This window comes from Mastigoproctus giganteus, chromosome 8 (assembly GCF_048544385.1).
Source record: "Mastigoproctus giganteus isolate SK-2022 chromosome 8, ASM4854438v1, whole genome shotgun sequence".
Lineage (NCBI taxonomy): Eukaryota > Metazoa > Arthropoda > Arachnida > Uropygi > Thelyphonidae > Mastigoproctus > Mastigoproctus giganteus.
Window position 1 is genome coordinate 21,496,847 of NC_143582.1, and position 68,206 is coordinate 21,565,052.

The 68,206-nt window shown below is 38.6% G+C and overlaps 1 pseudogene; it reads right to left on the reverse strand.

Annotated features, from left to right (window-relative positions):
• Positions 1 to 1,650: 1,650 nt before the first annotated feature.
• LOC150081332 (phosphoribosylformylglycinamidine synthase-like) lies at positions 1,651 to 52,279 on the reverse strand (annotated as a pseudogene).
• Between the last annotated feature and the right edge of the window lie 15,927 nt (positions 52,280 to 68,206).

Consider the following 68,206-nt stretch of genomic DNA (forward strand, 5'->3'; position numbering starts at 1 on the left):
GAAAACAAGAGTCAATGGACTTATCCTGCCAGGTGTCAGTATAATGGTGTGGCAAGTGTCACACCATTATACTGCTACCAGCCAGCCAATATGCACCATTCATTTTTAATGGTGCACATGGGGCCTCCTGATACAGGTGGAGCAATATTTGGATACCACAGGTTATCTGAGATATTTCTTCATGGTTGCAGCATATCCATTTATGAATGGGTTTTGTTAACAGGATAATGCACCATGTCATAAGGTCAAAATTGCACAGGGCCAAGTACGAGGACATAAGAATGAATTCAGCCTACTCTAGTGGCCTCCCCAGCTACCACATCTTGATGCAATTAAGCAGCTGTGGGATAAGGTGAAATGCACTTCAGATTACAGATCTCTAATCATCCAATTTAAAAAACAAATTTTCTGTTTATACTCTGGGACAACCACATGTTCAGAGGAGTTCACAAGATAGAGAGAGAGAGAGAGAGAGAGAGAGAGAGAGAGAGAGAGAGAGAGAGAGAGAGAGAATACGAGAAACAGTACTGCATTCAGCAGTCAGACTTGAACCACAGTCACTCAAAGCACATGTACTTATGCACCCTCATGCTTGACTACTCGGCTACGATTTGAAATAACTGTGGGAAGCAACTGAACCAGCATTGTGTGGCACATTAGCAGCACTCCACCAAGTGCATGCCACAAATCCAGACTATTCTGAGAGTAGTGTGACCCACTCACTATTACATAAATGTACCTATTATAAAGTGGCCATTCAGTTAGAGAGAATGCGATTCCTTTCTCCCTACATACTGCCATACCACAGGCCAGATTAAATTTTGAAAACAATTGCCTTAAAAAAATTGAACTATGTTTTTTTTCTTTCTTTAATTCACATACGCCACATGTATATGGTGAATTATTGCTATATAAATGACGTGAATTCTTTCAGTCAAGCAGTCAGAAAAGGATATGTATATCTATAACAATTTATGCACAGAGCAAGTACACTACTATACAATGATCAAGTGAAATAATATTCCACAGCTGAAATATGTTATACATTGCAACAATGATGAGGCAAACATGATAATTTTTCTGATCTTTTCAATTAGTAAAAAATATATAAAAGTATACATCTTATAAAAAAATATTTTCAAACATTTTGGCACTATTGAGAACAAAGATCACTTTTTAAATATGCCAAGTATCACCCCATATCTAAAATTTAAGATGTAATATAACATTTTTACTAAATATTTATAGCTATATACATTTGTTATTTACAATATGAAAAATATACAAAAACAGTGCAAAATTCTTTGCCATAAAACTCAAAAACGTTTCTAGGATATCTTTCATTGATATATTAATAACAAAATAAAATGTTTAGCATTTTGATTACAAACTAGTATAAAATTGTAAAAAATAAGACCTAATAATACTAATTATAGAATTTTGAGCAAAATAGTACCATCTTAACCTTTTTTTATGGAGATAAGAGTTGAAAGCATTCACAAAATTGCTTCACCATATTGCATTTTTAACCTAAAATCTTGCAACAATCACAAGATTGTGATAAATCACGGAGAAAACACTATTGACATTATAATTAAATAGTTTACAAATCATTGCCTTAAAAAAAGTGAACTATGTAAATTCTAATTATCAAACAGTCTGACACAAATCAAATGCATTTCTAAACATTTTTATCCAAGGTGATATGGTCATAGTCTTTTTCCATTCATAGGGCATCCATTCCCATTGCCAAGGGTAGACATCTTTCTGGATGAGGCATCATGGCCAGATGCCTGCCATCAGCTGAGCAGATAGAAGCTATCCCATTTTCACTACCATTTGGGTTGAATGGATATAGTTCTGTTTCCTGTCCTCTATCATCTACATAACGAAGTGGAACCAATTTACTTGATTCAACTCTGTTTTTTACAGTGCTGTTTTCGAACACAAACCTGCCTTCTCCATGGGCAACCCAAACCCCAAGTATTGATCCTTCCATATCTTGGAGCATTATTGCTTTGGTCTCTTCAATACTGACAGTTCCAAATCGAGATTCAAATCTTTGGGATAAATTGTGGGAAAGATGGACACCTTGTTCATTGTTTTCTGTTGGCGCTACCCAACCAAGCAAACCCATAAGTTGGCAGCCATTGCAGACACCTAAACTAAAGGTATTACTCTTTTTCTGGAATGCATCAAACTGAGCCTTAAGGTTTGAGAAGCAACCATCTCCCTAGATACCTTCCTCTCGAATTACAGCAACACGAGGACCACCTTCACCTCCTATTGTTCTAAATACAGTTGCCTTGGGATCAAAGGTAAGGTGGTAAGGAGGTGCAGTACATTTTGCCAAACAAATTTTTTTCCTAAAGTACACAATCTGGATCAGTCTTAATCATTTCCAGTTGGAAACTGGTTTCTTCCCAAATGTCTCTTAACTCTTACATCATAATATTTAACACCTCTTTACTGTTTACATTAAGTATGACTTTGGCTTTTTCTGCAAACCCACTGCTGTAGCCTATTTGTTGACATGGTATCCCATTCTCTTTGTATGCTGCCAAAACCAAAGCAACTTCATTTTGTGGCACTTCCATTATCCAACCTACTTCTCCAAACAGGGAAGCAATTGTACCCGCATTAGTGGTGAGATTTATATTAACACCATGATTTCCGGCAAAGGCCATTTCAAGAATACATGTAATGAGACTGCCATCACTTATGTCGTCCTCCTGTTATCTTTCTTTTACCAATTAGTTCCTGTGTGACTGAAAATGCTGTTCTTAAAAGTTTGTCGAAATTGTCTAAATCAGGCACGTTATCACCAAGTTGTTTATAGCATTGAGCAAGAGCCGTTCCTCCAAGCCTACCCTTTCCACTTAAAAGATCCACATATAGTAAGCATTCTTGTCCATTTGGACACTTTAAATCTGGAGTAACGGTCAATCTTATGTCAGGGGATGGGGCATAAGCTGAAACAACTAATGTTCCTGGAGATTTTACAGTTTCCTTTCCAACACGTGCTGCCATGCTTAATGAATCTTTTCCACCATCCACTGCAATCCCTAAAATAGACGTTGCTTCACACATTGCACGACAGGCATCATACAATGCAGCACCTTCTCCTGGTAATTTTGCAGCCCACATCCAGTTACCACTACACTTTACATCTTGTAGGGAATTAATCTTGGAAAACATTAAATTGGTAATTCCCTCTGCCACTGACATTCTTGCTCCAGCTGTGGGATCTAATAAACCTTTAATGGGCTGTTCTCCAATTAATGTGGCACTACCAACTATATCAAAGAATGACAGTGCAACAACTATCATATCAGCTAATGGTGTATGCAAAGGACCAACACACTGCTGTTGGGCAACCAAACCGGTCACACTTCTGTCAACTTTATTAGTCAAATAGCACTTGCTAGCCATGGATGGCAATCTAAGTACTCTATCCAGTGCTGTAAAACATCGAGAATTGGGAAATATTAGTGGGTAGAGAGCAGGTTTATGCCTTTCACAATGAAATATCTTTCTTGGCATTGAGCCAAGCACGTGTGAAAGTTCCAAATCAACTGACTTTCTTCCATTACCATTTTCCTCTTCCTGGATAACTATTCTTCCATCTCCAGTGACTTCTCCAACAAAACTTACGTGGCATTTTTCCCTATGAGATACTTTCTTCAAAATTTCTTTATCTTCAGATGCAATTAAAATTGCATCACTTTGATATTCAGCACCCCACAGTTCAAGCGTAGTTATAGTTGGATCACCAAGTTGAAATCTGTCAGTACAGCTCCTGCTGGTTCTACAATTTCGTTTAATACATTACCATTTCCACCTGCACCTTGATCATGAATGTTGAGGATAATGTTCCTCTTCATTTCAATACAAGTCCTAACAATTCGATTCAATTTCTGTATCACCACGTTGAACAGCCGCAAAATCCACTTCAGCTTTTTGATCCCCTTGAACATGAACTGAAGATGCAGCCCCACTCACCAACCCCAATACAATAAACTGGACCTCCAATTTTTACCACTATCATTCTTTTACTGGCTTCAAATTTTTTAACCATCATCTTTTCAATACTACCAATGCCTCCAGAAAACATTATAGGCTTCACCCATTTTTCCTCTCTCCATTTGGCAACCTCATTCCAAAAGAATGTGCAAATCCAGCCACTACTGGCTCACCAAATTTGTTTCCATAATCAGAAGCACCATTACTTGCTTCTACAGCAATTTCCAGTGGAGAAGCAAAGTTTTAATGATATACTAGAAAATAGCAATTAAATAGAAAATAGAACTAGAAAATAAAGTGCTATCTTACCATGGAAGGTTGTAACCTGGGATATTCAAGTTCCCAAAACTACATGCTGCTGTACCAGCAACCATCCATGTGGTTGCTGGTATGCACAGCAATCATGAATGCTGAGGATTAATGTTTCTCTCCATTTCAATACAAGCCCTAACAATTTGATTCAATTTCTGCACCACGTTGAACTGCCCCAAAATCCAGTTCAGCTTTTTTATCCCTTGAATGTGAATGGAAGATGCAGCCCCACCACCAACACGATAAACTGGACCTCCAATCTTTACCACTATCATTCTTTTACTGGCTTCAAAATTTTTAATCAGTCTTTTCAATACTACTAATGCCTCCAGAAAACATTATAGGCTTCACCCATTCTTTCGTCTCTCCATTTGGCAGCCTCATTCCAAAAGAACATGCAAATCCAGCCACTACTGGCTCACCAAATTTGTTTCCATAATCAGAAGCACCATTACTTGCTTCTATAGCAATTTCAGCAGTTGAGACTGGTGTTTGAATGACTTCGGCTCTATGAATTTTGCTGTCGATTTTCGTTTGTGCTGCTGCCGAGGTCGCCTGTTCTGATTGGTTTCGAGCATGTGCTGGTGAGGTGAGTCGAGGTTGATTTTTTTTTTTTTTTAGGAGCATTAGCAACTAAGGCCATATTGCTCCGGGAATGTGCGGTGGTCATTCCCTGACCTTTCCGCATCCTCCGTATTTGGAGGTGACAGGCTCGAACCCCGGTCTAATCAAGAAGCGTGTGTTACGTGAGTTGAGGCTTAGCTGTTGAGTCGGGAGGAAAAAAAATTTAGTTCTTATTTCGCTCGCTAGAGCGAAATAAGAACTAAATTTTTGGCACCACTGATTTTTTATTCGATTTTTTTATTTAATTAAATAAAAATTTTATTTTATTTTTCCGAGACTGAAACCCATGTCATCGCTACTGCCGGTCTGGTGCTTATCCCCACGGCTACCCTTTTAGTTATAAGAAAGTGTAAATGTGCCTGTTATAGTTAAGAGTGTGTGTGAGTGTGACATCAAGCTCTGTATTTTGCATACGAGCTTTGTTCTGATTCGTGGGGGTATGAACCTGTGTGCTGATTGGTTGTAGGGATATAAAGAGACTTCGTCTCTGAGTTTACTGGTGGTTTCTGGTCGGGTTGCTGCTGTAGAAATAGTCTGTTTTTGCCGCGTTGGTTTTCATGTGAATGTTGGTGGGTGCACAATGAATTGTGGGTTCTCCCCTTCGAGACTGGGGATATGAACGAGCAGTCTTGATTTTATGTGTTTTTGAGGATTAAATGTATATTTTGGCATGGTAGAGTGGCTCTATCTATCGATACTTTCTGTAAGTTGAAAAGTGAGAATCTGAAATTAAAGGATTTTATTTTATTGTATGTGCTTTGATGATTAAATATATATATATATATATATATATATATTTTTTTTTTACCCATAGATATGCAAGGCAGTATGATGGCGCCATCTGTTGACCTCATCTGCAAGTTGAAAGCTGAAAATAATGATTTTATTTCATTTTATGAACTTTGACGTTTAAATATATACAGTGAAACTTCCCTTTAATGGACAGCCATGGGGAACAAGAATTTGTCTGTTAGAGGGTGTCCGCTAACAAGAAGTCTGAGGGAGGAAAAAAAAAAAAAAGAAAAATTGTTCAACGTTTAATGTAAAATTAAAATATATACATATTTTGCACAATATTTTTGTAAATATACATAATTGTGCTATGCATATTATGACTTTATCTTAAGAAAAATACATACAGTAATCACTTATTTTCTTCTGCACCTTCTTCCGGCTGATAATTTTGTTTTCAACATTTGTTTGGAGTGAAGAAACCATCGAAAGTCCTTCAGTGGCAAAAAACATTTTTAAACAATTGATTTGTATGAGCGCTTCTTCTATTTTCATCGGTGGTTCGTCATTAAGATGTTCTTCGACAGAATGATCTCCTTCCAAATTTTTCTGTTTTGACGAATCATGTTTTGGTTAAAGTGACTTATCCATTAGCTCTTGATATCTTGTGTCATCAACGCTTTTTTATTAGACTTCCAGTCAACATTCAAAAGATTCAACTTTGTGCCCTTGAAACAATGAGGATTTTGTGGTTTTCCTATAACAAGAGGTTGTTCAAAGTCTTCCAGCATATTTGTACACAATAGTACAGTCAAGTGTTCCTTAGAAATTTTTCAGCCCTGGCACTTTGTTTTTTAGACTCATTGTTTTTTCAGGAAGAGCTTTAAAAACAACCCTGTTTCGTCACAGTTGTAAATATCCTTAGCTTCAAAATCACGACATAAATCTTCCAATTTGACGGTCCACTCTGTTAAAACCCCAGTATCAACAGATCCACCTTCACCACTTACGGTTTTCCAAGAAATTTTATGCCGAGTTTTGAACTTGTCTAGCCATCCCACAGAAGCTTTGAACTCATTTACTCCCATAAATTTCGCAACCTCCAAAGCCTTTTCCCTAATAATAGGCCCATTGATGGGAATTTTTTTAGCATGTGCACCGACAAAACTACTCATACGTAACATTGTCAATTTGAAGTCCAACAGTTTTCGGGAATGATTTTTGAACCTGATCATTTCCGTGTTGCCAGAATTGTTTGAGCAGTTCATTTTTTTTTTCTTTAGGATGTCGCTTACCTGCGTCTTCCCAATTTTGAATTTTGCAGCAAGATTGCGAACACTATTTTTTTGCCGATCATATGCATTAATGAGTTCGACTTTATCTTTTAAAGTTAAATGTTTACGAGAAGACATTGTGCACTTCACACGACACTGAACAGAACTGAAAACTGAAAAGACGAAAGGCCGACCATTTTTTTGCCGTTCATATGCATTAATGAGTTCGACTTTATCTTTTAAAGTTAAATGTTTACGAGAAGACATTGTGCACTTCACACGACACTGAACAGAACTGAAAAGACGAAAGGCCGACCAAATTCCCCCCGCACACACAGAATTTATCAGAAGTTTTACACGTGTCTTGAAAAAGGGTTTAGAACTGTGATGTAAACCTTGGTAAAATTCAGAGAATCAGAAATAGAAAATAAACACACGATTGAAGCAATACGTGGAGGAAAAGTTCCTAGAAAAAGGGCCGTGAGCTCGCCCGCTGTCCGTTATGGGGAGATCAAATTAAGTGCTAATCTAAATGAAACAGTGCAGATTGCCTGTCCGCGTCCGTTACACAGAACGTCCGCTAGACATAAGCTGAAAACACGTTAAAACCAATAGAGGTGAGTTGGGGAATTTGAAAATGTCTGTTGTAGAGAGATATGTCCGTTAAAGAGAGGTGTCCGTTAGGAGAAGTTTCACTATATATATTTTTACCCATAGCTATGCATGGTAGTATGGTGGTGCCATCTTCTGATCCTATCTGCAGACTGAGAATCTGAAATTAATGATTTTATTTCATTTTATGTACTTTTGTTTAAGGTTATGTGTTTTTGATGATTAAATTTATATGTATATATTTTTACCTATAGCTATTTATGAAGGCTCCATATAATTCTACAAGTGGAATTTGTCTCCCAATATTTAGAGACACATTCTGTCTTGGAAAAAACCTGAAAGGTAAAATGGTGGCACCATCTACAACTTGAATTTTTACTCTATATTTGAAATTATTTAATGCCTTTTACATTTCTAAAAAGGTAATTTCTCAAAAAAAAAAAATTTAAGGTTATTGATTAAAGGAAAAAATTAGGAAAATAGGAAACTTGATTCTAAACATTGATTGGTTGTTGTCAAATGTTATTTCAATCCACGAGTTTGTACTGAAAAGTTTGTTTACTTTTGACAGTTTCGATGACATTGTTTCACTTTCCTAGCTTGGAAATTTCCTATTGGTTGCAACGTGCACAAACTCTTGATTCTAAACGCTGATTGGTTGTCGTCAACTGGTGTTTCAATCCACGATTTTGCTTTAAAAAAGGTCAATACGACCACAATTCTCACTTGCTTTTTTCATAGTATATGTAAAATGCACACATTTTACTTTCCGATTTGCATATTCTCCCCCCCTTCTTTTGATGTGCCCCTTGTGCTAAAGAGTTGTTTTTGGTTATTCCAGTGAAAACATATCTAGTAACTCACAGGACAAACTTGACTATCAGTCCGCAATAGCGATAAGACTCCAAAAGTCGGTAGGGTCGAAATTTCAAATGTTTGGATATCATCCTTGTATAGTACCAATTCCCCTGGTCACTATTGCGATGACTCTAGATAAGCAGCCGCTACGGACACATTGAGTTCACTGGTCCAGTAAAAATACGAGCTTTGCTCTCTCTGGCAAATACTGGTCAGCGTGTCTGATGTTCACGGCGTGAGAAAAGTGCCGCACCCTAGACCAAGCTCCGCGGAGGAGGTGAAAGTTCATGCAATAAGGAGGATATACTTGAGGATGCGACAAAAGAGGGGGCAGTTGTAGTGAAGAGCAGTAGTTGTGGTACGGAAGAGTTTTGGTTTTCAGAGAGAGAGAGAGAGTTTGGTGAATAAAATGTAAAAGAGTAGAAGAACGAAGAGAGACGGAGAATTATGGAAGCGCCAACTGCAAGCCCTGCACTCGGTCGAAGGAGTCGACTTTACTTCGGTAAGTTATAACATCCTCTTACAGCTATACATAAACCGTACTCCTCAGAAATATAATTAATTATGTTAGCATTGATAAATTGTAGAATGTCCTAATGCTGCTATCTTAAATAGCTTACTACATAGTATTGCAGTCTATCATAATTTACTATTGATAACATGATGTATCACAGGGTAAAACTTATGTTATGGGTGCTATCCTAAATAGCGCAACATTTTAGTAATCACACCCATTACTTCTTTTTGACACTGAATGTAACCAGTATGATTTATTATGTTAGAATTGATTAAGTATAGAATATCCTAATGCTGCTGTCTTAAATAGCACATCACTTAGATGGTAGTCTATCACAATTAACGATAGACAAAACAGGGTACAATAAGTTAAAACACAGCTTATGCGCGATAGTTTAGTATTGACACCCATCATGTTTGTATAACTATTATGTCACATGCCAGTTCTTGCCTGAGATGAATTATCCACACGAAGAACACCTATGTGAAGAGCCCATTAATTACCAAAGTATCAATAATGCTAAGAACTCTTAAACACTTCCATAAGGTCAATTTATGTTATTGTAACCAAATGATTTAGGATTTGCTTGTTACTGTTACCAGAACTGTTTTTACCATATATGTACCATTTCTATAGTATGTTGCATTAAACCATGTTTTGTTCAAACATATGCCTCAGAACTATCCTCCATTCACACGAATAAGTAAGTAGAGAACTAGAATAGAAGAACTTATATTGCGGTGCTCAAATCCTAACTATAACTGGAATGGTTTTGAGTATTATCACAACGCCCTTGTCAAAGCTGCGATTCCTATTCCCTTCCATTGGGTAGGATTATTGAGGGCTGAGACCATTGTCCTAGCATAAAAAAAACCACTAGACAGTCACATGATTATACTGGGATTACGATTGGGAATAAATGTCGAAGGAAGGAAAAGCGTCCCGAAACACAGACGTGGCATCCTGAGAAGCCCGAACGACAATAGTAAGTAAACTCCAGTATAACATATAACTGATCAAGGATGGCTAACCAGAATGTTTTCTTCGTTGCTGGTGATTCAGATTCGCAGTTGTTAGAGGCTGCTATTAAGATAAAGGAGTACGAGGAAGCACAGATGATAGAGGCAGAGCTTGAATTCTGCAGAAGTTTTGTGTATTCAACTGTGAGTATTCTTTTTTTTTTCATTTCTGAAAAATTTTTTAATTTCGATTTTTAAAAAAAATTGCTTTATAGAATTGTTTGGTAATTGCGTTTCTTACCGTTACTCTTTTAGAATGTGGAGTTATTTTTAGTCAAACATGCTAACACCCCATTTACTGAAAATCAGGCGGGGTATTCGAGAGATGTCATGATCCTAGAAGGCACGGGGCTACAGACAGTGAAAATTTGGAGCCAGAGAGCCCATCTATATTGGATGGATTTATTAATGATGACGCGGATGGATGGATCTCTATCTCTCTATATATTTTATTATAGTTTAAGTGCAATTATTAAAGAAGACAAAATATAGAATAAATACATTTCGTATTAAATAAGCTGGTAGCTACTTAACCCTATAATGGCCATAACTGGTCCACTCGGCCAAACCTAGTAAAGGATAATCATAAGTAAAAATAAAACAATTAATAAACATAATAATGAAATATATCAAGTCGATTATAGAAAATGGAATACATTGAAAGGGACTTTATCGAGGGCTAACCCTTTCAATATGTCCCCCTACAATTAACCAAGCTATCAGTTTCTGATATCATCTGCCTGTTTAACACAGTCGAATGGTAATATATGCGATAAATCGATAAGTAACATTAAAGTTAGAAAATAATTTAGTTGTTAACAGGCTGGATGACTTTACCCCGACTGATAGCTAAGACACATATAGAAAAACTAGCAAAAGCAAATAATAAGGAAGAAGAGTGATAACAGAGAACCAATATCCTTCAATTAATATTAATAGGTAACAAATGGGCAAAAGCTAAAATAAGGAGAACAGATTCAAGGTTTAAGAAAAGCAATAGTACCTCAATCCCCCTCGAATTACTCTAATAGTTCATGAGGTAAGAAAAATAGAATATGATAGCAAATAGTAAAGGAAAAGCTATTTACTTTACATATATATTTATTAATTTTCTATATTTGATATACTAAGGGGTTTGCCTGTGTGTTGACTTGTCTACCAGGATGCCTCCCTTATGCATTTACTAATTAAAAATAGATTAAAAATATTGTATAATAACACATACCTACTTTGGCAACATGCAGGTGCACTGTGTTGAAACTGGTGAGGGTATCTTACTAGGATGTTTAAATAACTATTAAAATGAGCTTTTACACCAAAGATAAAAATAAGATACTACGTCAGTCGCGTAGGATAAACTGTACCGCAGATACCACTGGGGCTCAGGGTGGTCCGACAAGTAACCTTACTAGCCTTACAGCATCTGATGCTTTAGGCCTACTGGAGGACCGTTATGCCAATAATGTAGTAGCAATGGATAGTACTACACATAATAATACACCAAACTGTTGCTCACCATGGCATGCAACCATCTACAATAACGGCAACGAATATAACACCTATAGATAATAATAAATTCTTAAAATTCAATACCTGTAATAATATACGTTGTCAAACCTGCCCTTCTATGAATACTAAGCATTACACTAACAGTGCAGAAGCTCCAGCCTTTTGCCATGCTAGTGGTATTCTATACCTTATTACATGCAATACTTGCGAAACTAAATATATAGGACAAACAGGGGATGAACTGCACATTAGAATTAATGTACACAGATCGCATATTAAAAACTATGTCAACTTAAAAGACATAGAACTGCAGCATTTCCAGTTGCACAACTTTAATAATATCACGATAACCATTTTAGAAATAGAGCATAATAATAGCACTAGGTTAGAATTAGAAAACATTAGCATATTGAAATATAAAACACTATCCTTATGGACTAAATAGCTTATTCAATGGGCATTGTTATGTAAAATGCATTCATTTTACATTTTACTTTTCGTACCCCCCCCCTTTTTTCTTTTGCTGTATCCCTTATGCTAAAAGAGGTGTTTTTGTTTTCTTGGTTATCCCAGTGAAAACATTACTAAGAAATTTACAGGACAAACTTGATTACCAGCTCGTGATAGCAATAAGAGTCCAAAATTCAGTAGGGTCGAGACTTCACACGTCTGAGTATCATCCGAATATTGTATCAACCCCCCTGTTCACTGCTGTCACTACTCTAGATAAGCAGTCATTAGGGAGAAGTTAGTTTACCAGTCCAGAAAAATACGAGCTTTTGCTCTCTCTGGCAAATACTGTTGAGCTTATCGGTTGTGTCGGCGTGAGAATAAGGTGCCCCCACCCCCGACCGGGCTCCGGGGTGACGAAAGTTCACGCGATAAGGTGCATAATACCAGGAGGACGGGAGACCGAAGAGAGTTGGAGGAGAGAAGATCAGCGTGACAGTAAGCAGTTTTTGAGTAGCGGAGATTAGTTGTGAGTTTAGCAGTGAAGTCTGGTGAGGAGAGTGGAAGAGAGTTACCGAACGGAGAAAGAGGGTGATAGGAAGATGATGAGAACACCGACCTCGAGCCCCGTACGTAGCCAAAGGAGTCGTCTTAACTTCGGTAAGTTCTAATAGTTTCCTACATCTATGCATAAACTTTACTCCTCAAAATACAATCGATTCTGTTAGTATTTCTAAGTCATAGAAACCCCCCCCCCACGCCGCTATCTTAAATAGCGGCGTGGGGGGGGTTCTATTAGATTGTCGGTTTTCAGCACTTAGATTGTCGGTTTTCACAAATTAACGATAGGTAAAATGATGTATAATAGGTCACAACACATCTTATGAGTGCTATCCTAAATAGCGCGGTAATATTGACACCCAACATGTTTGTATAACTATCATGTCCCATGTCAGTTTGTGCCAGGGATGACTAATCCACACGAAGGACACATACATGGAGAGCCCACAGATTGCCAAACTATTAATGCTGTGAAACACCCTTAAATACTTCTATAAAGTCAATTTATAGTATAGTAACTAATTGGTTTGTTTCGCCTATCACTGTCATTAGAACATTTCTTTGATATATGTATTCTTTTTATAGTCGATTGTATTAAACTATGTTTTTGTTTAAATATATATCTCAGACCTGTTCTCTATTCACACGACGATCAATAGATAAAGGATTAGAATAGAACTAATATTGCGGGTACTCAAATTTCTACCTAAAATTGGAAAGAGTTTGAAGTATAGACAACGCCCTGGTCAAAATGCTGCGATTTCCATTCCCCCCCAAAAAGGGTGGTTATTGAGGGCTGAGACCATTGTCCTAATATAAAAACCACTAGACAGTCGCATGAGTATAGGGTTATGATAGAATAAGTGCTCAAGGAGGAAAAACGTCCCGCTACACAGATGTGTTGTTTAGAGGAGTCCGAACGAAAATAGAAGGAGAAATCCCAGTATAACAGTTACACCAATAAAACAACAGATTCATGTGTCTATAACCTCTTTCACATAGTTAAAAGACCTATTATCAAAAAAGTAAAAATTACCTCCAACAAAACCTCCGGTCGACTCAGAGGTTCAAGTACTCAACCAACCTAAAGCCATTTTTCCCCCATCCCAATGGCTCATTAGACAATGGCTGGAACTTAGAGAGACTGACCGCGTCCAGAACACCAGCGAAAGGGCAGGGAGACGTCCCCAGCATCTTTGTCGCCAGTGCCATCGCCGGCGTAGTCACCTTCCCAGAGAGGCCCGGACACCACCCACAGGACCGTCCTTCTGCACCCCGCCCCGCCCCGAAAACGCAGGGCTATCGACCTGGATACCCCTACTCGGACAAGCACTGTATCCATTCTTCCAATACGTGAGAAGGAGCCAGAGGACAGGAGGAGAGATTTCCTAAATAGTCGCTTCGAAATCCGGGTGGCCCCGACTCATATCGGTTCGGCAGGACCATCCCTTTGCCCGACCCCTGTCTACCCCACTCCCTCGAAAATGACAGCGACCAAGGAACCAGCCAGGGAGCATCCCTTCTGGCCTACGACGATCCGGTCCTCACTCTCCCAGATGTCGTCAACAGGGAGCTCCCGCCCATCACCACTGTCCCCTTCAAGAATTGGGCGTTCATCGGCATCCAGTTCTGCAAGGATGAGAAAGGCTTCCCCTCCCCAAAGGAAGCAGCTCTCATCGGATGCGATGAACTGCACCGGAACATCGTGTTGAAGGGAGCAACAAGGTTCTCCTCACTTCCGGAGCACATTAAACTATGCAACCTCTGGCTCTGTGACCAGCGGCTGGACCTCCCATGGGGACACGGAGAGTGTCAGCCTACGTTTTTCTGCCCATGGATTAGGCCACTCACCAGGGCCTATAAAACAATTTTTACCGAGGGGACAGAGCAAGTGAACTTTGTGCAGGCAATCCTCCCGGATAAGGTCATCATAGATATCAATGACTTTGCATGCCCCCAGAAGGAGTCATTGGCACAGTCTGAGAAAAGGGAACGTTTCACGTGCCAATGGGATCACCCAAAGAAGTTTTGTGCGGTATATGCTGCCAAGATGTATACCCAATGGCTGGAAAGCGAAGGTATTGTGGAGACGAGACGCAACCCACCAGAGTCCGAATGGTGGGATGATTAGAAAAAAAAAAAGGAACAGTAGTTTTGTTTGAAAAAAAGAGCAGTAGTATTGTTTGAAAAAAAAAAATGGAACAGTAGTTTTGTTTGAAAAAAAAAAAGCAGTAGTTTTGTTCAAAAAAAAAAAAAAGAAAAAAAAAAAAGACCTAACTTAGGTATTCTTGTCAACTTTACAAGTATGAGACTTCTTTTATGGATGTTACAGCGATTCATTTTAGTTATTAGTTCATGTCTATGTTATTGTGATGTTTAGTTACATGTATACAATTATAATGTACTTGCTTAATTAACTTCAGATGCTTTGTGTCCATAACCTAAGGACAGTTACTAATTGTGTGATTGTTTATGTTTCATGTCGTGCCTGTGAGCCAAGTAAAGACTATGGATAGAAGCAGTGCCCAGAACATTCCTTGGAAGGAGAAGCACCCAGTATATCTCCTTGGCCTGACGAAGGATAACTTCACCGAATCATGGACTACGGAAGAACTTTTCCTTGACCGCCTGACAGCCTCAGCTTGAAATCCAGATCCGTTCCCTGTTGTGCTTCAAAGTGCTCACTTATTCTCTAGCTATAGAATGTCAACCAGAAGTAGTACAAGCTTCTGTTTTGAAAGAAGAAGAAAGGAAAAAGAGAAAAAAAAAAAAAACAATTTCTCAATAGACAAGTGTGGACAATGGCCTCCGTGTGGTGAGTAATTAACGTGGAAAGTGTAAATTCAATATATCCACTCACCGAACCAAGTGTTGTACCTTTGTTTTATGTATCTTGTATTTCTTTTTATTATATCCATAGAATATGTTAGTGATTAATTTCTTTTATATGTTGTAAGAGGAGTAACGTTCATGTTTATCCCCCCCCCCAACCAAACGGTCAAAACCTCGTAGGAGAGTCGAGAATGTCAGTCTTAGCTGGCTACCAAGACAGATTCTCAGTGGCAGTAATGACGGGTGTAAAATGCATTCATTTTACATTCTACTTTTCGTACCCCCCTTTCCCTTTTTGCTGTATCCCTTATGCTAAAAGAGGTGTTTTTTGTTTTCTTGGGTATCCCAGTGAAAACATTACTAAGAAACACACAGGACAAACTTGACTACCAGCTCGTGATAGCGATAAGAGTCCAAAATTCAGGAGGGCCGAGGCTTCACACGTCTGAATATCATCCGAATATTGAATCAACCCCCCCTGTTTACTGTTGTCGCTACGCGAGATAAGCAGTTGTTAGGGAGAAGTTAGTTTACCAGTTCAGAAAAATATGAGCTTTCGCTCTCTCTGGCAAATACTGGTGAGCTTATCGGTCGTGTCGACGTGAGAATAAGGTGCCCCCACTCTCGATCGGCTCCGGGGGGGGGTGGCGAAAGTTCACGTGATAAGGTGCATAATACCAGGAGGACGGGAGACCGACGAAGAGTTGGAAGACGTGAGATCAATGCGAGAGCAAGCAGTTTCGGAGTAGTGAAGAGTAATTGTGAGCTGAGCAGTGAAGTCTGGTGACAAAGAAAGAGGAAGATAGGAAAATGATGAAGAGACCGACCTCGAGTCCCGTATGTAGCCGAAGGAGTCGTCTTAACTTCGGTAAGTTCTAATCACTCCCTACAGTTATGCATAAACTTTACTCCTCAAGAATATGATTTATTATGCTAGTATTGTTAAGTATAGAATATCCAAATACTGCTATCTTAAATAGCGCATCACTTAGATTGTCAGTTTCACAAATTAATCCTAAATAGCGCGGTATTTTAGTATTGACACCCATCATGTTTGTATAACCATTATGTCATATGTCAGTTCTTGCCTGAGATGAAGTATCCACACAAAGAACACCTATGTGAAGAACCCATTAATTTCCAAAGCATCAATAATGCTAGGAACTCTTAATCAGTTTATATTATTGTAACCAGATGATTTAGGATTTGCTTGTCACTGCCACTAGGGCGGTAGTTATTATACATGTATCAATTCTATAGTAGATTGTATTAAACTATGTTTTGTTTAAACATATGCCTCAGACCTATCCTCTATTCACACGACGATCAGTAGATATAGAATTATATATAGAAGAACTTTTATTGCGGTGCTCAATTCCTGACTATAACTGGAAAGGGTTTGAGCATTAACACAGCGCCCTGGTCGATGCTGCGGTTCCATTCCCCTCAAAAGGGTGGATATTGAGGGCTGAGACCATTGTCCTAATATAAAAAAACCACTAGACAGTCACATGAGTATACTGGGGTTATGATAGAACAAGTGCTCAAGGAAGAAAAACGTCCCGCTATGCAGATGTGTCATCCAGAGAAGTCCGAACGATAATAGTAAGTAAACTCTCCAGTATAACACTGTTGCCAATTGTGACCAGGATTAAATATTTTGCGGGATGAAAAACTGTCCACACTGAAGAACGAGTCACAAAAAGGAAACCGAGAAGAGGAAAAGAACTTGAAGGGATTACTGATAAGTAGTAAGATTGTTGATTTCGTGTATTAAGAGAATAGGTAGGAGGCATTACCCCCTTGCAACAACACAGGACATCTACACTAATTAGTAAATTATTGCTATTCTTATAATTGGATTTAATAAATAAATGACTACATGCTATAACACACTCTTGTTTTAAATAAGTGATTATTAACATAATTTTGTTTCAGCAACAGGTCAGTCACATCATTTTGGAAGACAGGGGCCCCAAAATTAGCAATCAAATCTTCCAATTCCAAATAAATCAAAAATGGAGGATCAAATTCCTCAAACAACAGGAATATCACCCCACCCTAATACAAACACAAGAGCCACAAGTCACCCCAGAACCAGACAGACCGCATTCAGCGAATATCGCGGGATTTTTAACTCTTGTGCCGTTATTCTTTGGCAAAAATGATGAAGGCCCTTCAGTCCAACTGTTTTTCGAAACTTTGGAGAGTGTTGGAGAATTAGCACTCTGGGGGCACAGAGAGCTTTTAGCAGTCTCGAAATCTAAACTTCGCTCTTCGGCAGCAGACTTTTTAGCCCAATCCTTTGAATTACGTGGGAAAAAGAATTACAACATATTTAAGAATGCTTTTTTGGCTCAGTTCGAAAAAAGGGAACCAATTATCACCTCCCTTCAGCAGTTCGCCAGTGCCGTGCAAGAACCTTCGGAAACCATTGCGAGTTATAGTGCGCGGGTGAGAAATCTGGCAAGGGCAGCTTTCAAAATTCAGGGAGAGACACCTGAAGTATTAAACATTTTAGACCAGGCAATGCTGGCCCAATTCCTTAGGCCCATATCTGGAAAAATTAGAAAAATGGTGCTCACACACAATCCTTTACTTTTTCACAGGCAATTGAGATTTCGAAGAGGGAGGAAATTAATGACCAGCTTACTCACACAAAAACTGTCCCTTTACATGTTATTAATAGTCCTGTAAGGGACGAGAGTGAATGGGAGCGACAGGAAAACAATTCCAAACACATTCTTGAACCCATTCAAGATCAAATACGCGACTTACAACAATCGTTAAGCTCATTATCAGTGAATCACGCAACAATCAACAATTTAGAGACACAGATAGCCGCCCTGAGTCAGCAGATGCAAACTATGAAGGTGGACAAATTTCCCTCTCCCCACAGTCAGGCAGCACTAGGTGCTACCTACCTCCACTCGGACAACGCAGTAGATCCGCTAACCGACGCTAACGTGACCTTCAGACCACAGGTCGTTGACCGTCCAGAAAGACGCTTCGTTGCGCCGTACTACGGTAGACAGCAGACAGCCAGAAATACAGTAAACAATCGCGAACGAAGGGAAAGATGCATTTTTGACGTCCTCCGAGCTTCCATCAGCCCACTCAACTTTTCCACAGCCGCCCGTGCACGAATTACGAAATGCATATGTACACTGCATCCCCAAAAGTTAGGACGTCCTATGCTAACAATCAATATTGTAATTTTAATGAAAATCGAGATCAAGTCGCCAATAGAATGTATTATGATGATCAAAATAGGGGTAATATAGACTCTGATTCTAGGATAAGGAGAGGGACATATAGGAATGAGTATATTCAGGGGAAAATTCGGCCAAAAACATTTCAGGGCAGACAAAATAATTATACAAATACTGGAAGCTACAGGCGAGATCGAGATAGAAATTTATGACTAAAAAGGGGTTCTAAACTTAGTAGGAAGGATCCGCGATGTAATAAAACTCTTTTGCCACCCCCTAACTTTAGTAAAGTTAGTATGCCAGAAGTCAGAGACATCAGAACACAACATGGCATTTACATTCTGGAGGATAATACTAAATTACCTGTGGTATTGGGATCTGTACAAAACATTAAAACTAGATTTCTTTTAGACACTGGTGCTAGAGTGCAGATTTATTTAATAAAATTAAAAATGATAAATCGTTAGATTTCAGACCTTCAGAATTAACTGTAACCGGAGTTTCGGGAAATATTGTGCCTATACACACTACAGTAACTGCTAATATTAAATTAGGTAATGCAACTTTTAGGGAGAAAGTTTTGGTAACTTCAAAGAATTTCAATGGCAAATATGACATAATCCTCGGTTTGAACATATTAAGAAAGTTTTCATTCAGCCTAGACTTAGGTAAAGGGATCATAGATCAGTTCCATTAGGGATTTGCCTGAGGGAAGAGAATATTCGGCAACAATTGGTGGACTCCACACCCACAGTTGCTAAGCTTACATGTAAACATGTGCTCCCAGCAAGCACAGAATGGGTGGTAACAGTATATTATGACCAGCTTGCTGCCCCTCCCAAACAACTAGTATTAGCAGGGCCAAATTCAAACTTAAGCCGGGATGATTTAGCAGTGAAATATTCGATAGACCAGGTAGACGAAAGTGGGAAAGTGTCTGTGCTCGTTGACAATTTAACAGCTGAACCTCTGCATCTTCCAAAAGGCATGGGTATTGCGAGTCTGGAGCACCTGAATCCTCAATCAATTAACGCTAAGAGCCAGGAAAAAGGCAAAAGGGGAGTTTCTCCAGTGACCATAGAGGACTTTAAGCTTGATCACCTGACTGCCGATCAAAGACACCAATTAGACCTGTTACGCAAATACCGGGATGTGTTTGCCAAATCACCAGCCCAACTAGGCAACTCAAAAGTTATCCAACACAGAATTAAATTGACAGACAACATTCCTGTTAGACAGAATGCTTATAGAACCCCTTTTTTACTAAAGGATGAGATTCGCAACCAGGTCCAAGGACTCCTAGATTCAGACATCATTGAACCCAGCTGCTCTCCGTATGCCGCGCCCATTGTTCTAGTGAAGAAGTGAGGTGGGGGATACAGGTTATGTATTGACTTCAGGAAACTTAACGCCAAGATTATCTCGGACTCTTACCCGATCCCTTGCATGAGCGAGATACTCGAACTTCTGGGACGCGCGCGCTACTTCAGCTCTTTGGACCTGGAAGCCGGATTCCACCAGATTGAAGTGCACCCTGCGGACCTCCACAAGACAGCTTTTACTACAGGGGAATCGTTGCTACAGTACAGACGCATGCCATTTGGATTAAAAAACGTGCCCTGTAGTTTTGTGAGAGCAATGGCGCTTGTGTTGGAAAATTTACAACGAAATTCCATTTTTGCTTACTTAGATGATATAATCATAGTGTCGAAAACTTGGCCCTCACACCTCTCGAAGCTTGAGAAAGTTTTCCAGCACCTGAGAAAATACGATCTGAAGCTGAAACCAAAGAAGTGTGAGTTCCTAAAACAGCAATTAAAATACTTAGGTCATCTCATTAATAAGGACGGTGTCCGTCCCGATCCAGTGAACGTGGCTGCCGTTCGAGAGTGTCGAGACCCAAGAACCATGAAGCAAGTGCGATCATTTCTTGGGATGACAGGATTTTACAGAAAATTTGTCCCAGAGTACGCAGATAGTCAGGCTGCTAACCCAACTTACAAAAAAGACCACCCCCTTTTCCTGGAACAGTGCCGCCCAAGAGGCCTTCGACAAGCTGAAGGTTGCTTTGACCACACCACCCCTATTAATTTACCCGGACTTTTCTAAACCGTTTTTTGTGTCTTCTGACGCATCTAATTATGCAATCTCGGCTGTGCTAGAGCAACAAGTTGATGAAAATCAAAGACAGCCAATCACTTACGCCTGCAGACTACTAAAGAAAGCAGAGACTATGTATAGTACCACAGAAAAGGAAGCTTTGGCAATAGTCTTTGCGGTATCACAGTTCAGACCATTCTTAATCGCCTCCAGCTTCACACTAATAACAGACCACCAACCATTGAGCTATCTTCTTCACTTATAGAATCCATCCCCTAGTTAGCTCGCTGGAGCATGCTTCTACAAGAATACAACTTCAAAATCGTATACAGGCCGGTCGACTTCACTCAAATGCAGATTTCCTTTCAAGGCCAGTGTTAGAGGAAGAGGAAAGACAAAAGGGGCTTAAGAAATCCAAAACTGCTGAATTAGTTGCTCCTATAGCAGCAAATCCCACCATAGTCACTGATCATGCCACAACAACAAACCAGAACTTTGATTAGGAATCTCCAAAGAGAGGACCCAAATCTGCAGGGGTTAATTGAGCAATTAGAAGGAGCACTCCAGGCAACAAGTAAAATCCCAGATTCCTTCTATCTGAGTGAGGACAGGATACTGTATCACTACACTTTACCTGACCATGGAGCTACTCGCTCAGAGCCCTGTGAACAGTTAGTAGTTCCGACCAGCTTGAAAGCAGAAGTGTTGAAGTCCTGTCATGACGGTTTTCTCAGCGGGGCCACCTGGCCCTACACAAGACGTTAGAGAAGGTCAGAAAATATTTCTTCTGGTTAGGCCTTTATAGCGACGTCAAGAATTATATAGAGTCTTGTCCATCGTGTATGGAGCGTAGAGGGTATAACCCTAAGGCTAAAGCAGCCCTGATGAGAGTTCCTAACGAGAACTCACCTTGGGTCCGAGTGTCCATGGACATTTTGGGACCCCTTCCAATGACTTTGAAAGGACACAAATATCTACTGATGGCAGTAGATAATTTTACCCGTTATGCGGAAGTAATCCCACTTCATACCCAGAAGGCTGAGGAAGTGGCCACAGCTTTCATAAACAATGTGATCTCGAGACATGGGATTCCTAAATACATTCTAACAGATATTCATCAGCTTCATACGACCCCCTTCCACCCCCAAGCTAATGCAAAGGTCGAACGTCTTAACCACACCTTAGCAAACATCCTGTCTCAGACGGACTGGGATGTCATGGCCCCACTAGCAATCGCTGCATACCATGCGGCAACTCATAGTTCCACACAGGAATCACCAAACTTTTTAATGTATGGCAGAGATTTGCTGTTGCTATCTGACTTATGGCATTCCAAAGAGAGACATTCATATGCGTCTTTGGAAAACTATGCAGAACTATTGTGTGCACGCCTTCGCAGATCCTATGAAATCGTCTCCCAACACCTGGAAGAGGCAGTGCAGAGGCAAGAGGATCGTAGAGCATCTGTTGCAGTAGACAAAAACATCCGTGTAGGAAGCCTTGTTTATCTTTTTACCCCTAAGATAAAAGTGGGCACTACAAAGAAATTGGCTCGTTTGAGCACAAGTCCCTACCGTGTGATCAGTCAGCCATCATTAGTGAATTATGAAATACAGCACCTGTATAACCCAAAAGATAAACAAATTGTGCACGTGGACAGATTGACAAAGGTTACTGACAGGAAAGTGTTTCCCGAACTGAGAATAGAGGAGTCAGAGGAATCAGAAGATAGCGATTCACCACACCAAACATGCACCACATCAGTGCCCAAAGAGACATGGATCTTTGATGAACCTTTAGTGGAGGATTGTGATTTTATCCCACCTATAATTCCCCATCCAACAAGGACCAAACCGACAAGCTTACCCATATCAATCCCATTGTCATCCCTCCCACAAAGAAATCAGGAGGGCCAACCAAGGACAGAGCATTCAGTGAGACCTGAGGGAGCTGAGCAAGTACCTACTCAGACCCATGGATATAATTTACATAGTTGCGACCGAGTAACTCATGCCCCACCAGAGGCAATTGTGGTGTCCCAGTCACAAGCTGAGGAACTAGTGCCAGAGACAGCTTCAGTGGAAAGAGCAGATACAGTGGTTGATACTCCCAGCAATGTAGCTGAAGCAGAGAGGTGTCACCCCAGATCAGAGTAACAATCTAGCAGGTATTCTGAGAGATGCCTGCAGAGACTAAAGTGAGAATAGTGAAGCTGCAAAGAGAAAACAGGCTATAACAACAGGCAATATATATATATTTAAAAAAAAAAATCTTTTTAGCATTCTTGTAAGGCATTCTATCTACAAAAGGTTTGATTCCGAATCTCTATCAAAAAGTTAAATCGGAGAAGGAAGAAGGGTGCAGAGACATACACCCTTATACATATCCCCTTCATGATGATGCATGTGATGAAAGGAGCAAAGAATACTGAGAACTAGAAGAGCGGATGTGAAGAGAGTGCATGAGTCTTTTTTTTTGAGGAGAGAGTGGGGAATGGTTGGGAATTTAGTTAGCATTGCTGCTTAAACCTTGATAGAATCATTGAGAAAGTTTCTTCTTTATTTCACCTATCACTTTCCTAGCACAAAAATGTATTTGTGTATATTATGCATACCAATCTGAAGATGGAATTATTCGAAATTAAATAGGAGGGAGAAAGGAGGCATTTAGTCTAGGATATACCCGGGATCCCATAGTTACTTTTGTTTTCTCTCTCTCAGTGTATGCCAAAAAAAAAAAATTTTTTTTAACAGGTCAAGGAAGAAGATTCAAAAAAAAAAATCTAGAGGAAAATAATACTTGGCTTCTTTTTGGAAAAAGGATAAGGCAATTGGCCTGGGGACAGCTGGTTCCTCCCAGTCGCTGCTTGTCTTTGTTTTTTTTTTTTTTTTCGAAAAAAAAAAAATTTGATGTCAATTGATGAGGTCAATTGAACCTAATTTTCAAAACTTTGCAAACTGAAAAAGGAACAAAAGGGATCAGGAAAGTGATAGTTGTAATAGATAAAGGGTAAAATGAGTGAGTGAGAGGTATAAATGAGATGAGTTACTCCCCCCTAATGTTTGAAAAAAAAACAAAAAAACACACAGCTGTAGGCTCTTAAGTATACCCACACTTGTAAGGTGAAAAGGTCCTTCAGCTACTACCAAGACTGATGGTTTCTCTTTATCTTTGTAGACTCACAGCCTGGATTGACAATAAGCATGGCATTCGTCTCAAGAAAACTGCTAAAGGTTTTGATGCTCGAGATTCTCATTTTATCAGCACAGGCCGATATTGAGATTTGCCAGGTAAAACGTGGCGCATATATGTGTGAAATATGCAAGCCTGAGGCGGCATTGCTCAAATCAATTCCCCAAACCAGTTGTTCCTTAATGGATTGTGGAACATGTGTCAAGCAGTGGATATCTAGGATCCTTCTGCCAAATAACACTTTGGTCCCACCAGGACATTTCCTCCTTAAGCAGACCTTGAATGAGAGTGGAACTTCGGTTGTGTACCAGTGCGAAAGCAGTGGGAAGCCGTGTGAGTGCAGCACAGACCTCTGCAAAGGCAGCCTGGAATACTGCTATGAAGCAGAATGCGACCAGGAGTCCTCATGTGTTTGTCAGAGGCAGGCAGCAGAGACATATTGGCTTGCAGTGTTCGCATCCGAGACTATCAGAAATCCGCCCATTCTCTCATATAGGATGTGCGTGGAGACAGCTATTTCTCAAGATATTTTAAAACAGGTCGGGCTTGGGAGACGTTTGCTATCCGACGAACAGGCCCATTTTGAGGAACAGGGCTTGGAAGTGATGTTCACAGATCCTGTTTTCACTACACTAGAGAAAGGCACGCTAATCATAAGGAAGTTCGGAAATGAGAAGACATTCGTGATTAATGAAGAACCATTGCAGGCGGAGATGCCTCGCGAATTTGTACTAACTCCAGGCCCATTGAATTTCCTGTTTATATCACGACTAGGTAAAGTGATACAGGGGACGATACACCTGACAGGTCGAGACGAATGTAAAAGAATGAGCTGCATTTTATGCTGGGAATTGATAAAAAATAGACAGTCTTCCCCCCATCATTCCATACAGTGTCTACATTGCTCTTGGAATTATTGCAGCCGTGATATTATGGTATTTCAAACTAATCCTAGGATCAATTGCCCAGACGACCAGAGCACTTATCATGTTGATTAGCCTTACCTGGAGGGTGTTCAAGTTCACCTGGCGTGTGACAGGCCTTGCCGGCATGTCCACAGGGTCAGCACTCAGAGCCACCTCTGGAAAGGTACGGGGATACCTAGAGGAGCATGCTCACCTAGAACCAAAACCTATCTTGCAGGTAACTACTTTGCAAATCCTCCTGTGTCTAGCGGCATTTTGCTCGTCGTAAGCTCAACATGCACTAACCATCAAATTCTACATGCCACGGTGAAGGAGTGTCAGGCGGACCTATCTCGTCCCTGCAAAATGTCAACGACGGTCCGTATAACGTTGTTGAACCTGGAATATAAACAATGCCTATGGTTTGTTTCAGACACTCAACAGACTCTCTTCCAGATGCAAATCACTTTCAAACAAGTCCGATGTCACTGGCAGACGAAGCGAATATACTACACCTTCCCCACAGAACTTCATCTTATTAGTCAGGTTGCATGCCCCCAAAATGCTTATTGTGGTTGGGGGCGACATTGCAAGCAGGGCTATAAGTTTGCCGCAATAACCAAGGAATCCCTGAGTTGGCCAAGAATTACAAACTGTATCGTGGGAGATAGTGGCTCGAGTTGCCACATCATTGACAGTCAGCCCTGTTTACATTACCGGGTTTGGTTAGTCCCGGACTTCACAAAAGTTTATGAGGTTCGGAAAGGTGAGGGAATGTCGTGCCAATACATTGTAGAAGTGCAAACCCACGCCAATGAAACAACTGAGACGCTGGCTATAAGAAATTTCGCTACCACCCAAAAGAACATCGAACTACAGGTACTGGGAGCATTGGACCAACTTACCGACATCCTTGAACACCATCCGATCCTGAGGGTAGGAGACACCACAGAGGCCTACCTTGATCAGGCGGCCTTAGCATCCCGACCCAAATATGGGGAAGTCGGTGATATACAGTCAAGCTAGTGTCTCTAAGCAATTCATATTCGATGACCGAATGATACAATGTAATTTCTATGAAGATAGGGTTAGGTGTCAGAAGAGCGAATCTTACCTAGAGCAGATGGTAGCCAACAAAGTAAATAAGCTTCCAAAAACTCAAGTTTCCCACCAACTAGAGTTGGAGCCTTCAGGGAGGCTTACCTCAAAAATGTTACAATCAGCCCCATTAACGTTGGACGTATCCTTCTCAGGCTTTGAGTTCTTTTTGGAAACCCACACCGTGTGCCCCAAGTTTGGCGAAGAGATCAACACGCCCGTAGGATGTTTCGCGTGCGATACATTGGCGACCTTCACCTTCTAAGCATTTTCAACATGTCAGACACCAAGTGCCACAACGAAAAGCTATGCCTCATCAGCAGAATCATTACTGCCTGCACTGTCAGAGTTCTGCCTAGAAGACCCCACCCCACAGGTGAGCCACCCAAACTTTCGCAAGATTCTCAATCATCCAGTTTTTCACCAGGTCAGACAACATGGGTGACATGGTTGCACCACATAATCGGCGACGGGTTCACCTCATGGGTCAAAATACCTATGATACTTCTTTCAGTGACTCTTGTCGGGCTATTCATTGTCCTCCTGTATGGCATGTCTTCGGAAGTGAACTGTGTGAAACCCCCCTACACAGAAGAAAAAAAAAATGTATGAAAGATGCGAAAGAAAGGAGAACTAGGAGAATAATTGAGGTGTATGAGTCAGCTTGGCCTTCCACCTGGGGGGTGAGTGAGAGAAATGAGTGGAGTGTACATGTAGAATGGGTTGCTGTGCCATGGAAGAATGAGTGGGGAGTGAAAGAGGAGGTGAGAACGTGATGGTGCATCTCACCTGAAGTCTTTTTATTGGTGTTGTAATGGCTACATTTCTTCTCCCCTCAACCCACTATTATCCCCCCCCTCTACAGTGCGGAAGATGTGGAAAAACGCCTTCTGGCACCTATGGAACGGCATTCTTGCCTTCGCAAGATGGTGGGCAGGTACGGCCGGAAGCCCTTACCAAGGACCAGGAGAGGACCCCGAAGATGCTGCGGTGACCGAGCCAGGGCTGCAAACAAAGTGTACAGACGGTCCCTCACCTCCATCAATCTCCTTCTCAGCACCACCCGCCCAAAATAGTAACAGGCAAGTAGGGAAGCAGCCCAGGTATCTGTGCCAGGAGTGCCGACGACGTAGGGGCACACCTTCCCAGGTTGCCCGACCACTCTTCCACTGTGTGCTCGCCGATGACGCAGTACCCGTCATTACTCCATCACCTAAGCGCAGGGTTGTTTCTCAGGACACCCCACACACAGCAGTTGGTCAGAGTCCAACCAGTCCCAGGTAACTAGCCTCGAGACAACACCAGAGAATTCCTCAACGAGCGGTTTGAGATTCAGGTCGCCCCTGCTCGCATCGGAGTCGTGGAACGCCCCTTCCGACCCACTCTCATCCGTTCCTCCTTGAAACAGTTATCGTCGACGGGAAAGCCCCTTAAGAAGTCTCCGATACCAATCAACAGCTGGGCCTTCGTGGATTTGCAATTCTGCAAAAATGAGGAGGGCGTCCTTGCGCCAAAGGAGGTCGCTGGTGTGGGATGCGACCAGTTATGTAGAGACACTGTTTTAAAGGGAGCAGTTAAGTTTTCCGCGCTCCCGCACCACCTGAGACTCCTCAACGTATGGTTGTGCGACGAACGGCTTGGCCTCCCATGGGGCGGGGAGAGCTCCCTCCAGCTTCCTTCGGGGAGTGGATCAGGCCCTTCACGAGGCAGTACCACACCATTCTCACCGAGGGGGAGGAGCGAGCGCACTTCCTCCGGGAAATTTTTCCAGCGAAACCCGTAGTAAATATAAGAGACTTCTCATGCCCCAGCAGAGAGGCATTGATGGCGGTTGAGGCGAACAACCAACCCAGATGCCGCTGAGATCACCCAGCACAGCACTGCAATCTCAGCCGCACTATTCTCTCAATGGCTGGAAGGAAAAGGAATTGTGGAGACGAGATGCAACCCACCAGAGTCCGAATGGTGGGATGATTAGAAAAAAAAAAAAGGAACAGTAATTTTGTTTGAAAAAAAAAAGGAGCAGTAGTTTTGTTCAAAAAAAAAAAAAAAAGACCTAACTTAGGTATTCTTGTCAACTTTACAAGTATGAGACTTCTTTTATGGATGTTGCAGTGATTCATTTTAGTTATTAGTTCATGTCTATGTTATTGTGATGTTTAGTTACATGTATACAATTATAATGTACTTGCTTAATTAACTTCAGATGCTTAGTGTCCATAACCCAAGGACAGTTACTAATTGTGTGATTGTTTATGTTTTATGTCGTGCCTGTGAGCCAAGTAAAGACTATGGATAGAAGCAGTGCCCAGAACATTCCTTGGAAGGAGAAGCACCCAGTATATCTCCTTGGCCTGCCGAAGGATAACTTCGCCGAATCATGGACTACGAAAGAACTTTTCCTTGACCGCCTGACAGCCTCAGCATGAAATCCAGATCCGTTCCCTGTTGTGCTTCAAAGTGCTCACTTATTCTCTAGCTATAGAATGTCAACCAGAAGTAGTACAAGCTTCTGTTTTGAAAGAAGAAAGGAAAAAGAGAAAAAAAAAAAAAAAACAATTTCTCAATAGACAAGTGCGGACAATGGCCTCCGTGTGGAGAGTAATTAACGTGGAAAGTGTAAATTCATCATATCCACTCACCGAACCAAGTGTTGTACCTTTATTTTATGTATCTTGTATTTCTTTTTATTATATCCATAAAATATGTTAGTGATTAATTTCTTTTATATGTTGTAAGAGGAGTAACGTTCATGTTTATTTCCCCCCCCCCCGACCAAACGGTCAAAACCTCGTAGGAGAGTCGAGAATGTCAGTCTTAGCTGGCTACGAAGACTGAGATTCTCAGTGGCAATAATGACGGGTGTAAAATGCATTCATTTTACATTCTACTTTTCGTACCCCCCTTTTCCCTTTTTGCTGTATCCCTTATGCTAAAAGAGTTGTTTTTGTTTTCTTGGGTATCCCAGTGAAAACATTACTAAGAAACACACAGGACAAACTTGACTACCAGCTCGTGATAGCAATAAGAGTCCAAAATTCAGGAGGGCCGAGGCTTCACACGTCTGAATATCATCCGAATATTGTATCAACCCCCCCTGTTTACTGTTGTCGCTACGCGAGATAAGCAGTCGTTAGGGAGAAGTTAGTTTACCAGTCCAGAAAAATGTGAGCTTTCGCTCTCTCTGGCAAATACTGGTGAGCTTATTGGTCGTGTCGACGTGAGAATAAGGTGCCCCACTCTCGATCGGCTCCGGGGGGGGTGGCGAAAGTTCACGTGATAAGGTGCATAATACCAGGAGGACGGGCGACCGACGAAGAGTTGGAAGACGTGAGATCAACGCGAGAGCAAGCAGTTTCGGAGTAGTGAAGAGTAATTGTGAGCTGAGCAGTGAAGTCTGGTGACAAAGAAAGAGGAAGATAGGAAAATGATGAAGAGACCGACCTCGAGCCCCGTATGTAGCCGAAGTCGTCTTAACTTCGGTAAGTTCTAATCACTCCCTACAGTTATGCATAAACTTTACTCCTCAAGAATATGATTTATTATGCTAGTATTGTTAAGTATAGAATATCCTAATACTGCTATCTTAAATAGCGCATCACTTAGATTGTCGGTTTTCACAAATTAACAATAGGTAAAATGATGTATCTTAAGAGTGCTATCCTAAATAGCGTGGCATTTTAGTATTGACACCCATCATGTTTGTATAACCATTATGTCATATGTCAGTTCTTGCCTGAGATGAAGTATCCACATGAAGAACACCTATGTGAAGAGCCCATTAATTACCAAAGCATCAACAATGCTAAGAACTTTTAAATACTCCCATAAAATCAGTATTATATTATTGTAACCAGATGATTTAGGATTTGCTTGTCACTGCCACTAGGGCGGTAGTTATTATACATGTATCAATTCTATAGTAGTTGTATTAAACTATGTTTTGTTTAAACATATGCCTCAGACCTATCCTCCATTCACACGACGATCAGTAGATTTAGAATCATATATAGAAGAGCTTTTATTGCGGGTACTCAAACTCCTGACTATAATTGGAAAGGGTTTGAGTATTAACACAGTGCCTTGGTCAAAGCTGCAGTTACTATTCCCTTCCGCTGGGTAGGATTACCGAGGGCCGAGACCTTTGTCCTAATATAAAAACCACTAGACAGTCACATGAGTATACTGGGGATATGATAGAACAAGTGATCAAGGAAGAAAACGTCCCGCTATGCAGATGTGTCGTCCAGAGAAGTACGAACGATAATGGTAAGTAAACACACAGTATAACAGAATCTTCAAGTTTTCTTTATATGTCAAATAATAATTTTTGGTTAAAGTTTACAAACTGGTAAGGACGCCTACCTTGAATGTTCCGTGGGCGGGGCCTGCCTGACACTGTGTTTGACAGGCGTTGCTTCTCCGAAGAGTTCACGTGATGTTTATGATGCCACTTCCAATCATGTGACTTATAACGTATTTGGTCATGTGACACACGTGTGGAGACAACTGACGAGACTGCGCATTGCCATAAGTAAGCTGGTCACATGACATCAATGGCGTTATGCCCACGCTTTTCTTCGAACTCAGCAACTGGCTGTCTCACAGAATGCACGTCAATAGTGCTATTCCACGGGTGTCAGCTACAGCAGTCTGAGAAAATGCGGGCACCCACTTGTACTCAAGCGAAGTAGCGCTAACATCGATGCATTTTTACCACCGGCTGCATGCCTGCCACAGAACTGGCTAAAGTTTCGAAAGCTAGCCACGTGGTGTCACACGTCACACACAAACTGGTCATGTGACATGCCGTTGCTTATATATGAAATATTCTTTGAATATAAGAAACATTGAATATAATAATAGTGGAACTTCTCTGTTACGAACTTCTATTTAATGAATTTCTCTGTATTACAATTTTTTTTGCGAAATATTGCACCTTGAAACGAAATTACATGTAAAATTAACCCCATATAGCGAAGTATTAGTCTCCTATAACGAATTTTTAAATAAATTAGTAAAAGCATTTTTGAAGATTTTCAAGCTAAACTTTTTGAAGATTTACTGCTAAACAACCGCTCATATATACCGCCTCCTTCCTTCCGAAACTGCGCATTAGCATCTGGAATTAAATAATCATCCTTTTAATGAACACTTGTGGCCATTGATGCTAGTAGGAGGGTCTTTGTTTCATTTTTGTTACAGTTATTAAACCAAATGGGTTTTCTTAAAAGTGGTCATAAACTTTACAATAAATAGGGTAGATTTGTAAATTGATGTTGGCTCAGGGGAAAACAAAATTCGCTGCGGTAAATCTTTAGCATGCCAGCCAGTTTTTAGTAACGCCTACTGAGTGATATTCGTTTCTCACGTCAACTGTACCATGTGACCTTCATGTCAATCATTATATGATGTCTGTTCTCGTCTAACTGGACTCCCAGTAGATGGTTTTCATGAATTTTTTTTTTTTTAATTTCATTCGTCATCAATCACATAGGCTATATGCTCTTGTATTTTTTTTTTTTTTTTTCTGAAAAGTAACATACAGCCTACGTTAAACATAAATAAGCAACAAGTTCTGAAATCTGCACAGTCCCTTGGACATACAGAATTTAATGCGAGCACTGGGTGGCTAGATAAATTTAAGAAGCGCCACAGAATTGTGGAAAAGGTTATTTCTGGAGAAAGTATTAAAGTAAGCGAAGATTGCAACAGTTGGAGGAACAATACCTTAAAGAAAATTTGGGAAGAATATGAGCATAAGAATGTTTTTAATGCTAACAAAATAGGTTTATTCTTTAAATGTTTACCGAATAGAACACTTGCTTTTAAGGATGATAAATGTTTTGGCGGAAAACAAAGCAAAGAAAGAATCACTGTGCTAGTTGGAGCAAATATGAGAGAAGCGAAAAATTGACTTTTAGTCATCGGAATATCAAAAAACCCAAGATGTTTTAGAGGCACAAAATCTTTGGAAGTTGACTACACCTTTTAATAAAAAAGCATGGATGACAAGTGATATTTTTGAAGAATGGATATTAAAACTAGACAAGCGTATAACAAAAGAAAAAAGGAAAATCTTGCCAGTATTTCTGCCAAACTTAAGTGCGAAGTTGTTTTTACCACCAAACGTAACGTCAAGACTCCAGCCAATGGACCAAGGCATTATTAAAAATTTTAAATTTCATTATCGAAAGGGAATAATAATGAAGACTCTCAATGCGTTATCAGAAAATAGAAACTTGGAGGTTACAATTAACCTTAGAGATTGCATCTGCCTCTGAACTGGCAAAAGTTTGGACAAATGATGTCACTGAATACACTATTCAAAATTGTTTTTCGAAAGCAGGATTTGCATTGAATACAGAAGTCGAACAACTGGACGAATAAGATGAACTGCCCCTTTCACAACTGAAAAACTTTTGGACATTATTAGAATCGTCTGGAAACATCGAAAATGAAATAACGCTGGATAGTTATGTTTATGTAGATCACAGCAGAACATCCAAATGAAGATGAAATACTGCTGAACAGTGTTAGACGCAGGTTTTTCACTGAGGGGTTTTTCGCTGGATTTATCGAATTCATTATAGGGAAGTTCGATTGTGTGTGTGTGTGTATATATATTCAAAAATATACAGATTTCTCTGTAATGTATACATCCGTGTAAACATTAAATTAAAAAAAACATTCTTGATTCAACACAGATTAATATTAAAGTCCAAAAAGGTGTCGAATGGATGGGGGTAACACACAGAGGGGTAACATATTCTCATGATTGCAAGCTGGTCACGTGACATTTATGCAGCCAAGCCACTGCTTTCTCCCCCCCCCCAGATATCGGCGACAAGCAATCACAGAGAGAATACGGATCACCTTTCTGTGAAGAAATTGAAATTAAGACTTGCAGATGCACTAGGAATGGGAAGGGGTGAAATATTCCCAAGACAAAACATATTAACCTTATTTTGGCGACAGCAAAAAGGGCGGAAACTGGTAGCCAAAGAAAACCATTCAGCAGATCTCTTATATAATTCTCACTTTCCTGTGTTTCTTTTGTAAAATGCCCATATTTTTCTTATTAATTTACAGATATTTCCCATGCATTTCTCTTTTCCCCCTTTGCTGTGCCCCTTTTTGCTAAAGAGTTATTTTGGCTGTTTCAGCAGAAAATATAAATACCAATCTAACATGACTAACCGCTAGCAGCTCCTTGACAAATATAGGAGGGTTAAATTCGCTAGTGACGGACTCTTATCCAACTTAGTTGCTCTCACAGTTACAAATTCCCTTTGCCATTATTTTCTTAACTCAAGATAACGGTCGCTATGCAGAAGTGAAGTTCACAAGTCCATGAAAATACGAGCTCCGCTCTCTATGGCAAACATTTTCAGCTTGTCTCATACGACAGCGTGAGTAAAGTGCCCCACCCTCGGCCAAGCTCCGAGGAGGCGAAAGTTCACGCGATAAGGAGGATATACCCAGGTGGACGACAGAGTGAAAGGAGAGTTGTTTTTGTGGTTGTTTTGGTAGAAGGCAGTCGGTTAGTTAGTCAGTATGAGAGAGAGTGAGAGAATACAGTAAGTTTCAGGAACGGCAATAACGTTACAGAATGACTGTACAGATGGAAGTTTGAAGAACAGCACAAGATACAGAATGTGCGAGCGAAGATAGCAGAATCCGAAGGAAGACTGAGAAAGCACGGAATCCCCTCGCTGAGTTCCACCCCCGTAGAATTAGTCGTCCTTATTTAGGTAAGTTATCCTGACAGCTATACATAAACCTTACTCCTCAGTAATATAATTATGTTAGCATTGATAAATTGTAGAATGTCCTAATGCTGCTATCTTAAATAGCTCACCACTTAGTATTGGCGTCTATCATAATTCACTATTGATAACATGATGTGTAACAGGTCAAAACCTATCTTATGGGTGCTATCCTAAACAGTGGGACATTTAGTAATAACACCCATTACATCTTTTTCACTCTGAATGTAACCAGTATGATTTATTATGTTGGTATTGTTAAGTTACAGAATATCCTAACACTGCTATTTTAAATAGCGCACCACTTAGTATTGTCATCTATCACAATTAACGATAGATAATATCATGTATAATAAGCTAAAACACATCTTATGAGTGCTATCCTAAATAGTGCAATATTTAGTACTGACACCCATCATGTTTGCAGAAATATCATGCCCCATTGCAGTTCGTGCCAGAGATGAATAATCCACATGAAGGACACATACATGAAGAGCCCACTAATTACCACACTATCAATACTGTTCAAAACTCTTAACTACTTCTATGTAGTCAGTTCAAACTGTTGTAATTAAATGATTTATGATTTGCCTATCACTGTCATTAGAGCACTTTTTTCCATATATGTACCATTTCTATAGTACAGTGTATTAAACTATGTTTTGTTTAAACATCTGCCTCAGACCTGTTCTCAATTCACATGACAATCAATAAATAAAGGATTAGAATAAAAGAACTTATATTGCAGTACTCAATACCTGACTATAACTGGAAAGGTTTTGTAGTATTAACACAGCACCTGGTCAAAAAGCTGCAATTCCTATTCCCTTCTGTCGGGTAGGATTGAGGGCCGAGACCATTGTCCTAATATAAAAAACCACTAGACAGTCACATGAATATACTGGGATTATAATTGATAACAAGTGCCCAAGGAAGGAAAAGTGTCCCGCAACACAGACGTGGCATCCAGAGAAGCCCAAACGACAATAGTAAGTAAATCACCAATATAACACTTTGGTTGCTGGGTATCTCTCCTTTGGCTAGAAATCTGCTCTTCCCGTTCAACAGTTTTCACTTCACAAACGTGATTATTTTAGTTTTTGCTGATAGAAGAAGGTGCACGCACGCCATGAATCCTCAGGTGAGATTGAACATGTGTTTTTTTGGGAGTTGAATAAAAGTGGGCAATTGAAATTGATTGAATAGTGTGTGAGTGCAGGCTTGATCTTCTCCAGGTATGAATGCCCAAAGTGTGCAAGCGAGATGGCATTAAGTGAGAGAAAGGACAGAGAAGATGGATATGAGTGGAAGTGTAGAATGCAAGGGTTGCATGGGCATTACGTCAAAAGATAATACGGAAGGGGTCTTGGTTTTCACAAAGCAAATTATGAATGAATGAGGTGCTTCTTTTGACCTATTTTTGGGTGCAAAAGACTCCTTGTTCTTTAATAAAAAATGAATTACCTGTTAGTTCCAAGACAGTTGCTGATTGGAGGAGCTTTTGCCTTGAAGTTTGCATTGATGCGTGCGTGAGAGAAAGTGGCATGATTGGGGGCGTAGGAGTTGTAGTAGAAATAGATGAAAGTAAATTCAGAAAAAGAAAATACAATCAGGGTAGACGTGTGAATGGGAAATGGGTGTTGAGCGTGGGTCTGCACGGTGTTTTTTCAGGGTCGTCGAAAATAGGAGTAAGGAAGTCCTCCTAGACATCATTAGGTCTTTCATTCTGCCTGGCACCACCATAGTGTCAGATTGTTGGAAGGCCTATGATTGCCCAGAGGACGAAGGTTTTCGACATTTCGGTGTGAACCACTCGCTGCATTTCAGCGACCTGGAACTGGAGAAAACACCAACAGTATCGAGGGTTCGTGGAGTGCCATCAAGAGGCAGGTGCCCGGCCGGCCGGTAAGCGGAAAAACAATTCAACGAGTATCTGGCTGAATATATGTGGAGTGGAGAAGGAGACACGCCAAAAGTAAAAACATAACTAAAGATTTCTAACAGGCAATAAGGACCATTTACCCGCCATCTGAAAAGGATGAATGGCCAGCGAATTGAGGTACGTGTATTCTTTCTATTTTGCATACTGTAATCCCTTCATATTGGTTTTAAAACTTTCTGAAGGGATAGCATACTGTAATCCCTTCAGAAAGTTTTAAAATTTGTGTGAAGAAAACATGGCATAACATTTGGGAATACCTTCGCTAAAAATAAATTTTAGGAAAAAAAATGTAAAACCAGAAAAATTGGATTATTTTTTGGATTGAAATTTATTCTTCTTAATGTTTTTGGGAATTGAATAAGCAGTTAACTCTGTTTAAACTGGATTTATTTGTCCTGGTAAAATAGTCTCTATTAACAGCGAGGTTAAGTTATTTCGCTGAACCTCATTGGGACGGATGGAGATGCTTTCAAAAATAATGGTTTTAATTTGTCTAGTTCGTGATGCTTTGTTATCATGCTATCCATAAATGAGATAAGTATGCTGTTTATGTATACTCCCGTCTTCATTAGATGAACAATCTAAAATAAGTTTAATGTAAAATGCCCACAGTTTTCTTATTAATTTGCAGACATTTCTTCTTCCCCCCCCCCTTTGCTGTGCCTCTTTTGCTAAAGAGTTGTTTTGGTCATTTCAGCAGGAAATATAAATACTAATCTAACATGACTAACTGCTATCAGCTCTTCGATAAATATAGGATGGTTAAATTCGCTAGTGTCGGATCCTTATCCGAACTTAGTTGCTTTCACGGTTACAAATTCCCTTTTGCCACTATTGTCTTAACTCGAGATAACAGTCGCTTTCGAAGAAGTAAGTTTGGGAGTCCAAAAATATGAGCACCTCGCTCTCAGAGAAACTACTTCGTGCTGTTTTGTCGTTAAGCGCCACAGATTATCTCCCCCCCCCCCTTCCAAACACTAGATCGGTAGAAGTTCAAATGATAAGGAGCATATATATGAACGGAAGAATACAGTAGGGAGAGGAACAGCACAAGACATTACAGACGGTAGTTTGATGGACAGCACAAGACGTTACAGAATGTGAGTGAGATTAGCAGAACCCGAAGGAAGACTGAGAAGCACGGAATCCCCTCGCCAAGTTCCGCACCCCGTAGAATGAGTCGTCCTCACCTCGGTAAGTTGTAATAACTCCCTACAGCTATACATAAACTTTACTCCTCAATAATATGATTATTTATGTTAGTATTGTTAAGTTACAGCATATCCTAACGATGCTATCTTAAATAGCGTAACACTTAGTATTGTCATCTATCATAATTCACTATTGATAACATGATGTATAACAAGTTAAAACCTATCTTATGAGTGTTATCCTAAATAGCACGACATTTAGTATTGACACCCATTATGTTTCATAGACAGTGAATGTAACCAGTATGTCACACGCCAGAGATGAGTTATTCACACGAAGGACACCTATACAAAGAGCCCATTAATTACCAAATTATCAATAATGTTAAAAAAAAAAACTCTTTTAACTACTTCGTAATAGTCAGTTTAAATTGTTGTAATTAAGTGATGTATTATTTACCTGTCACTGCCATTAGAGCTTTTGTGTTTATTAATCATAAATGTACAATTTCTATAATATGATTCAGTATTAAACTATGTTTTATTTAAATATCTCTGCCTCAGACCTGTTCTCCATTCACACGATGATCAGTAAGTAAATGTTAGATTAAAAGAACTTTCATTGCGGCACTCAAGATCCGACTATAATTGAAAGGGTTTGGCAGTGAATAACACAGCGCTGGTCAACGCCGCGATTTATATTTTTTACAAATAGTTCTTGGGGGCCGAGACCATTGTCCTATCATAAAAGCCACTAGGCAGTCACATAAATATACTGGGGTTATGCTTGGGATCAAGTACACAAGGAAGGAAACGAGTCCCGCAACACAGCTGCATCATCCAAAGAAGCCCGAACCCGAACGAACGAGAATCAAAAATAAGTAAACTCCAGTATAACATTAATTTCTAACTCAAAAAGTTCAATAACTCTTCAGTTCAGACTGAGGGATCAGGAAGTGTTTCGTTTGCGAGTTTATTTCTTCTCTTCTGCGTTTGACATCTGTTTCAGACTATCGGATGGAATTAAACACGGGATCAAATTTCAGTACGAGTTCAACTTCCTTTCTATGAGTTTTTCTCAGAGCTTTTCAGTGAAGAATACACTGTAGTATTTTTCCGTTAAGAGGTAATATTAATTAAATTCCAGCTGAGTACACTTAACTCTGACCCTTGTTGATCTTTTTAACTTGAATGTATCAGTTTCGGAATAAGTTCATTGTTCAGATAAATGAATGTAACCCAAAGGCAGAGGTGGAAGTGATTCTTGCACTGCTACAATTGTAATATGCAGCAGGCTGGAAAGCAAGTTGCTGGGGATTTCAGGAACTGCTAGGAGTTATGACAAATGTAACTACATGGGCTGTGTTAGAATAACTAAGAGTGAGAACAGGTGCATGTATACTTGCATGTACACCAATGTGAGGAGTATAGTAAATAAATTTTATGAATTTGAAGTTCTGGTCAAGGCATCAAAGATGGATATTGTTGAGATATCAGAGACATGGTGTCACACAGATAAAGGAATGCAGAATTGGAATTTGTGGATTACAATATGTACAGAAAGGATAGACAGGATAGGAGAGGAGTGGTTATGCTGTTAGTTAAGAAACACATAAAATCTAAGGAAGTGCAACCAGTTGACATAGATGGAAATTGCAATGTGGAGTCAGTTTGCTGTGACATAAGCACCGGGAAAGCAAAAACGAGGGTAGGAGTTTGTAGTAGGCCTAATGACTGCTGGCAGAAAAGAAAAATGCATGGGATGCATATAAATTATCAGGCGACACAGAAGCCTACGGCAGATATAAGCTAGTCTCTAATCAAGTCACAAAGGAGATTAGGCAAGTGAAGGCAGATTATGAGAAATCTTTGGCAACGGATGCAAAGAAAAACAGCAAAGACTTCCTTACTTATATTAACTCTAGAAGGAAGGAGATGAATCAGATTGGTTCACTTGATATTGATGGTTCGACTGTTGATCCTGCTCAGATAGCTAATAATCTGAATGAGCACTGGTGGGCTGTCCCGCAGGTGCAAGGGGTGCACTGCACCCGGGCAGCAACATTCAAGGGGTACATGAAACTTAGGATACCAAATTGCGATTGGCACCTGGGTGCCACATACCCTAGGAACATTCATGTGAATGAGTATTTTGCATCTACATTCACACATGAGGAGTTATTAAGGGAGGAAAATAAATTTTTCAAACTGAAACAGGGTGCTTAATGGTTTTGTAATAACTGAGAGCAAAATGGAGGGAAAATTGTTGAATTTCAACCTAAGAAAGGCACCTTGGGTGGATGGGTTCTGTCCAGTTATATTAAAGTAGGTGGCAACAGGAAGTAAGCAAATCCTTAGCCATAATTATGAGAGCACCTTGGATTCAGGAGAAAGTACCCACGGACTGGAGATGTGCAAATGTATCCCCAATTCACAGAGGGGGGGGGTCTAAGGGTGACACAAGTAATTACAGACCAGTTAGTTTAACTTCTGTTCCGGGTAAAATAATGGAGTCACTGGTTAAAGATGCATTGCAGGATCATCTAGACAAGACTACAGTAATAATTCAGACACAGCATGGGTTTGTTAAGGGAAAGTATTGTCTGACAAATTTGATTGGATACTACAATGTGGTCACAAAGGAACTGGATGCATAAAATAATTTTGATATATGCTTGGATTTCAGGAAAGCTTTTGACACTGTTGCACATGGAAGACTATTGTACAAATTGGAGTAGTATGGCATTAAGGGCAAGTTGATACAAAGGATAAAAGGATAGTTGAGTGGAGAAGACAGAGTGGTAATCAATGGATGCTGCTCTTTGTGGACTAATGTTATTAGTGGTGTCTTCCAGGGTTCGGTGTTAGGTCCATTATTGTTTTGTATATTTATCAATGATACTGATGAAGGTATCTCAAGCTTAATGTTGAAGTTTGCAGATTATACAAAAGTTGGCAGTGTTGTTAATGACAGTATGCTACTGCAACAGGATCTAGAAATGTTGGGTAGATGGGCTGATAAGTGGCAACTGAAGTTTAACATTGACAAATGCAAAGTACTGCATATGGGTAGCAAGCAGTAACCCCAGAGAAATGTACCAACCAATGTGGTGTTACACTCGGGGAAGTGGGAATGAAAGAGTCCTGAGGGTAATTGTGCATTAGGATATAAAGTTTTCTGAGCAGTGCGAACAGGCTGCCAGAGCAGGTCATAGGGTCTTGTCAATGATATAGAGGAATTTTACTAGCAGGGATAAGGAGGTGATTATCCCCTGTATAAGGCAAGGTCAGACCACCTTGAGTACTGCATATAGGTCTTGAAGCCTTATTTTAGGAAGAACGTAGAGCTCTAGTACAGAGAAGGGCAACAAGGCTGGTGAGGGGAACAAAGGGGGTGTGTGCACATACGAAGAAAGGCTTAAGCTCTGCAAATTGCAACATCTGGAGACTAGACACCTGTGAGGTGATATGATTGAGGTGTATAATTCCTTGAATGAATTGAGCTGGCATCAGTGCTGATGGGATTCTTTCACTTGCTCAGATGACAAACCTGAAGGGGCATAAACTGAAATTAAGGAAAGACAGTTGTCAAATTTCCACACGCCGTATGCGTGGAAATTGGACTTTAACCAACGGGTAGTTGATTGCTGGAACAAACTTCCATCTGTCATTGTGGAAGGTGATAGTTTAAATTAATTGAAGGAAGAAGTGGACAATCTTTTGGATCGAATGGGTGGGTGAAATGGGAAGTTTTTTTTTTTTTTTTGGCTTGCTTTCTTGCATCATAAGTCTCTACTAATGCTAACGGTAATGCTAAATAGATGCAACATCTTTAGTATCCAAAGCATTGACAATTTTTTTTTTTTATAGAATCAAAATTCTTAACATAAAATAATATTTGGTAAAACTCTTGTTCTTGGGTACTAGTCCATATTTTGACATACTGATAGGAACAAAGCAGTGATTGGCAGGTGCCACTCATTACTTTCCCCGCCCACTGTCCTCTTAGGTTGATATGCCTAGGGTGTTTTCCCCCTCACTTGCTGTTTTTAAATCGGGAACTCGTTTTCCAATTTTTAAGCAGTGGGATGTGGGGATAAATACCCTACCTAAGCTAAACACCCCCCTCCTCGACAATGCAGAACAATCAGAAAAAAACGAACGGCTTCACAATAATCACTGAACTCTGCTGTACGATTACTCCATTCAACGACCATGCCAACCGTGCAGGGGAAAGTGGTACCCAAATAATGGAATTTAGCCTAATATTTATATTTTTTAAAAATACCCCAAACAAAAAGTATTAGAACCTATGATTATTAGCACCATGCATGGGTTGAAGGCTGGGAAGATGAAAGAAGATACTTGTTGATATTAGACTGGAATTCTGTGGATTGTAATTTTCATGAAATACATATGGAGGGTGGTTGTTCCAGAAAACGTAAGTTGAAGGGATAAATGAGGAAGAAGAAAAGTTGGTTCTGTGAGTATGAAGTTGGGCAGTAAAAGGATGCTGAATGGTTATGGCAGGTGTTTGGACTTGTTTGAAAGAGAGAGGGGTAATTATAGAAGCCGATTCAGAAGAACAGTGCCCATGGAAATAGCTGTGGAAAAGGCATGCAGCAGAAACAGAATATCTATGAGACATAGTGGAGAGACTTTGTTTGAGATGAGTCATTAATTAAACTAACTGCCCTCTTTCAAATGGAGTCTAGAAGCCTGAGAAAGGTTATGGGGGCACTGCACAAAATGTGGGAACAATACTCCAAGGTAGGACAGATTTGATATTTGTACAAAGTGAGTAGCTGTTTAGGAGAAATATAATGTAAGAGTGAAGGAGAAAACCTAGTATTTAGATGCAGCGGAAGCAATATTTGTGATGTACTTATGCCAAAAGAGACCTAGTCATCCTAGTCCCTAATAGAGATGTGTAGTCTTATCTGGAAATGTGAGTGTTATCGAAGATAAGTGTAGAGCAGAAGAATCCTTTTGGCAAGATGTAGACACAACTGAGTTTTAGAAGGATTGAAATTAACTGAGTTATCTTTTGCCCACTGAAGAATTACCGGGAGATCAGCATTTAAGGAATTGGTAGTAGATGTTCAAGAAGTTTAAGTTGTTTGTTCAGGGCATGGTTTTTCGAACAGTTAGTTAGTTAGTTATTTGGTTTTTAGGAGCATTAGCAACTAAGGCCATATTGCTCCATTTTTTTTTTTTTTTCGAACAGGAAGGTGGAATCCAATGGCTATTATCGGCAAAACTATGGATAGGATTTCCAATAAATGGAAGGTCATTAATACACAATAGGAAAGGATGGGAGAAAGAACTGAACCTTGGTAAATGCCAGCATTAGTACAGAAGTTAGAAGACAGCCATCTGCCATCACCTGCAGTGGAGCATCGGAGAGAAAACTGGATATCCAATTACAAATACAGTCAACAGTCCATGAGATGGAAGCGTATTTAGAAAAAAACTTTATGCTGAACACAATCAAAAGCCTTTGAAATGTCAAGAGCAACTGCTCGAGTTCACCAGACCTTTTCATAGAATTTGTCTATAGATGGGTAAGCTAGTGGCAATCCATATTGGCAATCATCAGATGGAAGGTTTCAACATAGTTTAGGAGTTGGCAGTTATTGGATTTCTCCATTATATGAAAAAGATGATACAGAGAATTTGGAGAAATACCATCAGAATCTGGAGATTTCTTGTCATCATGATTGTTCATAATTCTTTTCATATCTTTTTAATGGAAAACTACAGGGGCTTTGAATGGAGTATACTGGGAGGGGTCAAGGTAATTTACCAAGGTCATCAATACAAGAGTAAGAAATAAAATAGGATGCTGTCAGCTTTATCTTTAGCTGAGGTGGCAATGGAACCAACCAATTTTACCAGAAGTGGGAGTCCTCTTAAAGCAACTATTGGGTAAAAGTTGTGCCCAGTAGTTGCTTTAACAGGACACCAGAATGCTTGACTACCATTTGAACACAAAGCAAGTTTTCTACTTTTAGCCTATTCAAAATCTAGTTTGAACTGATTAACAACTCCTTTTCAATAGTTACGAAGTTCAGTGTAGGGAGAAAATGAAGCTGGAGATTTGGATGCAAGCTAATTGTGATAGGCAGTGTTATTATCTTGAATAGCCTTAACATATTTATTGGAAAACTAGGGTTTAGATGAAGAAAGATTTTAAAGTGGTGCTTGGAATAAAGGATTTCATCCCTACAAGAATAATTTCACTGACATGATCTGAGCAAACATTGATATCAGAAGATTTAAAGCTATTCCAACCAAGGAAAAGAAGAGTAGAAATCTGTAATGTCCAACAACACGAAGCAGAGAATGGCCAAGAGAAGGCACCGTTGGAGAAGAGACCATTACCAAGTTGTGATCTAAGGTGCCTAGAGTATCATTCATCTGGACCTTGCACTTGGAAGGGTTGTTAGGAAGAAAAAGACCAAGAATAATTTCCCACAAATGAAATGAGTATAATGGCCATAAGCACCCACCATTTCATTGGTGGGCATTCAAATGCACTTTTCTCCAATATCTTTATTGGTGTTCTTGTAGGTAAATAAACAATCTACGGAAGATCATTAGTAATTGCAAAAGCCTTGGCATCTCTACCATCTGGGTTCATGTGACTAGAAAAGTGAGGCTAGCTGGAGTTGTGAATATTAAAATCACCAAGAAAAATTACTTTGTTTGGGAAGTTTTGACTGGAGAAAGTCGAGCTTCAAAGCAGAGGAAGCGAAAGAGTTCCCAGTGATTGGTGGAATTGGGAGTTTGATAGAGGCAACAGATAAATTTGACAGAATGTGGTAGAGAGCTTTTAAACCAGAGAAAATCAGGAGGAGAAGATTCCAAATTACCAAGTCTCTGACAGGGAATATTAGAGGGTACATATGTGCAAGTTCCATCTTCAAAGCAGAAGGAATTGTACAGTGAATAATTAGGACAATTGATATGATCACTGGTTGAATCAACTGATAATTGGGATTCTGTCTGAATAAGTAAGTGGAGCTTGGCAGACTAAGTTGAAATGGGCATCACTGATATTTGAACTGAGACTATGTATGTTTGTGAAGTGAATGAGGAAGTATTGAGAGGTTTAGATCTTGTTGCAGATAAGTTTGTTCTATTAGTTTGACTATTCATGATGTATTTAGTTGGAAAGAAATAGTGGGGGAGGGGAGATTTGATGTATGAAGTAATGAAATTTTTGTAAATGAAGCAAAGTAAGAATATATTCAGCTCCTTTGTATAATGTGTCCTTGACAATGCCCCTTGCAAAAGAGTCAGCATCTCTACCAATTGGACTCCCTCGAGTCAATATCTGGCAGAGTAGACGCTGCGAAATTATACACTAGGACAGGAAGCATCTGGATCAGCTAGATCCAGATGCTTCCTGTCGTTACCAATACGCTTGGCCCAGTGGACTTTCTAGTGGCTTGCGTGCTAACACTGTTTTAGAGATGCATCATGTAACCATGTTCCCTACCATGTCAGAATGGGCTCTTGTGGACAAGGGAGTCCATGTTGTATATCTCTAAAAGTAGCTATTCATGCAGATGCTTTTATGAAAATCTTTTTTACCCAGGAGTACTTATTAACTTCAACAAATTTCTCCAGAATTGTTTCCACAAACTTATGTAATGACTAAGCAAGTATTGTGGATTTGGTTTGTATAGGAAATCTGTAATGCATGAGTTGCTTTTATCATATATTTCTAGTAACACTAACAAAAATTCCTAGTCTGTCAATAATTAACTTCAAAAAATCATTGCAGTTATTATGGCTACTTATTTGTGTGATTGTGGAGCAATTCACATTTTCAAGAACTTTGCATGAATGCAGAGGAGAAGGTTCTCCATTTAATTTCCCACAAATGAAATGAGTATAATGACCATAAGCATCTGCCATTTCATTGGTGGGCATTCAAATGCACTTTTCTCCGATATCTTTAATTTTGTGAATAATGCAGTTATAAACATCATTAAATAATTTCTTAAGTTAAATCATCTGGAATGTTTTTATTTCTAGAATATAAATAAAAACAAATCATAATAGAGCTAATGGAAACATGTTGCTACCTGGAAATAGGGATGATGAATTTTACTGTGATATGTACAGTGTATTTAGAAAGGATAGGGAAGATAGAAGGGGTAATGGGGATATGTTTCTTATCAAAAGCAGCCTCAGTGTGACAAAAGCTTTCACAGATTCAAAAGCTATGCATGCATGATAGTGTGGAATCTGTGTGGTATGAATTAGTTGGAAGCAATGATATAATGAGAGTGGAAGTAATCTACAGACCAGACTGTGAAGATAATGATTAAAGCTTGTACAAGCAAATGGAATGAGCTGGCAAATATGAATGTCATTATGGGCAATTTCAGTTTGCCCATAACTGATTGGGATAAGTGAGAGGTGAACTCACTGTTTGGTTGCTATTTGTATCAGCATGTTATGTATTAGGGCCAAGAATATTCTAGACCTGATCATCACCCACGATCCAGATGGCATCGTGGGGTTTGACATCCTTTGACAATTTATAATCATCCCATGCATTTTTCTTTCTGCTACCACTCTCATTTCATCTGATATCCATTTAGGTGTGAATCTTGAACAATATCTCTTAGGTGGCAAAAAATGTTTACTTGTTCCTATGATTGCCTCTCTGAATACTTCCCTTTCAGTATTTATATTTTTTAACATCAGTTGCTCCCAGAAGAATAGTTTTTGAAGTGTTTTGACCCCATTATAATTGCCCTTGAGAAAAAAAAATCCTTTCTCTTTACTCTTGATGGTAATTATTTCTGTCAGTAAATCCCACAAGAACACTGTGGTCACTGCCACATAAAGGTTCCTTAATTTGAAGATTCTTAATACACGATGAATTACTGCCAATAACAAGATCAGGAGCATTTGTTTCTTTTATTGCATCTCTAATGTTGACGTACAAAGAACTCATCTACCAAATCCAGAAATGTTCAGCTACTGAATGAGCTTCTGACTCACAAGTTCTAGTTGATATTTAGAAGTATCCTCAACCATGAGACATCCAATGTTATGAATTCAAATTTTTATATCAGAGCATGTAATGGTTGATATTAAAAAAGAAAAAAAAAGACAAGTGTAGACTTTGTCACTAAGTTGTAGATTGAAGGCAAGAAGTGTAACTATCTACAGGATAGTTACTGCACGATCTTACTCTCTGCTGAAATACTCTACTTCCCATCTGAAGCTATCAGTAGAGTATTTCTAAAATGACTGAGTTTGCACTTAGTTTGGAGTTTCCTGTAGTTTAGTCATGCATGTGTGGAAACTGTTTCTGTCAGTGGTTGACTATAAGTGTAAAACAATCTCAAAGAACATTCTAGACATCTATAAAAAAAATAATAAAATGGTTATGTTTCAGGAATTTCAAGTAAATAATACATATGTTTCAAAATTCTCTCTCAATTATCACACTATTTAATGCAAGGTTAGTGCAATAGCATCGTGTTTTTATGTAAGTGAATCACTAAATTGGTGAAAATGGCATCGTTTTTATCATATCTCATATTGTGAATACTTTCACAATGAGTTGTCTGATATTGCACTACCTCAAATAAGCAATGCTTCACCAGTGGAGAAGACTAGTGTTACTTATTCTCAGTGTATACCACCACCCAGACAGCAGTTTCAAAGCTATTTGGCCTATCATCAGTGGGTGGGTAGGTGTTACAATAAGTGACAACCCAGTTATGAAGTATGACTCTATAATATGAGAGATGCCAGATGGTATATAACAGTATTAACTGAAAAAATTTGGAAGGGGCCCTCCTGCCAGTAATGACTGGCTACTACTGCTGATTGGGGAAAATTGACATTATTGACAGCATCACAGTGGTTTCTTTTAGCCTATCCTCCGGATGATGGATTGTTCATTGACATAGTCCACATTATTATTATTATTATTATTATTATTAGCCATATAGTGCAAGGAAGCCTGAGGCTTATGCTGCACCAGCCAAAAACAAATTCCCGAGTTACCCTGAGAGAGAGAAAGAGAGAGAGTAGCAGCAAGGAATCACCAAGAAAGAGAAGAATGGTGATATCCAGCTCAGGACCCTGGGTTTGCCAAGCCCATACTCACCAGATGTGAGCCCCTGGGGTTATAGTTCCATTATGGTAACAACAAATTACTTGAATTTTCTATGTTGGTGATATGTACATTTTTAGAGAAAGGATGTAATGTTAGTAATTTCCTATCTGTAGTTTGTATAGCAGAATTCTAAAGAGTCATAACTCCTTAGGATTTTGGCTATACGCAAAGATTTTTTTGGGGTAAAAAGGAATGCAGGCAGTACTGGCAGGGTGAGTCTCCACATGTGGAAGACGAGTAGTTTGTGATGTAATATTAGATTTACTAAGATCTGATTTAACCCTCTCAGTTTTTTTTAGTTTGTCTACTTCATTAGAGCACTGAGACCAAGCTTATTTATTAATACTCAGACAACATTGTGCCCCTGGGTACTACATGAAATGAATTATGTTGTATTGTCCTGTGCATGTAGGCTGACAGTATACTGATGTAGTTAAATGTGAACCTGCCTTTTAGATCCTAGCATCTAAAAATGGAAGTGTGTAGTTTTTCTTGATTTAAATGGTTAATTTTAAAACTTCTGATTTATTGAGATGGGCCGAGAATGCTGTCTTGCTGCCCTGAGAAAATATGTTGAATATATTGTTGATATATCTCCTCCATAGGGTAATAGGAAAGGGGGATAAAGAAGGGAATCAGATTCAAAATCCTCCATGATAAGTTTTACCACGGGATTGTTTGTATATGTTGTTTTCAAAACTAAACTTATTTTGGTGTATGCTAACAACACTTTACTAACTCCCACCCTGCCTGGAGCTGACCCAGCTAAAATTACATATGCTATAAATGACAGGATTGCTGAGTTAGCTTTTTACCCTGAACAGTTTATTTTGTGCCTAAACTTCAGTAAATCTGAAATGAAAATAGTCTCTTTAAAGCTGTCAACAGCCAAAATCACAAAGACCTTGGGGTTATCTTGATCTAAAACTTAGATTCTGTTAGCATATTGAGGTGCTAGTAACAAGGATGCGTAGCCCTAGATGGTAAACTGAACAAAACCTTCTGTACGCAAATGATTTTAGAACAATGAAGAAATATATCCAGACTAATTTACCCTATTTATCATATGCTCTATGCAGCAGAAATTTGGGCATCAGCAGCCTGATAGTCAAGAATAAAAGTTTATTTAAGCACATATGTAGCACTTCACAAATGTCTGCTAGTAAGTTTGATTCTATTACTCAGGTGATGGTCACTTTCCAGTTGTTGATGGACACTTTTCAAGGCACAGGTTATGGTCCTGAGCTGGATTCGATCAATACTAATTGATCGAATGCAATGGTAACATGATTTGGCCTGTTTGATTTCATAAATTTATGTTTTCGCACAGCTTGTGTAAATTTCAGTGATATCATAGAAAGTAGTATCTACTCCTATGTCACATGACCAGTTTGTGTATGACACCACGTGACTAGCTTTTGAAACTTTAGCCAGTTCTGTGGATATACCATGCATGTGTATACATTAAAAACATGTAAAAGTTACAAAAAAAAAGGGGGAAAAATTTACATAATTATTATAGAACGTGGGAAAACAATAATCACAAATTAAAATTAGCACAGAATCGTACTAATTAGAATGAAACGTTTTAAGTTCAGTACTATTACAATCTTTTTTATTCATCTTTGCATACGTATGGATCATCGCATTGTTTATTAACATTTCTGATAATGCAATGTTGCCATATCAAAATAAAAATTGCTTTTTGTTTTGGCCGTGGAAGGGAATGAAATCCACCTAAGATGAAACTCACCCCCCCCCCCGGTAACAAAACACGAATTCAATACATTTCAGGAGAAAAAAATCACATCAACTAACAACATACATAAATATACACTGTAAAAATTAAAAGGATTTTCAAAAGAGTACGCCTTCCCTAGAGACAAAGTAACCTTTTTTAAAAGTAACAAGTCTATTAATCTTTTTTGAATTTTATTCTTTCCATGGCGCACTAGAACCTTGCTGTTTTTGTGCCACAAAAAATCAAAATCAAATCAAATCAATCCTTCCCTAGATTTTTGTGTTTTTTTTTATATATAAGTATGTGTTTTCATCTTACGAATGTTAATTTTTAGAAGCGGGTATCCCATCCGTGAATTTTCAGTGTGCAGTTAGAAAAAAGCTAAAATACAAGGAAGGAGTACAAATCCTTTTAATCTTTGGAATCCCTTCTATTTTGCATATTATAACCCAGTGGTTTCAACCTTTTTTTTTAATTAATAACGGCTCCCCTAATGCTGTAACCCCTTCATATTGGCGTTTTTTAAATCTCGGGAATATGTTATCCCGTCAGTCCGATGCATAGTGTGATTTTATCTTAAGAATATTAATTTCAGATATTCTTAGGAATTCTTATTCCTAAGATCTTATTCTTAGATCCGCATCTTATTCTTAGATGTGGGTACACTATATTCTCCCTGCTTTTCACCAAGATCCGAGGAGAGCAACGGCATGTCACATGACCTGCTTGCAAAACTTTACTCAGTTCTGTGTATATATTTACAATGTATGTATATGTTAGGGGAGAACTCTGTATATCTATGACTATCAATTATAATAAGGGAATATGAGAAAACAATAATCATAGTTTAATAATACTGAAATCGCAGATTAAAATTCGCACGAAACCATACTAATTATAATCAAACGTTTAAGTACTATAACAATCTTATTCATCTTTGCATATGTATCAATCTCATTATTTATTGATATTTGTGATAATGTAATGTTGCTATATCAAAATTAAATATTCCTGAGATTTAAAAAACACCAATATGAAGGAGTTACAGCAGTGGTTTTCAATTAGGGTGCCGCAACAACATTCCAGGGGTGCCATGTAATTTGAGTTTAAATTAATTAAACTGATTTTTTTAAATTTATATGCTTATTTCATTATAAAAGGGTGTACAGTATCTTTTTAATTTTGTAATGATCCATAAATGTTTACTGAGTACCTCTATATAAAGAATAAAATTATTATATATATATATATATATATATATATATATATATATATATATATATATAAAAAATGTGTATTATTAAATGTAATTTTTATAATTACATTATCGTAATAACTATCATATATATTTTATCTATCTATCTCTGTAGATAAATCAATAAAAAATAATAATAATAAAAAAATAAATAAAAATTATATACATAACACACACACACACACACACATATATATAATATAAACAAACTAAAAAAAAAAACACAGATAATCAAGATGTATAAAACCAAATCTTAATTAGTAATCATTAGATTATTCCAATGTCTTCTCCGTTGAAAAACAGTTACACGAACTCTTGCAGTGCTTGAAATTTATCCTGATTAGCAATAAGATCACTTTCACAGCCTCTAACTAAATTACCAATCTTCACTTTTAGCCTTTCTCTAAGTTTAACATACAAACTACAGTCATATAATAAATGACTCCAAGTCTCAGGTAGACCACACGTACATAAAGGAGAGCTGACTAGACCAAAGTAATGTAGTTTAAAATTCAATGACCCATGGCCAGTTAAAATAAACGATGTTACCATAGAAGGAAAAAACCATTTGTTGTTACTATCATAAGTAAATGCAACTGTTGGAATGAACAATCTAGTCCCCTCCCCAGTTACACTAAGATCCCATCTCTGTTGCCACATACCAATCAACTGTGTTAGAACATTTTTCTTAGCTTTAGCTATCTCTATAGTGACATCAGATGTAATATTCATGAAAGAAACTATGCCTTTTTTTAAGTAATAACAAAGAGCCCGATACACAATGTACAAGTCTAGAGGCAAATGCCCGGCCAAAACCTGCATGGCATTCGTTGAAACTGTTCTGCACAAACTAAAAATAACAAAGCACTGAATCGATAACAATTTCTGTTTAAATTTAACGTTAGTAACTCTGAAGTACCAGGCTGATGCTCCATACGCAACTATGGGTAAGAAGACTGCCTCGTAGTATAAATTTAAAACTTTCCTTTTCAATAATAACCCACAATCTGACCTAGTTAATCGAATTATTGCTGCACTAAATTTAACTTTTTCATGTAAGTAATTTAAATGTGGGAAAAACGATAATCTATCAATTCTTATACCTAGATATTTCACCTCAGATACTAGGCGAATCTGCCTCCCCTTAATTAAAGCTTTTGGCGGTCGCGCATAATTTAGTTTCCCCTTAAGAAGCATCATAACAGTTTTAGTTGTAGATATCAATAGTTTATGCAGATCAGCCCATGACACTAGACTTTCTAATACCTGAGCCACTCTTATTTCAAGCACAGACCTGGATTTACCAGTAACACAAAACCAAATAATCTGCATAAGCAATCTTATGCAGATTTTCAACTGATTGTTCTAGCCATAAATTAAGTACTAAGTTCCAAAAAAGTGGGCCCAATACAGACCCCCTGAGAACAGCCTCTCGAAAGATTCCTATTAAACTCTAGGTGCTTAGCTTTCAGTATAATTTTCCTACCATACAAATAACTCTGTATCGTCCTATACAATAAGTCTGGACATTGCATACCCCTTAATGCAGACAGAATACTCTCATGCCACACCATGTCAAAAACTCCAGTAAAATCTATAAAGATGGCTAACACATACTTATCCTCTACCAGGTTGGTGAAATTCATGAGATCATTAATGGCATCCTCCGTAGAATGACCTCTCTTGAAACCATACTGTAAACAGAGTCAGGCAGGCCATGCCCACGGAACATTCAAGGTAGGTGTCCGTACCCGTTTGTAAACTTTAACGGAAAAACCAATGCCTACTATGCTCGCTATTTGACTGGGCTAAGTCAAAACATTTCTACACTGGTTGGGTTCCGTTTAAATTCCTCAGAAAACAGCGCTGTATAGTAATTAAATCCCAGTCATCAAAAGGTAGTCCTAATTCCGCACACTTCCTCCAATGCCTTTCTTCCTTATTTTAATATATCCACTTCTCCCCATACTGGGGCATTTACCGTTATATCAAAAGAACTAATCGGTGGGCTCTGGATACTCGCAATCGGTCATTCGATCGTGCAAAGCTTCAACAAAATGCTCATTCATATTCCCTGAATAATGGGCAGATTCTACAACCACATGATAGCGAACCGATCGTTCTATTCGAACTACATCGCAAAGTCCGATGGAATGTGCAATGGCCACAGCATTAGTGAAAAACGGTGTGGAAAAATTTAACCTTGGTCCAATTTCAATTACGAAATTCTTTGAGCTGGGCGGCTGAGTAAAATATGACGTTTCACTAACCTGGTCGTTAAAGGAAGGAGACAGGATCCAGGAGAGCTTTCTTCGGTCTTCTTCTGTTAATTCACAAGACTTTCGTACATCAATACAGAAGCAATATTCGTTTTCCACAGAAACTACTTTCACTTGTACATCGACTTCCTGCAGCAGCAGCAGCTGCCTCTTCTGCATTAGTTTGCCCTTACTCAGGGCAGGGAAAGGATAATACCTACTTAAAACCTTTGCACGATCACTTCTTAGCACGTTATGAAAAATGACCAAAGACCTTCAAATGGCTGAATATATTCTTTTATAGCCCAGTCAAACCCACACACTCACCCTCCACTTGCCTTCCTACACGTGACTAGTTCTGTATTTGCAAGTGGCGCCGTTGTCTATTGCGCATACCCTTATGGCATGACTGGTGAACTTTGTACATCCAATTGACCTCTACGATTTTCGGATCACTGTGCAGCGAGGAGGAAAACGAACTCTAAATCGTGATCCCCGACGAAACATGAATCACTAGCCATGTTATTCACGACTTTGGTCGTAAACAAAAGTGCATAGCGTGGACAAATTAATTACATTTAAATGAATTTACTAATGCCGTCATACCTTTACGGAAGTACACTGTTGTCCTTACTGAACTTTTTTCTTTACAATTAAACTCTGAGGCTGGAAAAGAGTTGTGCACATTTCTGAAAATATTCTTCAACTTGGACATGCCATCAGATCTTTTGATAATGGAATCAGGGCTCCCACTCCTGGGTTTTTCCACCCAGATCTGGGTTTTTTGATTGTCATCTGGGTTGATAGGTTTATTTCACAAAAATATCTCACTATCTGGGTTTTGTCGGTAATTTTTAATTTTAAGTCAAAATTTATTTTTATTTCTTGTAAATACAATAAAATTTAATACATTTAATAACAGTTTACAATTTTCTTAATTTTATATTCTAATCATAATTTGTAATATCTGAAGTGCTTGTACAAAATACTACAAATGTAAAAGGATTTCAAAGTTTTCGCAGGGTTCTACACTATGAAATTACGATCATGTATGCTTACATGTTCATACATGTAAGCATACATGATCGTGCTACTAACATGTATGCGCAGCCTATTGAGCAGGCGGAAGGCGGTCTTTACTGCACAGTCTTTTGTGATCGTTCGTGGTATTATTGCATTATTTGGGGTGATTTTTACATTTATGCATATACTACATAGTGATATAATAAATTTAAATTGTAGTGACTATTTCTATTTTATGTTAATGGATTAGTGATTTATTTTTTATTTTATAGAACATTTTAAATAAGATAACTGCTAATTAGCCATACCCACAAATTGCCCACAATGTCTGAAACTTGTTCCCCACAGAGAAAGATGAGTAAACGGTGGTATACTCAAAATTTTAGAAATGAATGGTTAGAAGATCCGGAATTAAAGGATTGGTTGAAAGAAGACAGTAATGAAAAAGGTGCGTCTTACTGTATTTGTTGTGATATGAAATTAAAGAATGCCAATAAATCGATGTTACTAGTGCATAAAAATACAGTTAAACATAAAAAAAGTGCAAATATTGCTAAGACAAGTTCAACATTAGACACGTTCTTCACAAAACGTAAATCTACGGAGAATGAAGAAGTAGCAAAGGCAGAGTTAACAATTGCTGCACTCATTTCTGAGCATAATGTTCCATTTGCGCAATGTGATCACCTTATAGAAGCATGTAAGAAAGCATTTCATAATAGCAATATTGCAAAACAAGTTCAGATGAAGGCGACTAAAGTCTCTTATCTTATACAAGATGGCATAGCCTATCATGAAAAAATATACATTTCTAACATATGCAGAAACAACAAGTTTTCAATGATAATAGATGAAAGTACAGATTGATCTTTATCGCAAGTTCTAGCTGTTGTTGTTAGATATTTTGATATTCAAAAACTTGATGTTGTAGATGTGTTACTTGACACTGTTTGTGTTGAAAACGGTATTTTAGAAGGGCTTTATCAAGCTATAAAAGATATTTTCATAGAAAAAAAAAAACATTCAAATAAGTAATCTCGTTGGCTTTAGGAGTGATAATTGTGCCACTATGATGGGTACTAAGAGTGGGTTCCAGTCATTGCTAAAAAAGGATGTACCATCAGTATTTATAATGGGATGTGTTTGCCATTCTTTTGCATTATGTGCTAAGGAACTAAGGAATTATTCACCAAAGGAACTAAGAATTAAGTTGTTTTTAGGATATGTACTGGAGAAAATAAACTGCCTGAATATTGAATTTCAATCTGAGCATTTCAGATTGCACTTACTTCATTCAATGGTTTCAATTGAGTATAAAAATATTCTTAGATTTTTCATAAAAGAAGTCATTACTTCGTGCAAGCTGGTTGAAATTGATCCAAGCAATGCAATAAATCATAAGCCTCTGAATAAAATATATTTGGGAGGCCTTTGTATGGCCTTATTAAATTCAACACCACTTGGTGACAGTGAAAGCAGGTTTAAAAATGATTGTTTAAAATTTCTTGTTGAACTTTGTATGGAAATCAGAAAAATATTTCCTCTAAATGATGGAATTATCGCCAGTCTCAATGTTCTTGACCCAGCAGTGATACATGATTGTGCCAATTCGCCATGCTAAATTTTCCATTTAGCAATGCAGTTCTGAAGACAAACTAGATCTTCTAGATGATGAATGGAGATCATTTCGTTTAAATCAAGATTTAGATTTCTCTTACAAAACCATCCCTGAGTTTTGGTATCTGTTACGTAATGTAAAAGATGGCTTTAATAATTCTAAATATGAGATTTTATCTAACTTTATGACCAGTCTAATTATTTTACCTCACTCTTCGGCAAGCGTAGAAAGAATCTTCTCCCAAGTAAACCATATAAAAACAAAAGCCACAAACTCCCTTAAACTAGAAACTGTGAAAAATCGACTAATGGCAAAACAGGCGATAAATAGATTTAATCAAAATTGCTATACATGGAAACCTAAATCAGAATTGGAAAAAGAAGTCATACACGGAACTTGTCATAAAAGATACGAAGAACGTTTGAAAAAAATGAAAGAACTTCAAAAAATAAATGTGGAGGGAACTGAATGGGATGAAAATTCTGATTACAATTAAATAAAAGATATTTTTGCATGGTAAGTTTTATCTTATTTGTGTTGCTATACTATGTGATGAAAACTAGGTTTTTTTTGGGTTTATTTAAGTTGCAATCTAAGTTTTTTTTAAATTCGTGAGTGGGAGCCCTGAATGGAATAACTACACGTAAGGGAACAACTATAGAGGGTGTATTTAGTCGTGAACTCTTCAATGTAAAAATGATATATCCTACTTTAGTTATCAGAGACCAATACTTTCAGTAACCGATGTGTAATTATTATTAATAAAATAAAAACATTGTTATATTATTATCCAAGAATTTTATTAATATCTGAAAATTAAAACGTTTTTAACGCCTGCCGATGACTCTTAAATGTAAAACACGTTAAATATGGTAGTGACAGGACACATTATGTACCTGGTACAGAATTTTTTTAAATGCTAATATTACTTGCATTTTACGTTGTTCTGTACAGATCTCGGAGCTAAATGCTTATCTCAATTCCATCAGCTTCTTCCGCCACTCATCCAAGTCCACGAAAATGACCTTCACTAATAAAAGACAGAAGATCAATATTATTATCCTTCTAGATGGTCACCCTATCCACAGAGTCTAGCATCACGAAGATCTTCGGATAGTTTGTGATGTTCAGCTTTCCTTCAGCCAATACTTTGCCAGTTCAAAGAAAAAAACCCTCGATGTTCTCTGGAGAGTTAAACAGGAACTGACTAGCGTCTATCACTCAATTCGTGGTCGGTACGTGTTCCCCAGAGAACTCTATGCCTCGGTCATTTTGATCTTTGCAGCACAGTCACAGCTGAGAATTATCTTGTGTATCGAATATTGGATCCTGCGGTGGCTCAACTGCATTGGAACAGCCCTTTTATCATCCCAGGTGCATCCTTTACATTCCTCTAAGATGGACTTCTTCACAGTTTCATCTGATGAAAGAAAACATTTCATCACCAACAGAATCTCTGTCGGTGTGGTGAAACTGACAGCGATGACATCACGCCTTATCTTAGATTACTGTCTTAGATCAGTCAGAAGCAATAACTTGGCTCTTCAGTCCTAAGCAATCAGATGTTTCCATAGAACACTGTGGAATTCACAGACAAGTTCAACATTGAGTATGAGTGGATGTGTGTGAAGACAAGGCCTACTGGAATACAGTTGTTCGAGAAACATATCCCTTTGTTTCAGGTTTCTGCTGCCAATCGGTGATGATCTTAGGTGGTCTTGCACTGAATCATGACCGGGAACAGTTTGGTCGAGAGGAGCTAGCTTGTCTGTGTGCTCCTGCCTGACGTCCCGCCTAGTCTTCTAATCCGGGCCGCATACGGACGGAGAATAATTTTTATACGGCCCGCACGGAAAGTGATCTGACCTAAAACAGCATTTTAAATTTTGTAAATTATCAACCAAAATTTTCTCATTAAAATTTAAGTTTGTAATTCCAGTAAGTGTTAGTGTGTATTGTACTTAATAAAGTTTACGAATATTTTCTATTACGAATCTTTTTCTGGGAATTTTCACTTGGTGCTAAGTTATTTATTTATTATTTTCTACACAATACAGGACACAGACCGATTACAGTGTGTGGTACAATTGAAACCCAAAATTTAAATAATCCATTCTAAAATAACGTTTAAACTTTAAAAATAAATCTATAAAAAATAATAATAACACTACAAACAGAATATTAAAGCAAGTTATTGTAGCTGGTGCAGCTAATTTACATGAACAGCCGGGAACATCCTATCAGCTTGAAACCTATTTCATACATTTTTTGATGATTTAATATTATAAAAGAGAAAAACTAAAGAAAGTGATGTAACTTAAAAATTAGTAGTGGCATAATATAATATAGTTAAATAGTTTTAATGAGAGAGAGACATCGATATCGAGTAGCTATAATAAAGCAGTTATACAAAAGAAAAAACTGTTGGTTCTTAAGTTGAGCAAAAAAAAAAAAAAAAAAAAACTGAAAAACCCGTTGAAGGAATTTAAGTTATAATGGTTTATGAAGTCTAATAAGTGAGCCATAGAGAATTGCCGTCTATTGTTCTAAATGTAACTTCAAACCCCAGGGACTCACATCTGGTGAGTATGGGCTTGGCACACCCAGGCTCCTGAGCTGGATATCATCATTCTTCTCTTTATTGGTGATTCCCTTCTACTTCTGACTCTTGTTCTCTCTCTCTCTCTCTCTCTCTCTCTCTCTCTCTCTCTCTCTCTCTCTCTCTCTCTCTCTCTCTCTCTCTCTCTCTCTCTCAGGGTAATTCAAAAATACTTTTTTGGCTGGTGCAGCATAAGCCTTAGGCTTCCTTGCACCATATGCTAATAATAATAATAATCTCTGACTATCCTAAAACCTGTAGGATAGTGAGAGATTTCCTCGACCAACAGTATCACCAGACATTACAACCACCCTGGGTACTTGGTAGCAGTACCCGTCACGGAGTGGAATCCCCTAATCAGGGAGAAATAATATAAGAGCAATAATAATAATAATAGCAGCACACTAGCATAAGAGCAGCATACATACAGATGTCAGAAGCTAAAGGACACACATGCAAACGTACACTTATGAAACGCCACGAAGGAAAATGCCACCACAATGCATCCCGTTAAAGATAGGCGAAAAGGAAAATAAAATGAGGCCATCACTGGTCCTCTCTCTTAGAATCTACTACTCCAAAGACGCCTGGCTGTGAGCACTAGGACAGTCAAGATTGAAGAGATACCACGTGCAACCAGTGAAGGACTGCCTCATCTCTCTATATTTTGTACATTTCTCTCATGGTTTTGTAATTTATAGCACTTTTGAGAAAATAATATCCTATTTCGAGACACTTCGGTATTGCATAACTTCCAATTATGTAAAATAAAAAACACTAAGTTCTGTGCCTTTCGGGTTATGCATACATGTGCTCCATGTAACTGCCGGATACATGTCCCTGTCTTAACCTCTCTATGTAAATATCACCCCCCCCCTTACCTTCCTGCCGTCTAGGTTGTGGTTCTTCGGCAGAGCAATAAACAGATTTAATAAACAAATAAATAAATAATAATAATGAAGGAAATTGAGGAAGAACTTTAATCTGAATTAGTGATAATAGAGAATCATTGAGTAATTTACTATCGATAATTTATCCATCCCAGCTCTCATAGTCATTCTGCGGGACTACTTTTTCATTACAGGAAACGCCCTCCATTTATTAAAGAGCACTCTTCGGCGCAGACAAATTAAGGTAACAAACGAAAACATGTGCGCAACGTATGAGGTTGATAAAGGTGTCCCGCAAGGCGGAGTCTTGTCTGCCACAATTTTTGCCATAGCCCTCGAACCCTTCTTCTTCGCCCAGAACAAGAAGCACTTCATCATATACGCCGATGATATAAAATTTTTATTGCCTCAGAAATCAGCTGACTACCACAACCAGGTGGCTAATACTAAAATAAAAGAACTTCAAGAGTATCTAGATTGTATCGGGCTACAGTTGAATGAAAAAAAGACGGCACAAATGGCTTTCACAAATAAAATAAAGCCAAACAAAATGGAAATATTTGTGAACGGCATCTCGTACAAAAGGCGCAGTCACACGTTGATCTTGGACTCAAGTGGGACGAAGGCCTGACTTTTCGCCCGCACTTCGCATACATCCGTAACAAAATATACGCGGCGCTTTGGGCAACCAGGCAGGAGCTCACCGGTATTAGACACCCCGGTCTGATGAAGCAATACATCAACAGATGTGTTACTCCTGTTCCCCTATACGCGGCACAAATCTGGTCTTCAGTTCCTGAAAGCAGTATCAAAGCCTTTCTAGGACTCGAATACTGGCTCTTGAGATGGCTAAACAGAATTACAGCCTTTTACCATCTCAAGAGCTATATAAAAAAAAAAAAGATAATGCAGGATGGAAGCCTCCTCAACAATTCATGCTGAGAGAAATGGACCATAATCTGCCACGCTTGTCCAGTGCGGGTTGGCAGATCAACCGTATTCAGCAGTCAGAGGCTTGAACCCCGGCTACGGAGGCAACTTTACCTAAAGAACTATACTATACTCCAATTTAGAGGTCACACCCTGTAGACAAATAATCACGTCAAGAAACATAATGACCCTCTCTCAGCTTTTAACGGGACGACTGGATGCACCGAAAGCCCAAGAGTTGATAATAATACCCAGCGAAAAACCAAGACGAGTTGCAGATAAGGTACCGCAACTCAAAGCGGCATTTACGCAGTTGGATAGCCTCGGAAGATTCTTTCCAGCAAACACCATCCAGCTATTCAACAACCTCAATATCAATCCTGAAAAGCTCTGCAATTGCAAATCCTACAGAAACTCAGAGACTCTTACTTGCAAATACAGATATAAGAATACAGTTTCAGCACCTTGTTCGACCTGGCACGAGCCACTTGGCTTTAGGAAACCCGGCCGCATCAAGAAATAGGTGTCAGGATGGTCCTACCTACCCCACTCTAATCCCCACAGAAGAAGACGACTGCTGGAAAATCGAAGTTTCAAATTTTTATTTTACTGTATCGCGGTCATTCCTGTTGTCATGTTGTTTCATATGCTGTACGCTGTTCGACTGTAAATATTTGTGTTTATGTAAATATGGTGAAACTCCCACTTGTGTGTGTTTAAGCAGAAGGTAACTAAACAGTTCAAAAATGACTTAGATTTTCAAAAAAAAAAATAATATAATGATCAGCTTAATGATATGTAAAGCAGTGTTTTGTCGGTTATGAATTTATCTCGAGTTGTTTTCTGTTTTTTCCTGTTTCCACACCGATCGCCCCTTTCTTCACCTTCCATACTTTGCCACTTTCCTTGCATTTTATCTTAATCTCTCCTGGTACCAAGACAAATTATTTTTGCTAAGTAACATAGGTTCCAACGTTCAAGGGCGCGCCTTTTCGTTATAGCATTTGAGGTCCAAAATCCATTGCAGTCGATGAAACAACTGGAAAATTGTTAATGATTCACTTCATTGCATTTACTTTAGATAAACAAATTTACCAATCCCTCTGAGGTCCCGATTAAAGTAACTGGATAAGACTTTGCTCCTATCCTAGGGGTACCATATATGTCATTTGGTCGAATTTGGTAAGTTATCCCAGTGTCCTTGTGATTTTTTTTTTTTTTTTTTTTGCAGTTTTCGTCAGAATTGCAAAAAAATTCCATATTTTTATAAATTCTGATGGAGCATTAAGTTAGCCTTAGCAAATAAAGATGCGTTACAAAAGAGCCATTTTACTATCGTGTTTTTTAGCACAGGAGCCAGTGAACTGATTTACGTAGTCGAGTTGTTAAGTAAAAGTGCAAATAGTACACGCATTTGAGTTGACCGTGTTTCCAACCCACGTGTCTATTAAATACAATATATATTCTTAGATAAATGGTTAGTTTACAACTAAGCATTTTGACAACTACCCAGTAGTTGCACTGGGGTATAAACAGGCTTTATTTTTTTTAAACCCCGCCCTGTTTTCGACGTCTAAACAATGGTTTTGGGAAATAACTTTAGAAGTAAGCACTTTTGAGTTAATAAAACATTAAATTCATTTGAACTGAGGTCATATGGAAGAAGTAAAGCAGTTTGAGTTCGGCTTTTCAGCTAAGAGGACAATGAAAAAATCATAAATTAAAAAACATGAAAAATCAGAAGGCAAAATGAAAAAAAAAAAAAAAAATCAGTATAAAATGGGGGAAAAAAAAACCCAGAAACGACACAAAGTTTCTAAATCAAGTAATTTCAAGTGTAAAATACATAAATGGTTAAGAAAAATAAATTTTCTGTTCAAATATTTTTATAAAATAATTTTTTACTCTCGATGTTTTACAATAAAATATGTGTTTTAGCGAATTCACTGTTATATAAAACTTATGTGCATTGTATATAAGATTTATCCATACAAGGTTTTTGTTAAACTGCCAAGGGTGATAAAAATGTATAATGAAGCATGTACATATTTGCATTTTAGAACTAATACAATGTACAGTATTGTATTTTTGAGTAGTATTTCTCTACAAAAGAACCATATCTGCTAAATACGTAAAAATTTTTTGTGAACATTCCGTATTTAGAGGTCATCTCGGTTCGAACTGTGATCATTTCAAACACGAGCACAACTGTACTGCGGATAACAACACGGTTAGTCCTTCACTGTCCCAAAACACTGAAATCATGACTCTTCCAGGAGATCAAATCAACATAACATGCCATGTGACGCCTTAGTTTACATCATTCACTAGCAACACGTAGCCAGGTGATTTGTGCAAAAGTGTTGTAATGAACAAGCGTTTGAGTGGACTGTGGTTCAAGCTCGTGTGACTGCAAAACCCGATTAACAATTGTATTCATTTTCAAAATGACTGATTAATTGTAAGCTCCTCTGACCTAGTGGTCATGCCGGAGTGTAAAAATGATTTTTTTTTTTTTTTTTTTTTAAAAAGATCAGTGTTGCCATAAACGGAAATCATAATATGCATTATAGAAATTTAAAGTAGAAAAAGTTATATTAGAGTACGGATAATACTTTTTTTGCACTTCCTAAAAATACATATACAGTACTTCTATACTGTAACTGTTTATGCGTATCTGCCTATTTCAACATAATATATTTAGGTGAAATATTTAGGGAGGAGGAGGAGTTGAAAGGGAGGGGATCACTTCAATAGAAATTTAAGTCTAGTTAAATTCTCTTTCATAATTGGATGGTTCGGTTTATTTAAAATAACAGTAAATAAATAATTCGTTATTTTGAATGCTCTATTAAATTTTTACTGCAATAAAGCAGATGAAGGAATGTCCGTAATTTTTTTCAACACTGTTTTCAGTTGCACCTTTCTTTATTAATTTACGTTTATTGGACAACTTATATTTCTTAATAGCACTCGTTGTTCCCTCGATTTTGTTAGTGTTTGCCCCTGTTTCCTGTGAAAAATACCTGTGACAAAGGAGATTTCACGGCAGCAAGCAACAGGCACCCGCACAAATCAAGAACTGACCAAATTGTGATTATTAATCAGCCAATCACAGAGTCAAGTTACTTTATTTTTTTTTTAAATACATGTATTTAATTTTTATTATTTTTTTACTTTTTTTTTTCTGGGGGCAGTAGACGCCTGTCTATGTGGGGAGCTGGAGCCACCACACCCCCTGAATTATTCAGCCGAGAACAATACCAATAAACAATAGTTCATTTTTCTTAATTTTTCGGTTTCCTATTAGGTTTCGACTAAGGCGCATTTAGGGCTAGAGCCTCAAGCTGCGAACAAAGGCCCTAAATGCGCCTTAGTCTAAATACATCATACACCATCAGGCATCTCTCATATTGTGGAGTTATACTTCATAACTGTTTTTGCCATCATTGCATCACTTGGGTACCTACCCACTCACTGAAGAAGGGCCAAATAGCCCTGAAACAGTGCTGTCTAGGTGGTGGTACCTATCTGAGAATAAGTAACATTAGTCTTCTCCTTAGGTGAAGCGTTACTTATTCGAAGTAGTGCAATATCATGGCAACTCGTTGTGAAGGTATTCACAATATGAGATATAACCTAAAACAATGCCACCTTAAAAAATTTCTGTTTATTCAGAAATGGCTGTGTATTATGATGCTAAGCACTTTATATACATAGTCTATTAGGTTTCTTAACACAGAAAACCTCAGCGGGCCTGGTGTTTCCAGTGCCGGTAGATACATGGCACGGCTGGCACGCAATGCGTGTCACCCATGCCAGCTGATTCCGTCTATCAAGGAGATCACGTGACTATGGGTGGAGTCAGCGCCCGTCAATCACTGCCATATCGCTAGCAGTCTGGTAGGGGTACCCGTTTCTGAATCTCGCCCTTTCTTTGCATGACGACTTCTTAGCACGTTATGAAAAATGACAAAAGACCTTCGAATGGCTGAATATATTCTTTTAGAGCCCAGTAAAACCCACACACACTCTCCACTTGCTTTCCTGCACGTGATTAATTCTGTATTTGCAAGTGGCGCCGTTGTCTATTGCGCATACCCTTATGGCGTGACTGGCGAACTTTGTACATCCAATTGACCTCTACGATTTTCGGATCACTGTGCAGCGAGGAGGAAAACGAGCTCTAAATCGTGATCCCCGACGAAACATCAAGTCTTTAATCTTAATTCTTATTGTTTTTTTTTTTTTTTAATTTTAAAATTTCATTTTCGGAAAATTTATTTAGCAGTCCAGAGGTCCTGTCTGAGAAGGATTAGCTTACTGAATGGGTTGTATACAGTAATACATAACACGTACAAAGCATGTTTAGAGTAGAAAAAAAAAGTAAGAAGGATAGAAAGGTTTTACAATTTGTATAAAACATTTTTTATAATGTTGAAAAAGAAGTATTACATTAATAAAAATAAAAATCAGCGTACAGCACACATCAGAGGCAGAAAAAGCATATTCCTCTACATGATGCTTGAAATATAGTCATATAAATTAGAATAAGGTTTAAAATAATAAAATAAAATAATGCCAGCGGTACGCAAGACAAGAGCGAAAAAACAAAATTAAACCTCAAATCTAACAGGGAGGGAAGAGAAAGGTAACGAATAAAAATATATTGCAACGGAAACTCTAAATTAATTTAGAAAATCTAATTATACGAATAATAATTCATTGAAATTTAAAGCCAATTAAATAGAAATTTAGCGGTGCCCCCTCTGATGGGCACTAGGTCCAAATTTATGTGAAATATCACCAAACAGAGATTTAAACCATTCACAATAAAACAAAAATAGAAAAAATAGACTGACCATTATGCCCCATCTAAACAGAGGACCACAAGGCCAATAATGGTCAGGGAATCGCTGCATTTCGAACGCTAAACAAATCGCCGCAAAGGCGAAACGATCGCAAGATCAGTCCGCCACACCGATCCCCAGATCGAACCGCCAATGCAGGGAATTGAACAGCGGTGGTCCTGATGCAGCGAAAATCAAAAATAGAATAGACAAGAGCACTCCAGTACGTTTTTTCGCTCTTGTCTTGCCGTACTGCTGGCATTATTTTATTTTATTATTTTAAACCTTATTCTAATTTATATGACTATATATATATATATATATATATATATATATATATACAGGGTGATTCACTACCAGTGCAACAAACTTTGCAGGAAGTGTAGGGGGCACAAGGACGGATCGAAATCACATAGCATTGTAGTCATCCTCTACCGCATGACGAAATGCCTTCGTCATGCGGTAGAGGACGTTGAACAGGAGGAAGCGTGAACAGCGATCCTGCTGGAAGTCAGCATTTGCGAACTGGTTCCTGAGTCAGTAGGATGGATGAGTATTCAAACGTTGAACTGGCCGACATGCACCTCGCGTATGGAGCTGCGGACTGTAACAGGCTCACTGCTCTGTGCTTGTACCAGGAACGTTTTCCACACAGGCGTGCTCCTCATCATACGATTTTCGCACGTGTGCACAGAAGGTTACGTGAGACTGGTTGTTTCACAAGAGGTACAATGAATCGAGAGCGAACGACGAGGACGCCAGACAATGAGGAGAATGTCCCACATCTAGCCGAAGGCAATCCGAGTACAAGTACTCGAGCGATAGGCCAACGATTGGGTATTTCCCAATCCACCGTATGGAGGATACTGTCAACAAACCAAATGAGTTCATACCATCTGCAATGCGTCCAATCATTGGAGCCTGAGGATTATCCACTCCGGAGGACTTTTGCTACTTGGTTCCTTTAACAGAAATGGTTTGAAAATGCTGACTTCCAGCGGGATTGATGTTCACGCGACCTCCCGTTCAACGTCCTCTACCGCATGACGAAGGCATTTCGGACCCTGCAATGCTATGTGATTCCAATTCGTCTTTGTGCCCACTACACCTCCTACAAGTTTTTCGCACTGGTAGTGAATTACCTAGTATATATATATATATATAAAACAGTTACTTCACATGGCTTTAATGCTCAAATTGTTACGTTCATCTGTCCACAGAAATTGATATTTTAATATTTTTGCTTATATGAGAATAAAAAGAAATTAAAATTCTGTCTAAAAAATGATGGAACAAATTTTATTAAAAATGTAAAGCAAATAAATTTCTATATATTTCTAAGGAAATAATGCAAATCTGAATATAACACCACGGATGCTCCTTTTGACGAGAAGTTGCAAAACTGAATAAATTACCTATAATGAAGGATAAATATAACTAAAATCCAAACTAACTTATAAAATTATAACCGACCAGGTTAGCCGGGTGGGTAAAGTGCCTGCCTGGCCAACCCAAAGGTCGCGGGTTTGAATCCCGCCTCGAGCTTAGATCAAAGTACTATAAAAAAAACCTTGGGAGGTGCATTATGGCCACAGAAGCCGATGCACCAACAACTACCAAAAAAAAGAAGAAGAAGAAGAAAATAAAAATAAATAAAATTATAATATATATACTGGTTTTCAGGAGGAAATCCTCCTGGCATCAGCAGAGGTGGGGCTAAAGAAGTGTTTTGGTTAAACAAGTTACTGTGCTTTAAGCATTCTCAAAAAAAAAAAATTCCACCTTATTTTGATTAAGAGAAGGCCTCATTAGCCCCTGAAAATTACAGTTCATGTGTTTTAAGTTACATAAAGGCTCAGAATCTTATCTACAGTAAAAGTCCAATGATCTAGCATCTGATTTTCCAGGAAATACAATAAACTGGCTTCTCAGTGAGCCAGCCATATGGTACATAGTTTTTATTTATTATTATATTTTTCTCTCCCCATCCTCAAATGCTTGGAAATTTCACTGCATAAAAAGAGAAATGCTGAATACGATTTTTTTCAATAACACCAGGAATATTCGGGGCTATTTTCATACTGTGGGCTGAGTTAGTCGGTCTCATGCAAGCATGGCATTATCTTTTGTCTATCAAACAGCAAACTGACCGAACGAGACACTCAATTACAGCACTATCTACTGATGGATCATACACTTAGTTATTTTGTCGCTTTTTGTACACACACACACACACAGATTTCCACGTTCTAACTTTGAAATGAATGCGCTAATGAGCTATGCAACGGTCAATTTTAAAATTGAGGCATGTTTGTGTTCTTCAATTAATTTATGATATAGGGGAATGTTATAGGATTGATACTATTTGGATATAAAATTAGTGACTCACTGATATTAACAATTACGAACTGAAAAGAGTTTCTCAGTACTGAGTATCTTACATGTGTTAGGTTGACATAATAGATATATTGCATCTACACTCACACATGAGGATTTCTTTAGGAAAGAGAATACCTGAAGTTTATCAAACTCTAAAGGGGAACTAAATTATTTTGTGATCACTGAAAGGTAAGTGGAAGAGAAATTGTTGAGACTAAACATACAAAAGGTTCCAGGGGTGGATGCGATCTATCCAATTATATTAAGTGAAGCAGCAAAGGAAGTAAGCAAACTATTGTCCATAATTATGAGAGCATCCTTAGATTCAGGGGAAGTCCCTATGGACAAGAGATGTGTTCAATGTATCCCACAATTCACAAAGGGAATCAAAAGGTAACATGAGCAATTACAGACCTGTCAGCTTAACATCTGTTCCAGGGAAATTAATGGAGTGACTGGTTACAGAAGTAATGCAGGACAATCTAGACAGAAATGCAATTATACCACAGTCACAGCATGAATTTAAGGGGCAGTCTTGTCTGACCAATCTGGATACTACGATGCAGTAACAGAGAACTGAATGCAAAAAATAATTTCGATATTATATACTTGGATTTCAGGAAGGCTTTTGATACTGTTGCACGTATTACCCCAGGAACCCACATCTGATGAGTATGGGCTCAGCACACCCAGGGTCCTGAGCTGGATATCATCATTCTTCTCTTTCTTGGTGATTCCCTTCAACTTTTGACTTTGACTGACTCTCTCTCTCTCTCTCTCTCTCTCTCTCTCTCTCTCTCTCTCAGGGTAACTCGGGAATTTGTTTGTTTTTTGGCTGGTGCAGCATAAGCCTCAGGCTTCCTTGCACCATTATAGCTAATAATAATAAAAGACAGCTGTACAAATTGGAGCAATGTGACATTAAGGGCCAGTTACTGGTACAGATAAAGGAATGGTTGAGTGGGAGAAGGCAGATTGGTTATCAATGGGCACTGCTCTTTTTGGACTAATGTTATTAGTGGAGTACCCTCGGGTTCAGTGCTGGGCCCATTGTTGTTTTAAATATTTATTAAAGATACTGATGAAGGCATATCACATATAATGTCTAAGTTTGCAGATGATACTAAGGTTGGTGGGGTGGTTAATGATGGTAATTAAGGTAAGCTATTGCAACAAGATCTAGAAAAATTAGGGCAATGAGCAGAAATGCATGTAGTGGATAATGAAAAAGAACTGGGGTAATTGTGCAGTCTGATATGAAATTTTCTGAACAGTACAGACAGGCACTGGGACAGCTCGTTGAAACTCTGTCAATAATATACAGGAACTCTGCTTTTGCTAGAAGGGATAAGGAGGTGATTAACCTTTTTTACAAGGCCATGGTTAGGTTGCATCGTGAGTACTGTATATAGGTCTGCAGGCCTCATTTTAAGAAAGATGAAGATGCATAGACAAGGACAATGAGATTGGTGAAGGGAACAAAAGAGTGATCTTACCAATAAAAGTATCAATTCTGCAAATTGCAGAATCTTGAGACTAGGCACCTACAAGGAGATCTTATTGAGGTGTTTAAGGCCTTGAAAGAATTGAGTAAGCTCAATGCTGATGACATTCTTCCTCTTACTGAGCCAACGCACATGAAGGGGCATAAATTCAAATCAAAGGATGGTTACAAGATACATGTGTGGAAGTTTTCGCATTTAACCAGTAGGTTGTCAATTATTGGAACAAGCTTGCATCTTTTGTTGTAAAAGTGGGTAATTTCAATAAATTCAAGGTAGAATTAGACACTTTCCTGAAATGGGATGGAAGAGTAAT